The 72,089-nt window shown below is 33.1% G+C and overlaps 1 protein-coding gene, 1 long non-coding RNA gene and 1 pseudogene across 3 annotated transcripts; 2 read left to right on the forward strand and 1 right to left on the reverse strand.

Annotated features, from left to right (window-relative positions):
• The first annotated feature begins 3,204 nt into the window (after nt 1-3,204).
• LOC143239594 (uncharacterized) lies at nt 3,205-28,339 on the forward strand. Its single transcript, XR_013021250.1, has 3 exons — nt 3,205-3,689; nt 16,646-16,751; nt 26,099-28,339. It is a non-coding gene; the product is annotated as an uncharacterized LOC143239594 (long non-coding RNA).
• A 640-nt stretch (nt 28,340-28,979) lies between these two features.
• Nucleotides 28,980-34,115, forward strand: LOC143240506 (uncharacterized). Its single transcript, XM_076483038.1, has 4 exons — nt 28,980-29,031; nt 33,399-33,520; nt 33,642-33,694; nt 33,875-34,115. The coding sequence occupies exons 1-4, from the start codon at nt 28,980-28,982 to the stop codon at nt 34,113-34,115; spliced, it is 468 nt and encodes a 155-aa protein (XP_076339153.1).
• A 4,184-nt stretch (nt 34,116-38,299) lies between these two features.
• On the reverse strand, nt 38,300-41,592 carry LOC143238288 (sulfotransferase ssu-1-like; annotated as a pseudogene). Its single transcript, XR_013020499.1, has 2 exons — nt 41,440-41,592; nt 38,300-39,615 (listed from the first exon to the last, which is right to left on the reverse strand). The product of XR_013020499.1 is annotated as a sulfotransferase ssu-1-like (transcript).
• Between the last annotated feature and the right edge of the window lie 30,497 nt (nt 41,593-72,089).

Here is a 72,089-nt window from a genome sequence, read left to right on the forward strand (position 1 = left end):
GCTCAATCAGATCTGGATGCTCTCATTGAACAGTTGCCATCTCCCTTTTTCATCCTGGGAGACTTTAATGGCCATCATCCCCTCTGAGGAAGTGTTGATATTGATAAGAGGGGTCACTCTGTAGATTTTATGCTCTCTGATCACAACCTTTCTCCTTTCAGTACTGGTTCTTCTACTTATGTTCATGCACCTAGTCAGTCCTTTACTGCTATTGATCTCTCAATTTGCTCCCCTTCATTATTTTTCCATTTTACATGGAAGGATGAAAATAATCCATGAGGCAGTGATCATTTTCCTATAATCTTGAGAGAGACTGGTCATGGTCGATGGCACCCGACCCACGGGTGAATCCACGGTGAAAGCTGGATTACACAAACTGGTCCTCTTTCACTGCTCTTGCAGAACATGATCCTGTCATCGTCTGTAAGTCATCAATACATAACTGTGTGGCAACAGTAACTGACTGTATTATATAGACAAATACCGAATGTATTCCTAAAATCTCGAAACATCCACCATGATATCCTCATCCGTGGTGAAATCTTGCCTGCCACATGGCACAGAAGGCTCAAAAACGGGTCTGAGATACTTTCTGTAGATATCCCACACCCTCGAACTGCATCTCTTTCCAGCAGGCCTATAGACGTGCTCGGTGGGTAAGGTGTCAGAGCCAAAAGGAATAATGGATTAAGTTCAGAACTGGCATATCTTCTACCACCACTTCCAAAGTCATATGGGACAAGATTCGAAAGGTCAGTGATCATTACAATTCTGTCCCCCTCTCGATCTTACTCTCTGATGGCCAGGAAGTAGTTGATATCCAGAGCATTGCCAATACTCTAGGTGAAAGCCGGGTATCTAGCACCTTTGCTTCTTCCTCCACCTTCTTAGCCACCAAGACTTGGGCAGAGTGATCACCTAATTTTCTTTCGAGCTGATTGTCTCTTTGACTATAATCATCCCATTACACTGGTGGAACTCAAACTGGCCCTTTATTGGTCTAGCAGTACATCGGTTGGACCTGATGATGTACACTATGAAATGCTGTGCCATCTATCTTATGCTTCTCTTGCTATTCTTCTGATTGTTTTTAACGGGATCTGGCAGGAGTATGTTTTTCCTGATGCCTGGCTCCAGGCTATTGTCGTACCTTTCTCTAAGCCTGGGAAGGATCCCAAGATTTCTTGAAACCGTCGTCCAATTGCTTTGACAAGCTGTCTATGTAAGACCTTAGAGAGAATGGTTAATGCTTGTCTTGTTTGGTTTTTTGAATCAACCTCCTCTTGCTCACCCAGTGTGGTTTCCGATGACAGCTCTCCACTGTGAATCATCTGATTTGACTTGAAACGTCAATCAGAGAAGCCTTTCTCAAACGACAACATCTTGTATCAATAATCTTTGACATCGAGAAGGCTTATAATACAACATGGAGGAATGGAATTTTGTGAGACCTCCATATATATGTGGGTTACGTGACCATTTGCACATTTTTATTCAACACTTTTTAATGAACAGGAGATTCCAAGTTTGTGTGGGTTCAACACTTCCCAGTTCTTTTCTACAGGAAGTTGGAGTCCCTCAGGACTATGCTTTGAGTGTCACACACTGAATATAAAGATTAATACCATCACTGAACAACTCTTTCTCACTATTGCAAACGAGCTCTATGTTGACGACTTTCACATCTCATGTTAGTTGTCGATCATGAGGTGTATTGAGCAGCAACTACAGACTGCCCTTAATCATTTATTGAAGTAGACCACAGCAAACGGTTTTAACTTCTCTTTCTCTCTCTCTCGAAAACTAGTTGCATGAACTTTTGCCACTAACGGGGTATTCATCCTAATCCTGAGCTCCTAATCAGTGAAATTGTACTGCCTGTGTTCCCTGAGACAAAGTTCTTGGGGTTTATCTTTGGCCATAAGCTGACCTTTATACCACAAATCAAGCAGCTACGAGTCAAATGTACAAGAACACTGAACATCCTCCTATCCTCTCTTCCACCACTTGGTGAGTGGCGCGATGTTCTGTGCTAAAGATATATCGTGCTGTTATTCGATCGAAACTCGAGTGTGGGTCACTAGACTATGGCTCTGCCAGGACCTTGGCCTTAAATATGCTGGACTCCATTCATCATAGAGGACCTCGGCTCTGCACTGGGTCTTTCTGCAAATTTACCAGATCAAAGCTGAAACATAGAGTCTCATGAACCTTCTTTGCACCTCTGCTGTTTGCAACTGTATTTACTACATGTTTCAAAATTTCGTTCCTTACCAAAGCATCCCACCTGCGATTGTGTTTTCCTTCCTCAGTGGGTCATACTTTTCAGAATAGACGATCTGCCATTGGTCCTTTTGGCTTTCATATTCAGGTGCAGTTGGATGAATTAGGGTCTGTCCTTGGATAACATTGCTATATCCACTGGTAGGCCCATCACACCATGGCTTTTTACAGTCCCCAAATGTGACCTAACTTTAAGTCATCTGAGAAAAGCAGACACTCCCGATTGGAAATACTGTCTGCTATTTGCTGAACATCTATTTATACAGATGGTTTGAATGAGGTGACTGTGTGGGCTCTGCCATGATTTGTTGTGGTTCGATGGTTGCATGCAGAATCCCCTCTACAACTTCTGTGTTAACTGCTGAACTGTATGCCATTTCTCTTACTCTGGATCACATAGAAGGTAAGCAGTACTCAAACTGCACTATTTAGACTAACTCGCTTAGTGCTCTACTGGCCCTGGAATCGTTTCATGTTAGTTCACACCTTGTTCTTGCCGATATTCAAAACTGACTGGTCCATTTCTCTTTAACATCTACTTCTATCCAGTTCTGGATACTGGGCCATGTTGCTATTCGCAGGAACGAGCTTGCCAATATCGCAGCTAAATCTATCTGCTCTGGCACTGTCACTGCTGTGCCTGTTTCACACATGGACTATGGTCCTGTATTCAAGGCTCGGCTCTGTGCCAGCTAGCAGTCGACTTGGAGTGAGCAATGCAAAAACAAGCTTTTCTAAATAAAACCCTATATTGGACTTTGGCTATCTTGCTTCCGTAAGGATCGGAAAGAGGAAGTTGTTCTACCTAGACTATGCATTGATCACAGTTTTTTAACTCAACATTTTCTTTTATCTGGAACTGATGCACCAACATGTAGTTTGTGTAACACTCAGGTCACAATAAGCCACATTTTACTTTCTTGCTGTTGTTACGACTCTCAACGACGGAACTATTTTAAACATGTTATCTTCTAACGTTTGTCCATAATGTTAGTCAGTGTTATTGGTGACACTGTCCACCTTGGAATTGTTTTTAGTTTTTTAAAATCCACTAATCTTTTTAATGCCAGTTCAGTTTTTAATTTGTATATTAGACCTTTTAATGTGATTACCCTTTAAGAATTACAGTCCTTCTAGTCCGATTTGAAATTAGAAAATGGCCGTAACGTCAAATTACTCGAAACTAGGACTGGAAAGGACAGCTTCAGGTGACCAACGCTGCTATTTGAACTACCCACTAGTCATCTTGGCGAGTTATTACTAAAATTTTGCTATACGTCTTTTAAAACTTTTATTACTTTACTTTTTGAAAATAGTCATAACGTCAAGTAACTCTGAACCTAAACTGGAAAGACCAACTTCAGGTGACTGTCAGTGATTTTTGAACTTACCTGTCAGTCTTCCTGGTGAGTTATGATAATTACAATTATGCCACAGAAAGTCCTTTACAACATGTGTTACTGTAGTTTTTCTCTTAATGTTGTAGACTAGATGTAAACATTGGTTTTATGCTATTTATCTGTTGTTTTTTTTACCTTTGTTTTGTGCACCTTAATTTCCTTTTTTGAATTTTACTAAATTCACTTTACCTTTTTATTGGATGTTTGGCACAGATAGCATAGCTGCTGTGTGCCATAAAATACCAAATCAACCAACCAACCATTATTTGATGGTGTTATAAGTTTTATAAACTTATACTAACACTGCACTTAAAACTGTAAAGTATGAAGTTTGTACTGTGTGTGAAAAGCCATGCCAACAACTTATTGTTTTTTCAATTGTTACAACTAACCTACTTTCATGCTGTATGTATGTGTAATCTCTAGCTTAGCAATATATGTATATATGTCTGTATATTTATTATAAACAAATAAAGCTAACATTTATCAAATAATTTTCATGCCCAGTCAACACCAGTAGTTTAATTTTTTTTCATTCTATTACCAAATCTTGAAGATTCACAATGTATAATTACCACTCACAACTTGGCATAATTTAATCTTGAAACCAGACAGTATCACTCTACTTGAATAGAAATGGTACATAACAAAAAAGTTCAAAAGCAATAGCCATATAAATCTGGGAAGTAGGTCACAAGCTTTTATTGTGTATTATAGCAAATAAATACTCGGTTGCTTTTCTCTGTGTCAAATACCATGTCTAACTAGCTGTTTATTGTTACATTTTAATTATTTATAAGAATGAATGGATGTGTATGTATATGTGTGCATTTATATGTATGTATGTTTATATATATTATGCATGAAGACATTCAGAAAACATTGCTAGTTATTAAATTTTTATGGAGGCAGACAGTTATTTTTAAATATGTACACGTTGACCATTGATTTTTTTTCAAATAAAATTAAAATGTATATAAATATATTATGTGTTTCTCGTAAGTGTTTTACTGCTTTCTCTGTAAGTCCTGGTACTATAGTATATCAGACAAAAGCTCATTGTTGTAAAACTATATCAACCCATATGTTATCCCAGTTTATTATTTTTGTTATAGAAACATTTTGTTTTGCACTTTTCTATTAGAATAGAATACTTCAGATAATGAAGGTACTTAAAAATTATCAAAATGTATCATAAACAAGCAACAGATATGGAATTAGAAGATAATTGGGTCCTGGTATTTCATCTTTCATTTTCTATTTTGCTGCAGGATACTCGATTTCTGTATCTCTCCTCATGAATGAGCTGTCTGAAACTACCCATGGTTTATATTTTGAGACTATATTTAGGCCTTAGAACTGTACAAACAAAAGTCGGTAATGTATATGTTATGAGCTGATAAACATTTTATAAAAAGTAGCAGAAATCTTGTAAAATACAACAAATTACTCTTTATGTTTATGTGTTGTAATTTTAAGGTTAGACCTAACACAAATGTATTTAATCTACACAGAGTACAGAGGAAAGTAAAGTCTGCAGTATTTGTATATTAAACATGAAGAACTTAGCAACATAATTCAATCACAACTAGAATTTTAGTGTTTCAAAATTGATGTATCATATTGGTTAATTGCATATTGTAGGTATTTGTATCTGTTGTGAGAGCAAAATATTATCTCACAATGTATTACATTTATTATTTATCCCTAAAACATGTTACTGGAGTGATTACATCAAACATTTGTAAACACATAAATATTTCAAAATTTGTTAAAAGTTGTAGATCCAAACTCTTAGAAATTGTTTCTCAGGATAGAGACAGATTCAAGATGTTGTAAGGTTATAACTAGATCTTTACTAGCACTGGTGATAAATTTATATTATTTTCATGGTTTAATGTACCTATAACTATACTACTAGTAACTTCAATAACAAAATTAATTAGAAAGCTTATAAGACTTTATCTTTTTCTCATGTGGTGTCTTTAGCTATGGCAAAGCAGCTGACAGAATGAGTTTTTTGTTTGCTCTATCAAGTAAAACATGTTAGCTTATCTCCATTATCTCTTGACCAATTTGATGTTTAGTTACAGTTTTGGTTTTAGAACAGACCCTTTCAATCAATGTATTTAACCATGCCAAAGGTCTTTTAAATTAATTTATTCTAATCCTACCTATAGGAATCTCAATTTGAGGGTAGGCTAGTGGAGTTCCTGATGAGTAATAAAATTGAGTTGAGAATACATGTGCTCCATGCTTGGTGTTGCTGGTGCAGAAGAGTATAGCTAATAGAAAGTAAAAATGGTCTTTAAGATTAATTTGTTATGCCTAAATGACTTTCAAGTGCCAAGTCTACTAGGATACCTCTTGTTATTGGTTACTTAAGTTTACTTATCTGTAGCAAAAAAAGTAATATTTAAAGTAATAACCTTCATAAAACATTTGTTGGTATCATTGATCTTCTATTTAATATACTTTCAACTATTCATTTTCTTTATTCAAGTCACATGGAGATGACAAGTATTATCACATCAAAATGTTTTGTTATGTGGACTGTATTTAGCCACTGAATGGGCAGAAACAGTAGGAAAAAAAATCTTAATTTTGAGAGGGAAGAACATATGTAACTTTCTACTTACAAGCAATTTTTTTTCTTAATTCTAACTTTTTCATAAAAAATAAAATTTTTAATAATAAAATTAAATAAATAATTAAAAAATAAATGAAATTTTAATAATAAAAAATTTTTTTTCAGTAAAAATAGGCTTTCTGATATCACTAGAAGTTAGTGAACCTTACATATTTTTAATTGAAAGCTGTATTGTGCAGTCACTTGTATAAGCATGACTTTCATGCCCTTGTGGAATGCTTTTTAAATAGCTGCTACATAAATTACAATATGTACCTCATGAATACGTTTTATATAGAGAGTGAGACAAATGCTATCTATTTGTATTATATTTGATACTTTAGGTAATTTTTTTATATGAACTGTTTCTTTAACATAGTGACCTACCATATGGTCTTTAGCCAAATTTTTATATGCATGAACACTACATGCAAAATTTTCTAGTAAATGGGTATGTTAGATTGTTGTTTTTGTCATACAGTATTATAGAGTACAGATAATCAAGTGACATGAGTCATGGTGCACTAATTGATAGTTCAGATATTTAACCAGTTTCATGTCAGTGGTAAACACACAGAATGTTGCTTTCCCTTGGATATTGTAAATGGAGAACTTGTATAGATTTATCTGTTTCAGCATGGGTCTGTTTGACTGCTCACATGATATCTTTGTCTTTACTCTCTTACACTTTTGATACTAATGACTTTTAATATAGTACACATATCTTCAAAACAATTGACAGACTTTCAGTAAACATTATAAGTGTTTCACATACAAAAAAATTATTTTTAGTGAAGTGTTTTTAATAAAGTAAAAAACAATTTTTCTGTGAATATATTGAGTACTTTTGTCACTAATTTGTGTGGAAAGTGATTTACATCTTAAGATTAAAAATAATCTTTTATTTAAAAATCTCAAATTTTATTTGCCTTATCTTAAATACAATTGTTTGTTTTTAGTAGAACTTTATATTTTATCTGTTATTTTCTTTATACAATGTTGGTCAGTTTGACGTACCTCCTGACAACCAAAAGTTAAAAATCAAGAAAAGTTGTGATAATTAAAGGAAGTTGTCTACCTTCTAATATTATTATTGAATGCTTTTGGAGAACTTGTTTACATGTAATACTTTTGTGGTGTTTGTGTATAAAGATATCTTCTTTGTTAGCCCATTTACTATCTGTAGCTCAAGGTGTACCTGTGACAGTGTTTTAGAGTTATGTTTAAATTTTAAATCAAAGACTTTATTATCAACATACATAGATAAACTTGGTATTGAACATAGTTAGTAAATACAATTTTAATATTGTATAAGTTTAAAGTTCTTATTCTTGAAATGAAATAATTATAAAATCCTAAATCTTTCCTGGTATTAGTATTGCGATGGCCCGGCATGGCCAAGCATGTTAAGGCGTGTGACTCATAATCTGAAGGTCGCGGGTTTGCATCCCCGTGGCACCAAATATGCTCACCCTTTCAGCTGTGGTGGCATTATAATGTGATGGTCAATCCCACTATTCGTTTGTAAAAGAGTTGGTGGTGGGTAATGATGACTAGCTGCCTTCCCTCTAGTCTTACACTGCTAAATTAGAGACAGCTAGCACAGATAGCCATCGAGTAGCTTTGTGCGAAATTCAAAAACAAACAAACAAACAAAACAAGTATTGTGACATTTGATCTCTAGGTCTTTCCTCTCCTCTAATTTATTGAACACCCCTCCAAGAAATAAATGTAACATAAACTTCTAATTATAACATAGACAAAGTATAATTTCTATATCTCCCATTGTTATTTTTCTACAAACCATAAACTAGATAATCAGACCCACCTATTTCATTCCATCTTTCACAAATACCAATATTTCTCTTTAATGTTTCACACAATTTTATTTATACCCAATAGAAAACTAAAGTTTTAATCTATCTAATGATAAAGTTTGTTGTTTTCTTTACACAGCACTGTCTATTTTGTCGTTTGAAATTACATTGTAGAGCTTAGCTGAATTTCTTTAAGGAAACTAGTATATAGTTAGAAAGCTAGAAAATTATATTTATAGGACAGTGTTTTCTGTGTGTTATTATTCTGTGTTTTTATTTGCATTATTTGTTGTAACAGTACCATTAATATGTAAAAAATTAAGCTTAAGTTTTCTGACAGATACAAAAAAAATGAAAATACCAAGGTGTGTACTTTATTCCATGTTTTTTTTAATGTTTATTTATTTATTTATTATTATAACACTAAGTAAAATGTAAAGAAAAAAACTTATGAGATAAAGAATAAAAAAGATTCTTCTTAGAGTCTGCTTGTGAGTAGCTTGCTCATGGATTATATAATTTAATATGTTAATGTTCATTGTGTATTTGTTCAGGGATTTGCAACTTGTATGGTAGAATTATTAGCTACACACTATTCAATGTGCAATAAACAAATAAACAGTTCTAGTACCTTGTTACAACTTTATATCATTCTAGAAAGAAAAATGGTGATTTATACATATTTCATAATTTATATGATGGTAACAAGGTAAGTTTAAGTTCACCAACCCCAGTAAATGTTATGGTGGATAAAATAAGAAAAATATTACAAAGTTTTTCTGAAGAGAAAAAAATGTCACATATATTTAGAAAATTTTAGTGTTTAAGCAAATAAAGTTTCAAAAGTTTTAGATAAAGAAAAATATTTTTATTTTGACATGAAAATCACTTTACATTTGCACTGTTCACCCACCATCTTACTCCTTATATTTATGGACGAAGTTTTAGTGAAAACCCTCAACTGAAAATTTTAATTGTTTTTTTTTTAATTACAAAATATTTGTAATGTTTACTGTGTACCAAGTTTTGTGAAACCACATTAGGTACTATCATTGTTATTGTGCATATACATTCGTAGTTACATTGTGGTTACAAGCTCATGTTAAATACACAAAATTGGTTATGTATTTGTCAATTTAAGTATCTGCTTTATATCTTCTGTATCATTATTCTTCTGTAAGCCTGTAAAATATGGCAGAAAACTTTGATTATAAGAACTTTTATTGTAGTATTTCTACTTCTAATAAAACAGAAACAATACATTTAAAATTTCTGTTGTTCTACAGAGAAATTTTGAAAGAGATAAATGAATGAGAGGAGTGGTTGTATCATGACTTAAGGTGTATCTACCTTTGTCATTTTAACTGTTTTATTTCTTTCTTATGAATTTCAATTGAGCTTTCTTATTTTTCACGTTTTTTTTATTCATATACAGCTATCATCAGAATTACCATACCTTTCTGAATATTAAAAATACATTGATTTCACAATTAAAGGAAGAGACCCAATAAGAATCCATTGTATCTATTAATGACCACTATATGGCAGCTGTCTTGTTCCAGGTAAATGGAAAAAATTATACCAAATACTTAGTGAGCTTCTTTTCAAGTTAAATCTGTAAAGAAATGTTTTATACAAATATAATGTTCAAGAGACACAAAACGTGGTGGCAAAAGAAAATTAATAACTAATTCTGAGGGTAGTTTTAATGTAGTTGTTTTATTAAGTAAAACTTTTAATTCACTGTTTAATAATATTTCCTCCATACAAGAATGTTTCTGTGTATATATATGTAATCCATGATTAAACATTAAAACAAAAGTAAAGTGATAAACTTTAAAACAGTAGGTCTTAATGAACTAAAAGTTTGTATTTCTGTTAAATCTAAAACTTGTAGTTAATATGAACCTGTTTACATTAGGTAATCTGACTTTCCCTGTTAACACATTTATAGTTTTCTAGTTATTTCAAGAACAACACTGTTACTGACAGTTTCAAAAATATGTATAATTTTACTAAATACATTTGAAGGGTGAACTTTTGAAAGTGCTCAGGTTATAAGGTTTTTATCACTTTGTATAGCTTTGAGTTAAGCATTTAAATTACTGTTCTATATAATTATATATTTTATAAATTGATGTATAGGAAATTACTATGTAGAGGAGTCTGATCAGAGGGTAATTATATAAGACCCAAGACACTATGTAAGAAGTCTTACTGGTCAGGAAGCATCCAGCAAAGGAAAATCATTTGTACTTGACCAAAGGATTCCTGAAAGAGATAAAACCTCTCACAGAGAGAGAGAGAGAAGGTAAGGCCTTCCTAACTTCCCATTCTACTGGGGATAGTAAAGAACTTCTCCAACTTTATGAAAAACCCATCTCAAGCAGCTTCTTGAAGGAGTTTGTTTGTTTGCTTTGAAGTTAAGCAAAAAGCTACACAATAATCTTCTTGTAGTTTGCCTACCACAGTTATAAAAAACCCAGTTTCTCATGTTGTAAGTCTGTAGACATGCTGCTGTGCCACTGGGGGACTCTTGAGGAAATAAGTGAATGTGGGTTGCTGACTTGGCCCAAAACATTTAGTAGTAGCAACCAGTTGACTGTGTAATTGTGAGTCTGAAGGCTAAGTGAGTAAAAATGACATGCAAAAGATCATACTTCTTGGCAAAACATGAACTGAGCCGAAGAAAGACCAAATGGCAGTGCCCAAAACTGGAAGACAGTACCATTGTGGATGAACCAGAGAAAAGGAGGTCACAATGGGGCAACAGAGATGTGAAGATAGGTGGCCAACAAACTGAACTTGGTCATTCATAGTTCTGAGGAAGAAACTTATTAAAATGAGAGGTAGAACTCCATGGTGAAGTGAGGTGTCTCTAGAAAGGTATACAGTCAAAACAGATCTATAATGAGTTTCCAATATTCCATATTTTTGGATACAAGAAATAAATGAGAGTAAAATTTCTATTGAGTGGGCATAGAGGACCTTGAATAAACTCAACAAAACAAATGGATGAGATACAATCCCGAGGAGGAAGGAAAGAGATCTGGGAAGTCATGAAGGGTAGCCAAAAAGACACACAAGTAAACATTCTAAGAGAAAGTATTCAATACTAACAAGTGGACATAACATAGAAACTTTTAGTATTTAAAAAGTAAATAAAAATAGTAAACCTAGAAATCAACAAAATTTGGATGTAAAACATAAAACGAAAAATTAGGTGCAAAACCAATAAAGAAAAGCAGGAGATAAAAGTTCATCCAAATAACCTATAACTCAAAAGTCATAAAATAAAACCAATTTCAAAACCATGAGAGTAAAAGGCATCCAGTTAATAATAACAAATTACATGTGACTAGTTGTAAAGAATAATTGATCTTAAAATATAAATTTAAACACAGGTAACCTAGATGGTGTAACAAATTTGCCATTATACATTTATTTTACTAACCTGTGTTTATTATAGTATAGTGTTTTTTATGTATGTAAAATTATTCATTGTTCACTGAGATAATCGTGTTGTAGCAGTCATCAAGTCCTTTTTCACTTTACTTTTGTCAGTCATCTGTGTTGACAAATGCAGGGTAACTGAGTCTTTTAAATTGGGCTTCTATATTCAAGGATTCCAGCTCAGTCATGAATGTCTGTTCTTTTTCCATGTCTTTATTATTATTGCATTCAATTTTCACCTGTACTACACTGGTCTCAAGTGTCTGTTTAAGAGCTGATCAGTCATCAAAAACACTTTGAAGTAGAGTTAAACAGTACTTGAAGACATTTTATGAGCCTTTATAGTTCTTTTGTGATGATTACCATTAAAAATCTGAGTCACTGCCACACTACTGTACAAATCTGTGTCTTGTCATGCCTAGTCTATTCCACTTCCATGAATTTTCCTTCCCAAACATCTCAGTGCATGTAAGACTGTGTGGAAAATATTGGCAGAACACAGATCTTCCCTTATAATTTTGTCACCCTGGCATTTTAATCAGAGCTTGAAATTAACACTTTTCTCTGTCTTTATTATTTATTTTATAGGGCTTTCTACAAGGATTACTTGACATGTATTCTCAAGACGGCTGGTATGGATATTGAAACTTTAATTAAAATAAAGTACAGAACAATGTTTCGACCTGCTTAGGCAATCTTCAGGTTAACAAAGAAAGTTTGCAACTGCACTAAAAAGATTGTTCTGTACTTTATTGTAATTAAAGTGTTAATACCTATACCAGCCGTCTTGAGAATACATTTTTACTTCAAGTGGGTTTCTCATCATCATGAATTACATGATATGACTCTAGATTATCTGTAATAAGAAAGCCTAAGGTTACTTAATCACTTAATCAATGCTTAAATAATTTTAACAAAATTTCCCACACTCTTTCAAAATTATTTTACTATAGATAAAACTTTTATTGACATGGAAATAATGCTAGCAGCAAACCTTGTCAACAAACCACATTGTTCTCAGGGATGCATTAAAAAGGTGTTGTATTTGACATGTCTGGTTAGTAAAGCTTAGCAAATCAATATTTTATTATGTGTGCGACAGGTTCTTGTCCATAAATTGTGGTAACATATATGTGGATGTTAATTGTTGTTTTTTATCTTCATGCAAATGGTCTGAAATAGCTAAAAATGGTATCCACTTTGAATTTCAAAATGGATGCCCTGAACATTGACAGAAAACCTGGCAGTAATTATTTTGCAAATCAGTATGCCATTTGGATAATTTTTAGATATTGTTGCCAAGAATCTAGCCAGAAAAATATCAAACCTAGAATTTGTCACATCAGCAGGGAAATTATAAAATTTTGTTTGATATAAAAATGAGTTGTTTTCCATTCAATGTTGCATTGTAATTTTTCAGAATTTACAGTAAAGTAATTATGGATGTTTAATCAGTTTGGTTCTGCCTGAATATGAATTAGGTTGTAGTAAACATTTATTTTGTGACATGGATTAGATAACGATTAGCTAAAATGTTTTCAGTTTTATTCTCAGATAAATTTTCTCATAATTTTAAGAAAGTTTCATAAATAATACAGCTTTGTTTACAGAACTTGTAGACAACTTGAGCTCCTTTGTTTTCTGTTTTCAACCCTTATTGTGCTTAACCTTGTTCCACTGGCTTTTATTACAGAACTGGAATCATCTGTACAAGCATGTTGTTTTCCTTTAATTCATACAGTGTTTGCAAAATGTAAAGCTAGTTAAGAGACACAAATAATTATTTCATAACTTTGAGAAAATCAGAAACTCTGTAACTCTGGACATTCTAAATTAAATATTTCAAACCAGTTTTTATTGTTAAAGTTAACAATAACCATTTCTTTGTTGAGAATTAAGCACAAAGCTGCACAATGGGCTATCTGTGCTCTGCCCACCATTGGTATCGAAACCCAGTTTCTAGCAGTGTGAGTTCACAGACATACTGCTGTGCCACTGGAGTGCATTAGCAATAGTAAATTGTATTTGAATCTGAATATGTACATTTTAGGTTTTCAAGATAATAAAATTATTGCAACCCACATTTACAATATCTGCATATAGAGTAATTTATCAACTATAGCCTTAACTGCTGGTTCAAACAAAGGTATTGTCATTTTTTCTGGGTAGCCAGTGTCTTTTGCCAAGCCACCTGTGACAGAAAAAGACTGCAATGCTTGGTCTGTGAACATATTGTTCATCAACAGTATAGCAATAGATAAACTACATCCAGCATTTCTCCTGGTGTTAGAAATGGTTCTTATAATATAAACACCAAACCAAGCTATTATTTCCATCTGAAAAGATAATTACAGGAATTTTAAAAACAAAACACTCGTCTGAACTTGAGGCTTTCTTATGCAGATAAGTTTGTTTCAAAATGCATTTGAAAATGTTACAACAAAAAATAATTACCATAGTTTGGTGACAATGGGAAAAGCATATGCTCTGAATAAAAGGAGAGATATTCTGTTATCAGATTACACACACTGAAGCTGACCTTTACATACATACAGTTATAACAATATTTTATTGTTCACTTACAATATTAGTTTGTACTAAGGTTAACAGAATTTTTGGAAGCAACTGGTGCATTATAATAGTTACAAAAGATGGCAGTGTTATTTTCAAACTTTTTTAGTTTAATTCGCATAACTTTGGTGCACTTTGCATGTGGTCCAGTATGTTAATTCACTAAGATGGTATAAATTAGTTCATTAATGTGACTTTACTACTAAATTCCATATACACATATATGTGTAATTAAGTTATAAAATGCATCACAATACAAATGAATGAATTAGTAGGGAAACTAACTTGTTTTATACAATATTATTCTGTATATATATATATATGTGTATTTTTGCACAAGGTATATACTTGGAAATTAACCAAACGTACACAGTAATGCACATCCATACACTAACAGAAGTTATATGTGAGCAAACAAATCCAATGTTTAAGTGTTATACAAGTACACTGACTGTAGTATCATTAGCACCATATTGCAGAAGCAAATAAATAATGAAATTTCATGTCATTTATTAATGGAGACATTATTACATCCTGGGTAACCACTGTAAGAAGTAAAAGCTAACTAACATGGATAATTATTCATTCTGTATAGGTTCACTAGATACAGTATTTCACATTCACCACAACCTGTCACCATTTTTTATATCAGCTTCTTCATAGTTTTCAAAGTATATAAAAATATCTGCAGAACAAACACTTTTCTGTGCTTTTAACTGATATACAAGAACTAATGTTATCATGAAGGTATATGAATAAAAGTTGTTTATGTATATAAATCTAAAACATATTTCCATATGAAAGTATAAAAATTACCTGATTATGTACCTATACTTTTTATATTACCACAAAAGTTTTAGTTTTGTAACAAGTCTAAGGTAGTGAAATATTTACTTAACAGTTAGATTTTATTTTTTCTATAATGTGTATATATAATTCTCCCCATCTTTTGATCAACTTTTTTGTCTGGTTATCAATGCCACATAAAAGGACCAATTATTGCTTGATATATATAGTTTTCTGTTGTGTAACTGTGCTAAGAGAATAATGTCACCTCTTTATCATTGTCAAACTCAGAACTGTCTTTTACTGAGATTGTCTTCAAACCTTCTAGCAGATGTATTGAGTGTCATTTTTTATCAGTATTGATGATCAATGCTAGTTAACTGTGTCACATAGTTCTTGTTATTATTTCACAATGTAGGTGATCTCTTCTACACCATTTCTTCATGTATGTGTGCCACACCCAGAAACTTCTAAGATTATGTAAATTCTTCATAGTTTCTTTCTTAATTACTAAGGCAATTGCACAATGTTTAATATATCCAGTTGCTTCATGAAGGATTTCACAACACTACCTGGTTCATAAATTAATGTGTTGTGGGAGAACTCCACAGTTAAAAAAAGTGTGTATATTGACCTGTGCTAAACTCATTTAGTGTGTAAACCAAATCAGTTGAAATTCTTCAAGTTTTCAAATAATTAGTCCTTCTTTATCAATGTTAAAATTTGTCATCAACAATGAATTAGGCCTCTACATCATTCTTTGCTATTCCTACTGAAATTACAGTTTTGGTGAAGAATTGAAAAACTTCACCAATAAATTGCCAGCTAGTCTGCCTGATAATAATGAATAATTTTTTGTAATGATATGTTATTTCAAGCTCTTGAAGTATTTTCAGCTATTAATGATGAGTAAAATAATTTATATTAAAACTTACATTTCATAATAATATAAGTTCTACTTTATTTATTTGTTTCAGTTTTAATATCCAATTTGTTGATGTTCCCATTCAGTGTTCAGATTCAGTCAAATATCTTGTAATTCTTACTTCAAAATATCTTACCTTGAGGGCTCAGATGACAGCTTTGAACAAAAGAGTTATATGCTCTTTTACATTTTCTTTGTCATTGGAATTAGAATCTTACTTAAAATACCTGAAAGTAATAATTCCAGATATTTGTTCCTTCTGAACAAAATTAATAGCTTACCACTGAAAATAGTGATCTGTCTCAAGACTCAAAAGTGCTGAAAAAATGATTGACTCACCACTGCAGACAGTGATCTCTCTTCAGACTTGTCAATGCTAAACAAAATATCTCTTACCATTCAAGGTAGTAATCTGCCTTTATAACTATTCCAACTTAACATAGCAGGTAATGATTGATTTCAAGATTTGTTCCTAATGAACAAAGTAGTTGGCTTACCACTACCAGTACTGAGCTTTCTATGGATTTGTTTCCAGTGAAGAAATTATTTGATTTATCATTGCAAATAGTAACCAGTCTCTAAAATCATTCCATCTTAGCAAATCAGTTGATTTGCTGTAGCAGATAGTGATTTCACTCCAGACTTATTCCTTCTCAACAAAACAGTTGATTTTTCATTGGAACTAATGATCATTCTAGAAACTGTTCCTTCTAAACAAAATAGTTGTATTTCCACTTGAAGTGATGATCTATCTCCAGACTTGTTATTTATCTTTTTCCAGTTCCATTACTTCTGAACAAAATAGTTGACTTACCACTGCAGGTAGGGATTTGTCACCAGGCTTGTTCCTTCTGAAGAAAGAAAAAAAAGTTGACCTTACACTGCAGGTAATGATCTCTCTCTAGACTCATTACTTCTAAACAAAATAGTTGACCTACTGCTGCAGGTAGTTATCTATCTCCATCATTGTTACTTTTGAACAAAATAGTTGAATTTCCACTTCAAGTAATGATCTATCTCCAACCTCATTGCTTCTCCACAAATAGTTTACTTACCACTCCAGATAGTCATCTGTCTCCAGGCTCATTCCTTCTCAGCAAAACTAGTGACTTACCACTGTAAGTAATGATCCATCTCCAGCTTTGTTGGTAATGCACAAAATGACTGACTTTCTACCCCAATTAACTGTCTCTCTTGTGACCCATTGCTACTGAACAAAATAGTTGACTTACCGTTTAAAATAATGATCTGTATCTAGGTTTATTCCCAGTGAACAAAATTGTTAACTTATCACTACAGGTAGTGATTTGTCTCTAGGTTTGTTCCTACTGAACAAAACAGTAATTATTGATGATTTTAATTTCAGTCATTTCGATTGGAAAATGCTAAAGTCAAAATATGAGAGAGTAAGGATTTAGAAAACTGTTTATGATGGCTTTCTTTACCAGTTAGTCAAGGAACATACTAGAAACTGCTAGTTTAGATTTATTGTTAACTTCAACTTTAGAAATAATTAAGATGGTTCACATTTGGGAATGTCTGGGAGTAAATGATCATTCCTATGTTAGGTTTAATGTTTTCCTGCATATGCAGATAAGGAATAATAATATTCTGTTTACAAATTGCAAACAAGAACATTTTGAAGGGACACAACAATGATTGTCTGTTGTGAATTGGACAGCTGATAAGATGTGGAATATTTTTAAAGAAATATTTTTATCAATCCAAGAAAAATAGTTGTATAATGTATCAAATAAAACACACAAGTATAGTGTGGTAATTTATATTTAAAGTTCTGTAATGTTTCAAATAAAATGCACAATAGTACAGTTTGGTTATTTATATCTACAGTTCCGTATTATTTTAAATAAAACATACAACAAGAACAGTTTATTTACAGTTCTTTAATGTTTCAAATAAAACACAACAAGTTCGGTATGTTTATTTATATTTAAGTTCTGTAATGTTACAAATAAAACATTGAACAAGTACTGTGCAGTTATTTATTTTTAATATTCTCCATTCTTTGAAATAAAACAAACAACAAGAACAGTATGGTTGTTTATATACAAGTTCTGTAACGTTTGAAATAAAACACACAACAAGTACAATATGGCTATTTATATTAGCAGTTCTGCAATTTTCAAATAAAATGCATGACAAGTACAGTATTGTTATTTATATTTACAGTTTTGCAATGTTTCAAAAAACATAAAACAAATAAATTATGATTATTTATATTTTCATTTCTGTGATATTTTAAATAAAACACACGACAAGTATAGTATTGTTTTTTGTATTTACAGCTCTGTAATGTTTGTAATGAAACACAGAAAAAGTACATTATGGTTATTTATATTTACAGTTCTGCAATGTTTCAAATAAAACACAAAACAAATAAATTATGGTTATTTATATTTTTATTTCTCCGATATTTTAAATAAAACACACGACAAGTATAGTATGGTTTTTTATATTTACAGTTCTGTAATGTTTGTAATGAAACACAGAAAGAAGTACAGTATGGTTATTTATATTTACAGTTGTTTAATGTTTAAAATAGAAAACACAATAAGGACAGTATGATTATCTATATTTAAATTCTGTATTGTTTCAAATAAAATATAAAAAGTATAGTGTGGTTATTTATATTTTAGTTTTGTAATGTTTTAAATAAAATACTCAACAAGTATATTACAGTTATTTATATTTACAGTTCTGTAATGTTTCTCATAAAGCAGAGAACAAGTACAGTGTGATTATTTATATTTAAGTTCTGTTATGTTTTAATTAAAACATACGAAAAGTACAGCATGGTTATATTTATAGTTCTCTAATGTTTCAAATGAAACATGCAAGAAGTACAGTATGGTTATTTATATCAACTGTTTTGTAATGTTTAAAATAATTTATTCATTAACTATGGTATGGTTATATATATTTACAGTTCTGTACTGTATCAAATTAAATGCACAAGAAGTATGATATGGTTATTTATATTTACAGTTCTATAATGTTTTAAATAAAACACACAACAAGTACAGTATTGTTATTTATATCTATAGTTCTGTAATGTTTCAAATAAAACACACAAAAAGTTCTGTATTGTTATTTATATCTATAGATCTGTAATGTTTCGAATAAAATACACAAGTACAGTGTTGTTACTTACATTGAGAGATCTCTAATGTTTTAAATGAAACTCACAACAAGTAGAGTAAGGTTATTCATATTTACAGTTCTGTAATGTTTCAGATAAAACACACTGAAGGTGCAGTATTGTTATTTGTATTTATATTTCATTGATGTTTCAAATAAAACTCACAACAACAGAATATTTACATTTACCGTTCTGTTATGTTTGAAATAAAACACACAAAAGTACAGAATGGTTATTTATATTTCCTTTCTGTAATATTTCAAATAAAACACAAAACAAGTACATTAGGATTATTTATATTTTCATTGTGCAGTTTATATGACTGTTTCAATAGTGTTGATCTTCAATTTCACTGCCCCTTTCATCACTTTTGGTGTTTACTTTAATTGACTGTTTCCACACTGTTGATCTTCACTTTCACTGACTGTTTCAACACTAATGATCTTTGGTATCAGTCTCTTTTTACACTGTTGGTCTTCTCTTTCGCTTTCTATACTAAAGGTCCTCAGGAACACTTTCTGTTTACACACTGTTGGTCTTCACTTTCACTGGCTATTTCAACATTGTTGAACTTCAATTTCACTGTCTGTTTCAACAGTGCTGAACTTCACTTTCAATGACAGTTTCAATAGTATTGGTGTTCAGTTTCACTGTCTGTTTGAATGGTGTTGGTCTCTAATTTGATTGTCTGTTTCAACAGCATTTATCTTCACTTTTACTCTACATTTCAACACTACTGGTCTTGACTTACACTGACAGTTTTCACAGTGTTGTTCTTCACGTTCACTGGCTGTTGCAAAATTGTTGATCTTCAATTTCACTGTCTGTGTTAACACTAATGGCCTTCAATTTCACCCTGTTTCAACTGTATAGTCTCAATTTTCAGTTTGTTTCAACAGTCTTGATCTTCACTTTCCCTCTACATTTTAACACTACTGGTTTTCACTTTCAGTAACTGTTTCAATAGTGTTGGTCTTCAATTTTATGGTCTGTTTCAAAGTGTTGGTGTTCACTTTCACTGAATGTTGCAACAGTGTAGGTCTTCAATTTCACCATCAGTTTGAGCAGTGTTGGTTTTCAGTTTCAATCTCTGTTTTTGTACAGTGTTGGTCTTTGATTTCATTGTTTGTTTCAATAGTGTAGGTCTTCAATTTCACTGTCTCTATCAACACTATTGGTCTTCGATTTCATTGACTGTTTGAAAAGTGATGATATTCTATTTTGCTAAGTTTTTAAAACTAATGGACTTAAATTTCACTCTCTGTTTCAACACTGTTGGTCTTCACTTTCACTCTATTTTAACACTACTGGGCTTCAATTTCACTTGCTGTTTTAATACTATTGGTCTTCACTTTCACGGACTGTTCCAACACTGATGATTTTTAATTTCACTGACTGTATCAACACTATTTGTCTTCAGTTTCACTGTCTGTTTTCACAATCTTGGTTTTCACATTTGCTTCCATTTCAACACTATTGGTTTTGAATTCCACTGACTCTTTTCACCCTGTTGGTCTTCACTTTTACTGTCTGTTTCAACACTGTTGGTTTTCAGTTTCACTGTCTCTTTAAACACTGTTGTTCTTCAATTTCACTGTTTCAACACTGTTGATCATCAAGTTCACTGTCTGTTTCAACACTATTGGTCTTCACTTTCACTGACTGTTTCAATACTGTTGGTCTTCAGCTTCACTGTTTTAACACTATTGGTCTACGGTTTCACTGGCTGTTTCAACACTCTTGGTATTCAATTTCACTGTCTGTTTCAGTAGTACATGGCTTCAGTTTTACTATCTGTTTGTACACTGTCGATCTTCACTTTCATATCTGTTTCAACACTGTTTGCCTTCAGTTTCACTGACTATTTCAATTCTGTTGGTCTTCAATTTCATTGTCTGTTTAACACTTGGTGTTGGGTTTGACTGTTTTCACACTTTTCATCTTCACTTTAGCTTCCGTTTCAACACTACTGGCCTTGAATTCAACTGACTGTTTTCACACTGTTGGCCTTCCCTTTCACTGTCTACTCCAACAAAGTTACTTTTCAGTTTTACCGTCTGTTTCAACACTGCTGGTATTCAGTTTCACTGTCTGTTTCCACAGTATTGGTCTTCACTTTCACTTGTTTTTCAACACTACTGGTCTTCAGTTTCACTAACTGTTTTCACACTGTTGGTCTTCACTTTCACCAACTCTTCCAACACTGTTGGTGTTCAGTTTCTCTGTTTCAACACTGTTGGTGTTCTGTTTCATTGTATGTTTTCACACTGATGGTATTCACATTCAATTCCATTTCCACACTATTCCTGTTCACTTCCACTGATTGTTTCACACTGTTGGTCTTCCATTTCACTGTCAGTTTCAGCACTGTTGTTCTTCTGTTTTACTGTCTGTTTCAACACTGAGGGTCTTTAATTTTACTCTCTGTTTCAACTGTGTATTCTTCATTTTCAGTCTCTTTCAACAGTATTTGCCTTTACTTTTACTCTACATTTTAACACTACTGTTTTTCACTTTTAATAACTGTTTCAATAGTGTTGGTCTTGAATTTCATCGTCAGTGTCAACAGTGTTTGCCTTCACTTTCAATGAATGTTTCAAAGGTTTAGGTCTTCAATTTCACTGACTTTATCAACACTATTGTCTTTAGTTTCACTGACGATTTCAACAGTGTTGGTGTTCAATTTCACTGTGTTTCAATAGTGTTTGCCTTCACTTTCTCTCACTGTTTCAGTAGTGTCCGTCTTAAATTTCACGGTCTGTTTCAACGGTATCGGTCTTCATTTTCACTGACTGTTTAAACACTGTTGGTCTTCAACTTCACTGTCTGTTTCAACAGTGTTGCTCTTCATTTTTACTGAATATTTCAACTGTGTAGGTCTTCAATTTTACTGTCTGTTTCAATGGTGTTGATCTTCACTTTTATTGACTTTTTCCTCAGTGTTACCGTAGTTTTATCTGTTTTCATACTATTAGTCTTCAATTTTACTAACTGTTTCAACACAATTGATCTTCACTTCCATTGACTGTTTTCAATCATTTGATCTTTACTTTTACTTCTCTTGAAACACTATCGGTCTTCAGTTTCACTGTTTTCACACTGTTGGTCTTCTCTATCACTGTCTGTTTCAACACTATTGGTTTTCAGTTTCACTGACCGATTTCACACTGTTCGTCTTCACTTTTACAGTTTGTTTAAACAATACTGAAATTCACTTTCACCGACATTTTCAACAATGTTGGTGTTCAATTTTTCTGTCTCTTTCAACACTATTCCTGTTCACTTCCACTGACTGTTTTCACACTGTTGGTCCTCACTTTCACTGACTGTTTCAACACTCTTGGTCTTCAAATTCACTGTCTGTGTGAACATTATTTGTCTTCAGTTTCAATGTATGCTCAACACTATTGGTATTCAATTTCAATGTCTGTTTTGAAACTATTGGTCTACAGTTTCAATGACTGTTTCAACAGTGTTGGACTTCAATCACACTGTCTTTTTCATCACTTTTGTTGTTTACTTTAATTGTCTTTTCACACTGTTGATCTTCATTTTCACTGACTGTTTCAACACAAACTGTCTTGAGTATCATTGTCTCTTTTCATATTGTTGATCTACACCTTCAATACTACTGGTCCTCAGTATCACTCACTCTTTACACACTGTTAATATTCACTTACACTGGCTGTTTCAACATTGTTGATCTTCAATTTCACTATCTGTTTCAACGTTACTGTTCTTGTTTTTTACTGTCTGTTTCAACACTAATGGTCTTAAATTTCACTCTCTTTCAACAATGTAGTCTTAATTTTCAGTTTGTTTCAACAGTGTTGATCAACACTTTCACTTTACATTGTAACACTACTGGTCTTCACTTTAATGACTGTTTCAATTGTGTCGGTCTTCACTTTCACTGAATGTTTCAACAAAGTAGGTCTTCAATTTCACTGACTTTATCACCACTATTAGTCTTCGGTTTCACTAACGGTTTCCACATTGTTGGTGTTCAATATCACTGTGTTTCAGCAGTGTTGATCTTCACTTTCAGTGACTGTTTCTGTACTGTCGGTCTTCAATTTCAAACTGTTTCAACAGTGTTGGTCATCACTTTTACTTAATATTTCAACAGTGTAGGTTTCAATTTCACTGTCTGCTTCACCAATGTTGATCTTCCCAATCACGGACTGTTCTGCAGTGCTGAACATTTTGACTGACTGTTTTCATGCTGTCTTCAATTTCACTGACTGTTTCAGCACAATTGATCTTCATTTTCACACTTTTGGTCTTCAGTTTAGCTTCTGTTTCAACACTATTGATCTTGAATTCAACTGTTTTGACACTGTTGGTCATCACTTTTACTGACTTTTTGAACACTAATGGTGTTTCATATAATTGTTTCTTTTCACATTCTTGATCTTCAATTACACTGTCCGTTTCAACACTATTATTCTTCTATTTCACTGTTCTTTCAACACTAATGGTCTTCAATTTCATTGACTGTTTTTACACTTTGGTCTTCACTTTAGCTTCTGTTTGTCTAGAATTCAACTGTCTGTATTCACACTGTTGGTATTCACTTTCACTGTGTTCTCCAACACTTGGTTTTCAATTACACCATCTGTTTCAACACTGTTGGTATTCAGTTTAACTGTCTGTTTCCACACAATTGGTCTACACTTTAACTTCTGTTTCAACACTGTTGATCTTCACTTTCACTGTTTGCTCCAACACTGCTAATTTTCAATTTCACCATTAGTTTCAACATTATTTGCCTTCAGTTTTACTCTGTGTTCAATAATTGATATTCAGTTTCACATAATGCTGTAACACTATTGGTCTTCACTTTCACTGACTCTTCCAACATGTGTCTTCAATTTTACTCTCTGTTTCAGTACTATTTTTCTTCAGTTTCACTGTTGCTTTCACATTGTTGGTCTTCACTTCCACTTCTGTTTCAACACTACTGGTCTTGACTTCCACTGACTGTTTTCACACTTTTGGTCTTCACATTCACTGACTGTTTCAACACTGTTGTTCTTCAACTTCACTGTCTGTTTCAATATTATTGGTCCTCAGTTTCACTCGATATTTAATTTCAATGACTGTTTTAAAACTATTTGTCTGCAGTATCAATGACTGTTTCAACAGTGTTGGTCTTCAACTTCAACCTCTGTTTAAACACTGTTGGTCTTTAGTTTCACTGTCTGTTTTCACAATATTGATCTTCTCCTTCACTGACTGTTTCAAAACTAACGTTTCTTAGTATTTATCTCTTTTCACATTGTTGGTCTTCTCTTTCAATACTACTGGTCCTCAGTTTCAGTCATTGTGTTCACACTGTTTGTCTTCACTTTCATTGGCTCTTTCAACATTGTTCATCTTCAATTTCACTGTCTGTCTGAACATTATTGTTTTTCTGTTTCAGTGTCTGTTTTAATACTAACGGTCTTTAGTTTTACTGTTTCAAAAGTGTAGTCTTAATTTTCAGTCTGTTTCAACAGTGTTGATCTTCACTTTCACTCTACATTTTTACACTACTGGTTTCAACTTTCATTGACTGTTTCAATATTTTTGGTCTTCAGTTTTATAGTCTGTGTCAACAGTGTTGGTCTTCACTTTCACTGAATGTTTCAACAGTGGATATCTTTAATTTCACTGCCAGTTTCAGCAGTGTTGGTTTTCAGTTTCAATGTCTGTTTTTGAACAATGTTGGTCTTTAATTTGACTGTCTGTTTCAACAGTGTGTCTTCACTTCTACTCTCTTTTAACACAACTGGTCTTCACTTTCAATGACTGTTTCAATAGAGTACGTCATCAATTTCACGGTCTGTTTCAGCAGTGTTGGTCTTCACTTCCACTTCTGTTTCAACGCTATTTGTTTTCACTTTCACTTTCTGTTTTTACACTGTTGGTCTTCACTTTCAACATTATTGGGCATGACTTTCACTGACTATTTCAACAGTGTTAATCTTCAATTTTTACTGACTGTTTTCATATTGTTGTTCTTCAATTTCATTGGTGTTACGTTTCACTGTCTGTGTCAACAATGTTGGTCTTTAATTTCAAAATCTCTTTCAACACTATTGGTATTCACTGTAACTGGCTGTTTTCACATTGTTGATTTTCACTTTCACTTATGTTTGAACACTGTTGTTCTTTAGTTTAAGTTACTGTTTCAACACTGTTGGTCTTCAATTTCACTGACTCTTTCGACACTCTTGGTCTTCAATTTCAATGACTGTTTTATCACTATTTTATTATGCTGCTGAGACTTATCGTTGCTGAAAACTCATATTTGTAGTGCCCTGGTGAGACTTCTTGTTTTTTATAACTCATGTTTCTCGTTCTCTGGTGGGACTTCTGGTTACTGAAATCTTACGTTCGTTGTGTTCTGGTGAGACTTCTCGTTGGTGAAAACTCATGTTATAGTTTTACCCTGGTGAGACTTCTGCTTACTGATAACCCATATTTGCAGTTATCTGATGGGACGTCTGGTAATTGAAAACTCCTGTTTGTAGTGTTCTGGTGTGACTTGTGGGCAGTGAAATCTCAAATTTATTGTCTTTTTGTGAGACTTCTGATTACTTATAACTCATGTTTGGAGTTCTCTGGTAGGACTTCTGGTTACTGAAAATTATATTTGTAGTGTTTTGGTGAGACAAAAGGTAAGGAGGTATACAGTGAAGGATCAGAAATAGACAGGATAACTGTGTGCTGAGCAGGTGAACAGAACTCAATTGTTCAGCTTTCCAAACATGTCCCCAATATTCCAAAGTCTCTAAGTCCAGATAATGGAAGTGAGAATAACTATAAGTTAGAATAAAAATATAAGTAAATTAAGTGAGTTAAATATATTTTGGTTTTCTATGTTTGATGTTCCATGTTTGTATAGAAAGTGTTCTGCTAAGAGCCACTCAACAATAACATATCGTTATATCACAGTGTAAAATCTCAATGATAGTGTTATTAATTCATAACAAGTTAGTGTAGAATATCCTGTTTGTTGTCAACATTATTCATAACTGTTCTTTCGTTATTTAAATAATTAATGTTGAACTTTGACTTCATCCACAGATTTTCAAATTCAGCGTGAGAAGTGGTTGTCATAAACAAAGACAGATGAATTGATGGAGAGACCACTCACTGTTCACAAAACAGGCAGTACACAATGTTCTCTGTCCAATTACATTCAAATGTTGTCTACAGCTACTTTCAAAGCTGATCTTCGTTGTTAGTTGTTTATTTCGAATTCTTTAACATCATAAGAGGGTAAAATAAAAAGTTTTAGTAATCAAACCACTGAGAAAATTGTACGATAAACGAGACATGAGTAATTAGTATGTGAAGAAATGACAATTAGTTAACAAATACAATCATATAATTTGTGATTAGGTGTTAAAAATCAATAGGTATATTTATAGGTATATCAATACACCTGGAATTTCTTCTGACAAAAGATTTCCGAATTTATATTTGTTTAAATAACAGAATATATTTAACCAATACTTACTGTAACAAAATATTCGAAAATTATCAATTAAATAAGAAGTTACTATTTGATCAAAATCATTTTTTCTGCCTTACTCGGGCTCTAATACTACTTATTGATAGATGAGGTTGGCGGAATATAGTTTTCGTCCGAGTGACTCAGGTTCCGCCATATAGAGGGCCTTTCATAAGAAAAATATTCAGATAATGCTGTAAAATTTTGATATTTCCGGCTTGTACAGGCTTCCGCCATACGCAGTTTCCGGCTTAGACAGGTTTTACTGTATTTTGTATTTGTACTTTTTAAAGTATAAAATTGAGAGAACCACAAAATGATTTATGATTAGTTTAAAGTACACAAATAGATGCTACAAAGAAACAAACATTTAGAGTTGAAAGGATAATAATTTACTGGCAGTGATAAAAACAAACTGTAAGAGTGTGTGACACTCTAGAGTAAGTGTATTAAATGGATTTTGGTTTTCTGTTTGATGTTCCACATTTCTATAAGAAGTGTTCTATTAAGAACCACTCAACAGTAACATACCGTTACGTCACATGTTGATATGTGAATGACAGTGTTATTAATTCCTAACAAGTTCGTGTAGAATATTCTGTTTGTTGTCAACATCATTCATCCCTGTTCTTTCGTTATTTGAAGAGTTAATATTGAACTTTCACTTCGTCCGCTTTCTCAAACTCAGCGCGAGAAAAGGCCACCATAAACAGTAGACAGAGATGAACCGACGGACAGACACCACTGTTCACGATGTATGTAAAACAAGTAGTATATAATGTTCTCTGTCCAATCACATTCAAATATTGTCTGCAGCTACTTTCAACGCCGGCCTTCATTGGTTGTTGTGTAGATCAATTCTGTAATATCATACAAGAATAAAATAAAAAGATTGTAGTAAGTAAACTAGTACGAAAATTGTACAAAAAACGAGACATGAGTAATTGGTATGTGAAGAAATGACAATTAGTTAACAAATACAATCATAGGATTTGGAATTAGGAGTTAGAAAAACAATAGGTAGATTGTCTACTGGAGAAACTCGTGAGAGTTTACATGTTAACAAACATGAAAGTCTGGATTGGTGTTAATTCTTCTTTGTGACATGCACTGAATGAATGTTACAAAACTAAAGAGTCTAAAATATTTCTGAGTAAAACTGTTAGTATACATTTAGAATTATGTTCTACTTAAATTTTAAAATTTGATACATGGGTTGTGCACCCAACATCTGGAAGGTGCTCCCAAATCGAGGTAGTATAAAAAAAGCAGTTAGAAAGATAGATTAAAAAAACAAAAAGCACAGAGCAATACGGTGATAGATAATTGCTTTTCTTTAACTCACAAATTATGTTATAGTTCCAGATTAGTTTTAACACCATATTACGCATGGGATTTTTCCTGACTAAATACATCCGAATTTATCTTTATCCATGGCTTGTCCATATTCCATGAGTGAAGACGGTAAAGCCTGTTGTATTAAAACTAACCGAAGGCCACCTAGTAGTACGAGTTAATAAAATATTGGATTGTTCATGAAAATTGTCAGAAAAGTTGAGTAACTCATGTTTTTGGTTAATAAAGCAAAATAGTGAAGAAACAGGACACGAACATTAAAATATAAGTATTCTTTGTAGGGGTAACACTGATCTAGAATTAGTACGTAAAGAAATCATCCACATAAAAAACTTTAACTTGCACCGAATATCATGTCGTCTTCATTAAAATAGCACATTTTAAAATATGTTTAGCATTTTTTATTATCAGTAATTTACTTTCTATTTATTTTAGTTTTGTTTAAATTATCATTATTTCAGCAATATATTTTATTTAGTTAGTTAGAAATTATGTTTTTTTTTTGCTTTGAATACTGAAGATGGAATATGTAAAATATTGAAAACTTTATCTCTGTTCCTTTCTGTTATATCAAAGTATTTCTTTATCTTCAACACAGTCCCAACACTTGTCTCCTGCTGTACTTGCCGTAAAAGAATTTTTTTTTTATGTTAGAAAATGTTCACTTTTTCTAAATTTTCCAGCACGGCGCTATCTGATACAGCCCAATGTTTGCTAACCCTAATTACTAAGCTTCTCACAGGTTTTAGAGTAACATGAATGTTCCCCACATGTTGTCAAACTTTTGTTTTTCATTTCAATAATTTAATTCAAATTTGTAGAATGATCTTATGTGAATACACATTTCAAATATTTATACAAAACTTTATACCTGCAAATTGTACTGGTCGAAGTACCCATGAAATGCAAGGTGAGAAACTATTGACTATAAAATTTAGTTCTTTCATCGCACAGTTCGGTTCCCACTTTAATATATTGTTCCCTTAGTTACTATACGCAAATATTCAATAATATTGTGGTTCCATTTTATTGTTGCCATTCTGTTTGAATTGGTTAGAAATGAAGCAATACTTGTCAATCAATTGTTGTAAATATATGACGTACGCGAAAGAGAAGGAAAATGAAGACAAATATAAAACAGATAAGTGTAAGATAGCAGTTGGAAAAGACAAAAGATGTTCAAAGTGGAGTTATAAAAAGGACAATTTCTCCTCTAAACTTACTTAAATTGTACCTAGAGTATGAATAAAGGGTCGTTCTTCGCTATTACGTGTATAACCGTTTGTTGGTGTATATCTCAGAGCAAAAAGTTTGAGATGTGACAAGTCATACATGTCGTTTGAAGATTTACATATGTGTGTGGTTATATATATATATTATACAGTCGTATTATGTGAAATATAAAAATAGAAAGAACCACAATGTTTTATGATTAGATTAAAATACACAAAGAGATGCTACAGAGAAACAAACCTGAAAAGTTGAAAGGATAAACAAGTCACTACCAGTGATAAAAACAAATAGTGATATTTTGTGATACTCTTGAGTAAGTGTGTCAAAAGGGTGTTAGTTTTCTATGTTTTATGTTCCAAGTTTGTGGAGGAAGTGTTCTGTTAAAAGCCACTCAACAATAACATACCGTTACGTCACATTTTAAAATGTGAATGACAGTGTTATATATTCCGAAACAGTTCGTGTAGAATGTTCTGTTTGTTATCAACATTATTCGTACCTGTTATTTCGTTATTTAAATAGTTAATGTTGAACTTTGACTTCGTCTCCTTTTTCAAACTCCGCGGGAGAAAGGGATACCATAAACAGTAGACAGAGATGAACGGACGGACAGACACCATTGTTCACGATGTAAATAAAACAAGTAGTAAATAATGTTCTCTGTCCAATCACATTCAAATATTGCCTACAGCTGCTTTCAAAGCTAACCTTCACTGATTGGTGTTGATATCGAATTCTGTAATATCATAAAAGGGTACGATAAAAAGTCTGTAGAAAGTAAACCACTAAGAAAATGTACGAAAAACGAGGTTTGACTATTTACCATGTCAAGAAAGGAGAATTAGTTAACAAATAGAATAATAGGATTTGGGATTAGGAGTTAAAAACAGTAGGTAACTTGTTTATTGTTAAAACACATCCATAGGCTCTGGGATTAAGGGTTAAAAACAATAGGTAAATTGTATACTGAGGAATCTCGTCAGACATTACACTAAACAAACAGGAAAGTCTCGATTGGTTTCTCACATCTTTGTGACTTACACTGAATAAATCTTACAAAAATTATAAAGTCTAAAATACATCTGAGTAAAACTGTTCGTACAGATTCATAATTATTACTTTTATTTAAAGTTGTGTGTCATTCAGAGGTTTCAGTAAAGTAGTCAACCAGACATGTATGTTGTACAAATGAACAAGTAAAGTAGTCGACCAGGAATGTACGTTGTTTCAGTGAAGTAGTATACCAGGCATCTATGTTGTCAGATGTATAGGTAAATTAGTGAACCAGGCAAGTATGTTGTTCAAAGGTATCAGTAGTCAAACAGGCATGTATGTTGTTCAGAGGTAACACTAGTCAATCCGGCGTGTATGTTGTACAGATGTACCAGTAAATTAGTCAACCAAGTATGTCTGTTGTACAGATGTATCACTAAGTAGTCTACAAGGCATGTATGTTGTTTTGACGTGTCAGTAAAGTAGTAAACTAGGCATATATGATGTTCAGATGTACCAGTAAAGTAGTCACCCAGCCATGTTTGTTTTTCAGATGTATGAGTAAAGTAGTCAACCATGTACATGTTTTGTACAGATGAACCAGTAAATTACTCAACCAGGTATTATGTTGTACAAATGTACCAGTAAACTAGTAGACCAGGCATGTACGTTGTTCAGATGTATCTATAAAGTAGTCAACTAGTAGTCTAACAGGTAACAATGTTCTTAAAATCAGTCTTACTATTGTTAAACTTTGCTATTTTACTACTATTACGGTTGCACAGTCTTAATTGCTTTAAGGCGAAACTAATAAGCAGTTTAGGTAATAATGTAAATATGGTTATTAACATATATACTTGTTTTTATAACCTTCTTGTACACACATATGAATTAATGCAATCCTTGATCAATAATATGAATATGATATCTTCAGATGCAGTTCAACTACAAAACTGTTCAAAATAGATTTCATAAAATTAACTAGTTTTCAGAGAAATCAACAGTTATTAATTTATTTAATGTAGTAATACCTCAGAATGCTTTTATTTTTTCATAAATATAAAACTTTCACTTATTATATAACCATTTTCATATAATTCTGAGACTGCGTATCACATTTCTGTACAAATGTTTTCCTTACTCGCATAGAAACTACCTCTAGTAACACAAAACAAAAACACTTACACTTCTTAGGAACTAACTGTAGTAAAACAAAACAGAAACACTCGTCTTCATAGAAACTAACTGTTGTAAGAGTAAACGAAAAATAAACACTTTCCCTCTTGTAAACTAAGTGTAGTAACACAAACTAAGATATTGTCTTCTTAGAAACTAACTGCAGTAATGTAAAACAAAATCACTTGTCCCTTATAGAAAATAACTGTTGTAACACAGAACAAAAATAGGAAAAATAACTTTCCTTCTTAGCACACTTGTGATATGAAATTATTTATACAAAATTGAGTTTTAAAGACTTTAGTGCAAATTGTTCGGTTGTTGTTGTTGTTTTGAATTGAGCACAGAGCTACACAATGGGCTATCTGTGCTCTGCCCACTACGGGTATCGAAACCCTGTTTTTAGCGTAAAAGTCCGGAGACATACCGCTGAGCCACTGGGCGGCCAAATTGTTCGGAAAGTAATCTAACCACCACATAATTTAAATTGTAGAACCAGCCTGTCACACCAAACATGTTCGCCCCTATCAGCTGTTATAATGTGTTGGTCAATCCCATTATTCTTTGGTAAAAGAGTAGTCCAAGAGTTGGCGGTAGGTGGTGATTACTATCTGTCTTCCGTCTAGTCTTACACTACTAAATTAGGGACAGATAGCCCTCGTGTAGCTTTGCGCGAAATTCAAAATAAACAAACTTCACACCTGCTTGTAGTGTTTTCAAGTAGTTATAGGAATAACTAGAAATCCTAAATTAGCCTAGAATTTAAGGTATGAAAGGTATCAAAAACTATATCAACACAATTATGGACTTCTATTTAATGTAATTTGGTCAAAAATTACAAAATAATATCGCCAAATTCTACTGGGATCTAGAGCAGTAGTACTTGCTGTATTCGCAATGAAGTACTTGAAGAGTCGAGTGATAGTCTAGACTCCTTCATGTAGCACCTTTCATTCGATGCTATAAAGGGGGGAGAAAAAATATCTAAAACGAGTTTTAGATGGTTTTACTGTATTGAAATGTCTACAAGTTCTATAGTAATTCCTGTACACCGAATCTGAAAATATCCTCTATTTTGTTTTCAATCTATCACGTAGAGAATTTTATCAAATATACTTTTAAATAAATGAATCATTTTAATTGAAATTTGGTAACATTTTATTATGGTTAAAATGTTTAAAACCACTGGCTGTAGATGTCCCTAAACCAATCGTGACGCGAGAATCTTATCAATCGTTCTAAATTTAGTTTGGTTTGAATTTCGCGCAAAGCTACACGAGAACTATCTGTGCTATCCGTTCCAAATTTAGCAGTGTAAGACTAGAGAGAAGGCAACTAATCATCACCACCCACCGCCAACTTTTGGGCTACCCTTTTGCTAAGATATAGTGGAATTGCTCGTCACATTATAACGTTCCCATCGCTGAAAGGGTGCGCATGTTTGCGTGATGGGATTCCAACCCGCTACCCTCAAATTACGAGTCGAGCTCCCTAACCACCTGGCCCGGCATGACCAAGCGTGTTAAGGCGTTCGACTCGTAATCCGAGGGTCGCATCAAAACATGCTCGCCCTCCCAGCCGTGGTGGCGTTATAATGTTACGGTCAATCCCACTATTCGTTGGTAAAAGAGTAGCCCAAGAGTTGGCGGTGGGTGGTGATGCCTAGCTGCCTTCCCTTTAGTCTTACACTGCTAAATTAGGGACGGCTAGCGCAGATTGCCCTCGAGTAGCTTTGCGCGAAATTAAAAAAACAAACAAAAACAAAACAAACCCTAACCACCTGGCCATGCTGGGGCAGATATTTATAAATGTTAAGCAAGCTAAGTTAAAAGTTAATATAAACTTACTTCAAAAATTTTAGAATTTGTCTTTTGATGAAATTAACTGTCGATAAACCAATTTCTCAAGAGCCTGGATATCATAAACTAATCACATACCATCAATTTAAAATTGGAAACACCAAAAATTTGATTTCGGTGTGCCTCTGTAAGAGGAATTTATCATTGTACGGTGCTTCAAGGAAACGAAATGTTTCCATGAATAATACATTATACTGACACCAGTCTTACAAAATGTTGAAGAAAACTCAAAAAGAGTGAAAATAGTTTTTAGTTGGCGGTTCTTTAAATGTTATAATTAATGGAATCGATTCAATTTCAAACTTAAATTCTCTTCGTTATTTCACAAAAACACACGTACCTTCAAAGTGTATGAAAAGCCTTTTAACTAAGAGGGTAGGACAAAGTTGAGGACAATACCTTTCATGATCTTACTCCATTTCTCATTACGTTCTTTGCCAACCAATACTGTAATAAAACTAAAAACATATGTTTTTTTACCATTAAACTTATCTAGAAGGAATACTCTGGAAGAGGTTATTGTACACTGTTTACTGAAGATATGTCAAAGTACGCTTTATTAAACTATAACAGAATGAGGTTTCTACATCTCCCTAAAGATTATTACTGTCGACCACTTTTCTTTGCAGTTGTGAAGACTGATAAGTTAAAAAGAAACACAAAATCCAGTCATTCAGAGTTGGAAATGCAATTTATATTCGATTACGTCAAATAATTTACATTAACCAGAGACGATAAAAAATATTTCCTTTTCCTGTTCATTGCTCGCCTCACACACAATGTCCTGAATTATGAAGGATATGCTGATTATCCATCGTATGATATTCTTCAGTGTCTACACAACAGTGGCACACTTAACAGAACCATAATAATATTTTTAAGTGATCATGGTATAAGGTTTGTCAAAATAAGAACTCTTCTGGGCGAGATTAAAGAAAGAAAACTGTTTGTCTTTTTTACTATCCCCTAAAAAAAACATTCACTAATTACGAAAAACCTAAAAACTAATGAAAGAAGACTTACTATATTACTTGTTCTCCGTGCGACCCTGGCTCATATGTTGAAGTATTTAGGAAACAATGACGGAACTTTATGAGAAACTGTTTCTTCCGAAAAAGTCATCAGCTTATTTGAAGAAATCCCAATCAACCGCATGTGAACTGATGTTTTCATTTAATCTCATTGGTGCGAACCAAAGAAACATTTCTCTACAAGAACCCATTACTGCTTCAGCTTCCAATACTTTCATACTTTAAATCAGTGGTTGAAACACTATTCAGATAAATTAGTTAAACTATGACTTAAAAAGAGTGTATATGCTGGGTTTTCCACAAATAATTACATGTTCAACGATAATGTTTGGTTTGTTTTGAATTTCGCGCAAATCTACTCGAGGGTTATCTGCGCTAGCCTTCCCTAATTTATTAGTGTAAGACAAGAGGGAAGGCAGCTAGTCATCACCACCCACCGCCAACGCTTGGACTACTTTTTTACCAACGAACAGTGGGATTGACCGTCACATTATGACGCTCCCACGGCTGAAAGGGCGAGCATCTTTGGTGTGACGGGGATTCGAACCCGCGACCGTCAGATTACAAGTTGAGTGCTCTAACCATTTGGCCAACGCACAAACATAGGCAAGCCCTATTTCCTCTAGCTGTTCCTACTTTACCAGTGACAAACCTATTATGGTTTTTAAATAGTGTTATAAGAAAAATTGTCAGTGTCTTTATTTAGATGTTTGTCTTTTTATAGAGATCTAGTCATTACGTCATGACTTAGAAGTTCCATGTCCTGTGTAGAAATAAGAGTACGCTATAAATATTGGTGAAGTATACAACGTATTAAAAAAGAAAAGGTATATTCAGATTTAACATCAAGTCAGACAATGAGAATTAGTGCCTCTCTTTCTTAGTGAATTATTCAAACAGCATATTTGTTATCGATCAGTTACAGAGGAAATTCTGCAAGTTGAAATGTCAAATAGGTATTACGTATCATTAGTTTTAAAGGTTTTGTTGAAAAGTTTGCATTTAAAGTTAGGCCAACAAGTGAAAATAGCTTGTAGCAGATTAATTGAGAAATAAATTAATTTGATATAACAACTTGGACTGTAATTGCAATTATTTTTACCAAACAATTCAAAATAACCCGCCCATGGATAGAACACGATAAAATGATAGTTACGTATAGATATTGTTTCTATCTGTAATATTTTAAAAATTATATTAAATTTGTTATACGTCCGAAAGATATCGTATTAGTTATTTTTAGCGGTTTAAGTATTTATTCAAAGGTTTGGTTTGTTTTGACTTTCGCGCAAAACTACGCGAGGGCTATTGCACTAGCCGTCCCTAATTTTGCAGTGTGAGACTAAAAGGAGGGCAGCTAGTCATTGCCACCCTCAGCCAACTCTTGAGCTACTCTTTTACTAACGAATAGTGGGGTTGACCGTCATATTATAATGCCCCCATGACTGAAAGGACGAGCATGTATGGTGCGACGGGGATTCAAACCCGCGACCCCGGATTATGAGTTGAGTATCTTAACCTTCTGGTGTTATAATGTGACGGTCAATCCCACTGTTCATTGGTAAAACAATAGCCCAAGAGTTGGCGGTGGATGGTGATGACTAGCTGCCTTTTTTCTAGCCTTTCACTGCAAAATTAGAGAAGACAGGTGCAGATAGTCCTTGTATAGCTTTGCGCGAAATTCAAACAAACAATCAAAAACCTCAAATCTGTGATTTTCCAAACCTATTTAATTGAAAACCTGTGCTTTTTGTTTTACATTATATAACTTAACATTTTATCAACAAATAACACTGTAATTTTTTTTTTTTTTTACTTTTTCTTATTCCTGGGCAGAAAATGTGATTTCCCAATTGCTTATGTCTAAAGTAAATGGAAAAGACCTATTTTTCTCTCCAAACTTTGCTTTTATGACCTGGGTTGTGAAATTTTCAAATTTACCCATTTTTCAGAACATTCCAGTACTGAGTAGCTAACAGAGAATTTACTCGAACTTACAAGAATTTTTAAGAACGTTGTATAATGTTGCAGAACTTACGATAATTTTCAAGAACCTTTATATATATATATACAAGGGCTCACCACTCACTTCTTCGGTTTAGTTCTAGCTGCCTAAGTGAACACGTAGACCTTTTTGATTTCATCAGAAATGGCATCAAGAAGCTGCAAGCATTCTCCAGATGCATTCTGCTATGTATGTGGCCAATTTATCAAGAGCGAAAATTACTCTGTGACAGCATTTGCTAAAATGTGTGAAGCCAACAAGGCATATTTTGGCTGCCTTTCGGGGATCAAGACAAACCCTGACACTTCATTTTACATGCGAGTACTGTAAAAAACTTTAGAAAGTAAGTTGGACAAATTTTGCTTGCTTGAATAGTAAGATTTTATATTATACAAATTTCAGACCTTTTAAAATTCGGTGCACCTCGAAAAGGAAAACAACAGCGTCAAGACCTTACTATAAACATTGAAGTACGATGAGTATGGCTGGGAGGTTATCGGAGACTTCAAAATGGTGGCATTCCTGACAGGTCTTTAAGGAAACTTTGCTAAGTTTCCCTGTTATATTTGCCTTTGGGACAGCAGAGACACCGCAGCGCATTAGAACAGGAACACTGACCACAACAGACCGAGTTCCCTGTGGGGAGGCACAATATCAAGTGTGAGCCACTAGTGGACTCCAGGTGTTGTTCCCACCCTTGCACATAAAATTGGGTCTTATGAAACAATTTGTCACAGCTCTTGATAAGGAGTATGCAGCTTTCAAGTACCTTTGAGACTTCTTCCCTAAGTTGTCTGAGGCAAAGATTAAAGCTGGTGTCTTCGTTGGATCACAAATAAAGAAGATTCTGGAGTGCACAGAATTCCCCAAGAAGCTGGGCAATCACATGGTCGAAACTTTTGTGGAACTGGTTGAGGTTCTGGTGAAGAACTACAGCGAAATGGGCTGCAAGATGTCCTTGGAAGTCCAATATTCTTGACGCTCACCTTGATAAATTCAAGAACATGAGAGCATACTCATAGGAGCAAGGCGAGCGCTTCCACCAAGATATACTGGACTTTGAACGCCGCTACCAAGAAGCGTATAACAAAAACATGATTGAAGACTATATTTGGGGGCTGACACATGAAAGTGATTTACATTACGGTCTCAAATCTCGAAAAACTACTCACTTCTTAACATTTTTTATCCTTTTTTATAACTTTAGTATAAATACATCTATATTGATTCATATATTGTTTTATTCAGATCTTATGTGAATGAAAATGTGCAAATTTGCTCGTTTTTACATATAAAATAGGTTACTATCTAAATTTCATTATCCAGGTCACAAAAGCAAAGTTTGAAGGGAATAATGGTCATTTTCTATACTTTTACAACATAAACAGTTAAGAAATAACACATACTATCCAGGAACAAAATTTGTGTTACCTTGTGTAACTAATGATAACTATGTGTTTAGACAAAATCTGTGAATTCAGCTAGTCATACATATAATGAAAATGTGATTAGGAAAAATACATTTGGTGGTTAGAAACAAACTTTCAACTGAGCTAATCACTGAGCTCGAGATTAAATTATTGCACGAAATATTAATAAGCATCATTAAAATAAAGGCCCGGCATGGCCAGGTGGTTAAAGCGCTCGACTCGTAATCTGACGGTCGCGGGTTCGAATCCCCGTTACACTAAACATGCTCGTCCTTTCAGCTGTGGGGAAGTAATAATGTGACGGCCAATCCTACTATTCGTTGGTAAAAGAGTATCCTAAGAGTTGTCGATGGATTGTGATGACTAGCTGCAATCCCTCTAGTCTTACACTCCAAAATTAGGGACGGCTAGCGCAGATAGCTCTCGTGTAGTTTTGCGCGAAATTCAAAACAAACGATCATCCCAACATAAAATATACAAATTGATTTATTTTCTAATTATCAGAGTGTACTGATCTCAAAAAATAAAATCAATAACAATAAACTTCTTTTAATGTATAACAAAACAACATAAAGTACAGGCAACATTTCCTCAGATTAGTGTATTCTAGATCATTTATACCTACTTATAACATTTCTATTTTAATAATACAAGTGTTGTAATTTATAAAAGCGTTAAGATTTGTGTAATAATAAAAGAAATATATTGAAGTTGTGTAGTTCTTCCTATTGCAACAACAAAATTTATTACAATAATATTCTTAACAGAACACAAAGTTTTTACCGCTCAAAATCCTGACTTATCAAGCACGTTTGTAGCTTAGAATTGTTCATTTCTGTGAGAAACAAAATCCCAGGATACCAATTTTTAAGCTAGCATATGTGCTACTGTTTTCTGTCATAACTCGTATTGCTTCCTGTTACATGAAGGCTATTATTTTCACACGTTTAGACGTTTTAATCTACAAAGACATCTTATCTCTAAAATATATATATATATACCACTTAACCAGTTTTAATCGATCAACGTTGAATTATTACATCTAAGATTATCAGTATCTATATTTCATTTTTAAGTCTTCCCAGAGTTTTCAAACATCAGTTCCTTTTGTTTTTTTAAAAAAAGAGTTCATCTATTCGTTGTGTTTGTTCCTCCGTGAAATGATTCTTCCAGTCTCCAATTATTCCCTTTTTTATTAGATTTGGGATGTTACCAAATGATGTTTTGGAGTCATTTAGGTTTTCAATAAAGTGTTTTAGCTCTTCTGGGACGTTAGGGTCATTCAGTATAGAGTCAGGGCCACTTTGAAAGTTTTCTCTCACGCTGTGTTCATTAGCTTTTTTCATGTAGTCAAGACTAATGTGGTCTAGGACCATTTTCATAAAGTCTTTGTCGTTTTCTAAGTTTTCCGCGTATTCAGTGCCAAGGAACTTGGCTATCTTCAACACCTCAGTTTGCATGTCCATTTTCATTTCTTCGTAAGTAATAAACAAAACATTAGAGTGATTACGATGTTCATTCCAAGATAACAAGTTATCAAAGTAATCTCCGTAGTCTGTCTCACCCCTGATAAAAAGCTCAAAAAATCGTTGAAAGTTCCATCCTGAAAGTTGTAACCAGGAGAATATTTTGTATGATAATAAAACGAAACGCAGCAGTCTTTAGGGTTTCGAACGACGTAAAGGTACTTAGCCTCTGGAGAGTAAGGTTGAAGACGAAAAGGTAGTTGGGTCTTTATGGCTCCTGGATGTTTCATGTGTTTTGCAGAATCAGGACCCATCAGTTCCAAGAAAGGAAAATTCGTCAAAGGGATCTATTTGTCGAGGATTAGAAGAACGACGTTCTGCATCCAGGTGGTGCCACACTTGGGATACGTAACGATGAAAAGGTCATCTTTTCTAGGTTGATACTGCAGAGCTGCTCGAAATATATCGGGGGAGAACATGGCAACCAATCTGAGGCCGTCTACATCCTGGTAATCTGGCTTCTTCTGAACAATGTAAGCTGAGAAGAAATATTGTAATTTTCAATATTAATTTTGTACATACGTTTACTTGATTGTTGAACATATCTACAGTTTTTAACAAAACGATTTGACATTGTACATGTAGGCTCTTGATCTTCCTCCCCAGATAATATAATCAATGAAAAATTTAAAAATATTCTAAACAGTAATCTAAAATTCATATTTAAAAAAAATTAAATATCAGATATTCAGTACAAGAATCTGCTTTCATAATTTGGAAAATTCTTCAATTTCGGCCCTTCTCCAGGTCCAGGAGTTTCAGGGATTCTCAAGATTAGCTGCAGCAACTTACATAAGAATTAATAATTTAAATGATTATTGAAAACAATATTTGCATTCTTTTTACATGATTTTTATTATTGTGAATTAACACAGATCATTTACTAGGATATACGTGAACAATTAGGCCAAAAACTAATAGCATCCCACACTATGCGGCAGAGGGAAGGGGTTTGGGATCGGGCTCGATTATAAGGCAACTATGAAGTTTAGAGTCTAATTATTAATCAAAAATCGTCACCTTATAATCGGGTCAATACAGTAAATATATTAATTTAGGCTTAATTTTAATCACCTGAACAAACAAATAAGACAATACAGTTGGTTTCTCAACATGTAAAGACTACCAGGAGTACTATCTCTACTGCTATCACTATAAACATGTATGTCTGCATGTTAAGAACACTGAATATTTTTTGTTCAATGTAGTTTTTCTGGTTACTTTACACTAAAAAAAACTAACAAAACATGTTTGACGTTTATTTTGGTGAAACGCGAACATTTTGAAATAATTGATGATGTTTATTATATGGAAAAGATTAACGTACGCAATTAAATATTAAGTTCATACAAGGTCATAGGTCAAACTGTGCCTAATGTCTGTTGTACCAAAAATTGAACGTTTTTAGGTTTACGTTGAATATAAACGTTTCATGAATATTCCGTCATGACGAGAAAATATATGTGTAGAAACGGCTGGTATGGATTGAGATCCAACACATTAAAAATCACGAAACCATGTACTGCTGTATACCGTATATTCCCGACATCAGCAGAAAAATAACCAACATTTGACAAAAACTAGTGACAAAATATGTCATTCCAGTTAATATTAAATTTATTCAAACACCAGGCACAAACTAAGGTCTTTACTGTGCAAAAACTACACTGGCAAACACCACACCAACATTATTTATAAAATACAATATGATAATTTCCACGACTTCTATATTGGAGAAACAAGTAGAAAAATGGAAACCAGATTTAAAGAACACAAAAAGTTACCTTGATACGTTTTCTAACACTGCAAATCAAATAAACATAACATTACCATAGAAAATACCCAAATACTAAATAAAGAAACAAACGCAAAATTAAAGAAGCCTTACTTATACAACAACTTAAGCCCAAAATAAACCAATACAAAGGAACACCTTTATACCTCTACCAATAAATATAATCAAACATATGAGCACGCCCTCTACATTTCTACACTCAATTACACAACCGACTTCAAACATGTGGTCAGCTATCGGTCAGTTATCTCTTTTTTTCTTTGTGAATCTGAGGATGACGGAAAAAACTCGAAACCTAGTTCGCTTCTCTAGATAAAAAAAATTTCTCAACCCAAACCAGCCGTTTTAACATATATAGTTTCATGAATATAAACTAATTTTATTTTACGCAGTTACAGATAAAAAAAAATAAAACGATCTCTAGAAATTTAAAGCAGACGACATAACCAAAATTTGATAATACGTGTCATACTTCGTTACGTACAGAATAACATAAAATTTACTTACACATTTTCCTTCTCTGAAAGTCTGGTGCTTATCCGTACGTATAGTTTTAGTTAACAGATACCGTTTGGAATACTTAGCTTAGTGTGACGAAACATTATTGGAATGCTCTGTTCAAAGCCGCTCCGATACTGAGACGACACCAATTACACAATGCCGGTTATCACGTGCCTTAATTTTCCGAACAATCGAAGCTCCAACTACTAACCTTAGGGCCTCTCTGTTACATGCGCACGCAGGCAAAACTCAACATTCAGTTTTGGACTGAATGTAGAACAGGCATGAAAAATATTAATGCCAAAGTTCATCCCGTAAACATAATATTCTACACTACTTTGTTAGGATTTAATCATATTTCACAATGTGACCTAAATGGATTTACTGTATGTTATCACAGACAATTATCTTTTGTCTGCATCATGAGTCATTCTTTAAGACCTTATGAAATAAAGAATAAGGTTGGAAGATTGCAAAAGTCAGTGTAAATAGGTATGATGACAGCAAAAATAGTTATAATAACGGTGCAAATAAGTATAGTTGGATATACAAGACTATTTAGTATGTTATTATTTATTTTATTTTGGGACTTAACATTTAATGATTGTTTAGTTAAGGCAGAAGTATTGAAGATGGATTGTTTTAAAAGTGTTATTTGTGACAAATTTCTTTACGCAACTCTGTATGAGTGGTAAATTGGGTTTTCAATTGCATTGTTGCTTAGGTGTTATTAATATTTTTGACGTTTCGTAACTGGAAACTTCGGTATTTTTCTCGCTACTTTAACTGAGTATTATTGTGTTATAGCGCCACTAATGTAGTTTGTCGAACATTCGAGACTTCAGTGAACAATATATATATATATATATAAATGACACGTGAGCATGGGTTAAGTTTGTAAAAAGTAAAGTGAAGTAAAGTTCAGTCATAAAAAAAAAATTGTTAGAGGGCGTGAAGTTAGCCAGTGTGTTAGTAATTAGAAATAACGGGCGATAGTTAAATGAATTTCACCGTTTTAGAGGTGAGGAGAATAATTTGTCTCGTAAAAGGGCGTTCTAAAGTAACTGAGTCTCTCTTTATGGACTTTCACGAAAAGGAGACAAGTATTTAAAATTAGATATACAATATTGGTAACCAATGGAGTAACGTAAGTGAATTTATCGCAGTTGTACAGTAAGAACCAGAGTATAGAAAAATAATTTTCCTCATGTCAATTGGAATTAAAATAACCGAATCAGCCCGGTGGACTTTTTACAAGAAAACAATATTATTTAGAGTTTTAGATAAAACTCTGATATCTTATGATGTAAACACTTTTTGTACAGATGTTTGACTTGTTTTGAATGTGTAGGAACTATTTTAAAAGAAGTGAATTGCGTGCTGTCCGTTTATTGTTCGAATTTATCGCCAACAAGTCACATTCACCTACTATATAAGAATCCTAGACCCCTTATGTTCTAAAACCCTGACAACTATGCAACCGGTTACGAAGACTTAATTCTTTTTAAGGCACATTGTACTGGTGTATTAAGAATAATAATTACAAACATTATATATTCGTTCTTTTGTGGCTGTAATTATTTAAGTCTTATCCCGCTTGATTCTAAAAATCTCTCCTAACTAGTGAAAAGGTTCAAGTCTTTTTTTAAAGAATGTATGCTTTGTTGATGTCACAAGCAGCTGGGCTATTTTAAAGTATTTTACGAATACCATTTTCGACACTGGATACAAATGTGAAATTGAAAGTGTAAAAGCAGTAGAGTACAAACTGAAACATATTTATAGTATTAATTAAATTGAGTTGTAGTTTTATCTACTTGATGCTAAGTTAAGATGTAAAGTTTGTTTATTTTTTGAATTTCGCGCAAAGCTACACGAGGGATATCTGCGCTAGCCGTCCCTAATTTTGCAGTGTAAGACTAGATGGAAGACAGCTAGTCATCACCACCAACCGCCGACTCTTGGACTACTCTTTTACCAATGAATAGTGGAATTGACCGTCAAATTATAGCGCCACTATGGCTGAAAGGGCGAGCATCTTTGGTGCAACGGGGATTCGAACTTGCAATCCTCAGATTACGAGAACATCATAACCCACCTGGCAATGCCGGACCCATAGTTTTTGAAAAGATAGGTGTACACAATTTGATGATAACGTACCAACTTTTAGAAAATAAAAGTTTGGAGACAGCTCGAATGTAGAAATTATTATAAACGTACGACATTTCGACAATAATATATCATCGTTATAATTCACTTAATTTTTGCTTCTCAAGAAGTGACATTTATAAAAAAAAAACTTGGAGACCTATGGCTTAAATGGGTAATGAGGAATCTTATTTTTATAGTTGTAGAACATTTCAACAATATATCTTGAGTAAAGAAGTACATTATGTTAATATAAACAATGACTAAGGCATTAGAAAAAGTTTTGTTTATGGTGGAACATCAGTAACATTTTCCTAATGCTTATAAATCGTTGTTTGTTAACACAAAAATACAGTTAGTTGAAGTAGACAATAATATGTATACAGTACAGAACAAATAGATCACATGACCACAGATTACTTAACTTGATAAAGGTAGGTTGGTGCTCCATGGAGTAGGTTTAGAGTAGGACTTGTTCAATTAAGATGTTTTCTTTTATTTTGCTTTTGTTGATGTTTGGTTCTCTGTTTACAATGACAGTATTTTATATAGATATACAATGTTTGTTTGTTTTTTGTCAAATGATGGTAAATATGTCCTCAAACATGAAATTCCTGTTGACTTCAAATTCACTCTTAAACCCAGCCCTAAATCAGAATCATTAAATAAAAATTACATAGTCACAAAATACCAATTATATTTATAAAATAACATGTAATAACTGTGAGTGGCGTATTTAGATAGAGGCTTGACGGGGCTCAGACCCAAGCTCCATTGATAATTTCAATTCATGTAAAATTACATGGGATGTGGGGTCCACAAAAAATATTAGACCTTAGGCCAACACAACTTTAAATCTGGCGCTGATAACTGTCCAGAATTGTAACTCAGAGACTAACATTAAACTGTGTTTAGTACAGGATATTTATACCGGAAGAACCAAATATCAACAGATACAAGATAAAGGAAACCATTTTTAAGTTTAAGTGAACAAAAGAACTCCATTCTAAACCAACACTTCAGGGTATCAAGATACTTCTATCTCTTTGTTCCATACTGTAAATATATTCCTGTACGTGTGTAAAATACTTTCAGCTGGTGGTGATATAATAGTTATAATCATGTTTTGTTTAATTGTCCACTGAAACAGTCTCCAATTTTTTTTTTTTTTATATTTACACAATATACTATTAAAGATCTATATGAATATTTATAGAAAATATGTTTAAAGAAAAATTTACTATTGTGGCAGTATTATCAGATTTATCTAAATCATTTATCTGTAGGAACAATAAGTTATTGAAAACGTTTAACAATGCTAGGAAACAAAAAGTAGAATGCATAATTTATTGAAAAATAGTTTAAACAAAAACACATCAGATGTAAATATACATAATTCATATTCTTCACAACTCCTTTATGAGACCACTTTCGTCCTCGTAAACAAATCGTACTAACAGATGGTATCACAACTGTTGGCCCATACCGAGAAATTAAATTGTTCTAATTGAAAATGTCAAATTTATTGTAATTTAAATGTGTGGTTTATTGAAAGCTTTATTTATTAATCTTGAATGGATAGGTTTTGTTCATTTTCATAGTAAAATTTAAAATGTATACAATAATAAATATTCGTATGTGTATGTGGTTTCTTAAAACAAAGCCACAATTGGGTTATCTGTTGAGTCGATCGACGGATATCGAACCTCTAATTTTTGCGTTGTAAATCCGTAGACTTACTGCTGTACAAACGGGAGACGTATTGATATGATTGGAACAAGACTTAAAGATGTTCTACAGCAAAATTTCTGCATATAACAATTGAATAAATAATACATTAGAATAAACATGTTAAAGTTATGAATTTAGAGGTGTAATAAATGACATAATTAAGTAATAGAGAAAGTGTCATAAGTTAATGTTATTTATCCACATGAACTAATATTGTTTTGGGTATTACTCAGAATATAATATTTTTGCTGTGGTTATAAATCACAAATGAAAGAATAATCCTCGGCTTAAATTATTGATATTTTGTTTCTATGTTTGTTTATGAATTTAGCGCAAAGCTACACGAGAGCTATCTGCGCTAGCCGTCCCTAATTTATCAGTGTAAGACTAGAGGGAAGAAAGCTAGTCATCACCACCCACCGCCAACTCTTGGGCTACTCTTTTACAAACGAATAGTGGGATTGACCGTTACATTATAACGCCCTCACAACTGAAAGGGTTTGGTGTAGTGGGAATTCGAACCCGCGACCCTCAAATTACGAGTCAAACGCCTCAACCCAGCTGGCCATGTCGGGCCTCAATATGGTCTGACTTGTGGTCGAGTGAAATATATATTTTTTTATGAATTTCAATTTGGAAAACGTCTTTCACATGAACCAACAGACACACGGACAGCCAAAAAGGAATATCAAACACAGTGGGAAGCTTAGCAGAGATTAACGAAAATCCCATTTCACAATACTTTAGAAAGTGCAATGCTTTCCATTTCTTTGACTCTTCAACATTAATTTTGGCAGTTCCCAAATGTCTCCGAAGTCGTTCAGCTTTCACACTGATATTTTTGTTCAAAAAGTTAATGAAAATCTGAGTCAAATCTGGCATTCACTTCCAAAGTTCTTCTTCTGTTGTTACAACTAGTGTTTGGATGAATAATAACTAATATTGACAGAACTTGATCCATCGCATTTGAACAAGTATCCAGTTCTTGATGAAAGAGATCAAGATATTCAAACATAGCCCTTTTTACTTCCTGTCAATGTGTGGTCAGCATTCTTTGATGTCTCTCCTGGTTTCCTTTTTTGGAGCTTTACTCTCCCTCTTCTCTCCATCGAAATGTCCATATCATCACACTTTGTAGTTGCCTTATGAATGACTCTTCATAGTTTCATTGCGCTGACCTTCAAAATCACTAAGAGCTTGAAGCTTCCCACTGCACTGTTGACGACTGATTCTAAATGTTTTCAAACAATTTTGTGTGAAATTAAAATCTTTTAGAACTTCACACTAGAACGAAAGGTAACACAAAAAACACATACAGAAACAAAATCTGAGCTGATCCTCTTGTGTCCACACATTTTGTTTTGTCGCACAATACTTCAAGAGTTGAGGTCAGCTTTTCAGAATTTGTCTTCACTCAGTTCATAGTGTTATAATGAGTACTGACTGTCATGCCTACATTCTCTATTAGTATTTCACATGGATGAGGTGAGACTGAGAAGAAGGAATAGATTCTCTAAGGTTCCAAAAAAGTCAATGTTTTAGAGAATAACTTGCACAAGGCACAAACAAAGTCTTGGAGTTAATCTGATTTTTGACTGAACACTACCATGAATTCCAGCAATAATTGTAGTACTTTCCTATCCTTAACCATGACACAGGTTAATATACAGACCACCTCTCCCCAACGTTTCAGAATATCCTCTGTGAGCTCAGCAGCAGTCTTTGCGCCAATATGGAAGAAGTCCAAGAATGATTCCTTTACTTCAACTTTGTCACATTCAACACGCACGTATCAGATCACTTTACACATTTTATCAGTGTGGGACGCATCAGAAGTGCTGACAAAAAGATCTCCAAAATACTTTGCTTTTTTGATATCAGCCACTATTTTCTCTTTGACGTAATTCTCCGAAGGACAAATGAACTCATTTCTGAATTTTTGGAGAGAAGTACGAAGCCAATTTCCTCCAAGATAGAATAGAATGCTTCATCCTTACGAAATTTTCTTTCAAATCTGGATCATAATTTGACAAAAACTCTACAAATTCTACGAAGTTTAATCTGTGTGCTGGTGACATGTCTTTATTACGATCACGAAAAGGAAGATTCATGTGAGCCAGAAATAACGTTACATCCAACAGGCGATCTAAAATACTCTCCATTTTTTTATTCTTGTCCATTGCTGCTTGATAACTTTCATCAATAGTTTTTTGAAGCTTCAACCCTGCTCTCAAGGTCTTCCATTTCTCCATGTATGAAAGATGCTGCTCAGAAGTCTTACTGTCAGACACCTTTTGGTTTAGTTTACACCTTACTTGAAATCAAATGACAAAGCTGGACGTTCCAATTTATTTGTCATCAAGAGCAAACAGTCTGCAGCAAAAGAAAACAAACTTTCTTTTCATGAAAAGTAAACAATCTATGTTCTCAAAACTTTCTCGCCTTTTGTCAAAGCCTTATAAAACCATGCAGTAGTAAACTATCGACTCTTCCCTTTGGATTTCTCTCCTTGTATTTGAGTTTCGTTGAAAAGTCATCCCTATTTTGGAAGAGTTCACTTACCCTCTTAATAACACCAACTCAAGTCATTTGAACCGGGATTAGCCAAGCTGCGACATCAGAATAAAATAAATTATCCGTCTTCTCTTCAGAATCTTCCTCCTGTTGGTGTGAACTTCTGCTGGCGTCTTCTTCCTCTTCATCAGTTTCGCAGCTTTCAGAAGAGGAATTGCTATCCCCCCAATCCTTGCTTTCATTCTCATTTGAACGCTCTTGTGAAGATGCTTCTTGTTATTGCTCTTCAGATTCACCAGGCTGAATATCTTCAGGACGTTCTCCTATTACACTTGATGTAGACAGAGTCAAGTGAACAAGAGTTGGAATGTTAGTTGCACCTAGCTGGCTATACACAACAAACTGATGACTAAAACGTCAGTAAACGTTCGTTTTTCGATGTAGTTTTTATCACACATTTAATTTTTCGTTTGTAAATTTGATATTACCAATAAACATTTATTTTATAGTTTAAATTAGCATCAAGTTTTGTAACAGTTTGAACATTTTAAATGTTTGTTCTTATTTTGGCGAATTATTCATTTGGTTTGAAAACTTGTACTGGTATTTCAACTCTCCCGATGGCACCTCTCTCCTGGCTGTCACCTAGGGTAGACTGTCTCCTTCACACCACTCTTAGTAGGCCACTAAATGAGTAAGTATATTGCAAAGTTCTAATCGCTTGAGCAATTTTGTATAACGTGCTTGTTAGACAACAACAACTCAGCTAACAAATGTAAAACTCAACCATTAAAACTGGCATTTTTAGTTCAGTAAAAAACATAAGGTAAACAGTATTTCAGTGTATGGAACATCATTTTGAATGTGCCATGGCAAGTGATAATGAAGTGGCAGAAGAATTATCAGCTTTCCAGTATGACCAGCACAAGAACAAATGCTTTCTAAAACAGTTCAGTTTATTAATTAGGATATTTAATAGCAGTATGTCTTAACGTGTAAATTCCTCTCAGTGTATTACTTACAACCACTGATGAGAAGTTATTCAAAGTTAAAATTTTATAAACCTCACATTGTCAGTTTCTCAAGAATACCACAAAAATTACCACAATGTTTATCTGAAGAGATGTCGCAAAGGAGTTGGACTTCCTGAAAATTGCAGAAGGATTTACATAAATAAAATAAAATAAATAACTGCGACTTCACTAATTATAACATTAAAAAGCCTGCAGATTCCAAAATGTATATTTCAAAAGAGGTAAATTTAGTAACCCAAAGCACATTTCACATAAAGCACATTATACCTTGTGTGATGGATTTATTATTATATATCTATTTTAATATCGATGTTTAAGTTATACATATTTAGAAATGCACATAACTTTTACTGTTAAATGTGTATTGCAAAGTTCCCGCATGTTCACTAAATTTGTAGAATATTTTTGAGTGTAAGAATAAGCAATATACATTGTGTTAAAGCACTAGTAGTATCATCAATATTGTGAAGCAAGTTGAAATTTCTAAAAACTCTCAAGCTTATAAAATTTACTAAACACATCGTGCCAAATTACAGTTGGTATACTATAAATCTCAGAAGCTATAACTGTGATTAATGCTTGCTAATCAGAAAAAGTACAGATATTTGACCAAAACGTTTATAGATTTTTAACGTTGAAAACCGTTTAATTGCAATGGATTAACACCGGACGTTAGTATTTTTACGAAGCATTGTATAACTTCAGCGGTAAAAAAATCGTGTATGATTACTGAAGAGGTATTTAGCTTCTCGTTAATTAAGTGAATTGTACCTACATCAACTCAGATTTATTTTACTCATCGTGAACAGTCGATAAAATACCCAGTTCTAGACGAAATAGAAGACTCGATATCGTTTGTAAATTAAAATATACAAATAAAATATTAAGACAGAAAACAGGCGTGACTTACGTGTTCGTCTCACACGTGATTAATTTCTTGTATCAGTTTCTTTCGGCGCTCTTGGTTCAGAGCCAAATAATAGGCACAGTAGGTTAATGCACTGGCTGTTGTGTCGTAGCCAGCCAGGAAAAACAATATGCTTTTGGCCAAAATGTCATCTCGTGTCATAACTACGAAAGAAACATCGGGACAATTTACATAGGAGGAAGCGATGCTATACGTCAGTTTTCACTTACCGTTATGTCTCGATATTTTAGCCTGCCCTTTTTAAACAGTGCACAGTTGATTGATATTGATTAGAAGTTAAACTATAGTGACAACAATTTTTTGAAATAACGACTTGAAATATCGAAAGTAAAAAAAAAAGTCAAAATTCATTAACTAGATTTAAGTATTCTTTACCTCAAGGTAAGTTTAATATTATTTAGAGAAACAGAAGAGAAGTTTGCATACTTCCTCTTGCTACCACTCATTGTATCATGTGAAAAACTTGGTATCAACGTTATTAGGTCCTTCTAGCGAGAGTTTCTCTGGTATACATCATATGGATCACTTCACAACTTGAAACGGACCCCTAAGTAATATCCTTCTAGGACAGAATAATAATTTTAGTTTTTTGTGTTTTTTTACAGTTGCAAACTTTAGATGTCTCAAAGGGGAGATATCAAAATAAACTATACAAACAGAACAAATACATATTCAAATACATTCCTGTTTTTACGAGTTTTTCCCGTTTATGCTTTTATACTAACATTTCTTTCAATTAGTCGAAGGAGAATGTCTTACTTTTTTTCGTTAAATTTCATAATAAAAAGAAACATTTTTGTTATTAAAGTTATTTTTAAATTTAACCGTTCAACATATATGAAGATTAATCATTCGATGTTGATTCCAATATCAAATTTTATAAATTATCAATAACTATAAATTTTCCTGTAATTGCCAAGTTGTTGTTTGTAATTAAGCACAAAGCTACACAGTGAGCTATCTGTGCTCTGCTCACCATAGGTATCAAAACCCAGACTCTAACGTTCTAACTCCGGAGACATACCGCTGTACCACTAGGGAGCCTATCGAACAGAACCATTTTGATACATTCTACTGTTAACTGTTCAGAAGATAGAAAGCATAACACACACACAAAAAAAAAATTCTTAATTAAAATTGCAATATCCACGACTTTGCCAAAACTCCCACGAAATATTCTAACATTTTATAGAGTATCTAATTATTCTACTTATGTTCAGTTTTACTTGTACATAACAGAATGAGAAAATTAATTCACACTTTGAAACAATGTTGTTTCTATATGAGTAACTATATAACAAAAGTTTGTAACAATACGAACTTTTTCCATATATCTACGGGGAACCTTTAGGACTGCAACTGAAAGCCAGAAAGTTATTTATTTATTGTTATTGTAATGCTACACTATAGGTTGTAAGCACTCTGTCTTGTATAAGGTATCAAATCTCGCTGACCCAATAAAAGATATAAATGTAGTCATACTTAATCAATGGTAGATTTCAGGTTGTGTGGATCTAGGGGCTAACAATTTTTGTGGGCTCTACATCCCATGTAATTTTACATAGAATAAAATTATCAATGGGCCTACATTAAGACCATGGAATCTTGGGCTAAGCTCCCTCTAGCCTCTTCCAATGTAGATCACTGTACTTAATGCCAACAATATAGCATTATTTTAGAGTAGTTGTTCAAACTGCTATGAAAGTAATAAATAACTTTACTTTTCCGTTTGGATGGTTTTAACATAAATTAATTATTCTCATCTTTATAGCCATGTTCACTGTCCATTAAATTTGTGACTTTATCAGGGACATCTTGAACTTCTTGGGTGGACTGCTGAGCATTTAGCATGAGCTGAAGAAAATCATTTCGTTTCTACAGAAAGGAAAAAAAAAACACTTCTAAGATGAGTTCTAGATGAAGGAGAAAATACAATATGTGTACAGTTACAACTATCACGGATACTGTAATATAATGTTTTGTCAAAACCTCCCAAAATGTGTTAAGTTTAAAGTTACAGGAAGCATTAGTATGTATTGAAACTTTAATTAAATGAAAAATTTCGATTATACACGTTTAATAATAACAAAGAGTGTTTGTAAAGAGGAAAATTACTTGAACTTGCTCTTTATAGGAATATTACAATCATCTGATTGTCTGTATAATCAAACTATTCAGTTTTACTTTAGACAGGATATAAAAGGACTTTCTCCTAATGTAATTAACCTCTTATGTTCTGTAAGCAAGAAACTGGTAGGTTTACAAATAATAATAATGTACTAATCTTGCTTGAGTGTGTTATACTAACAGTTTTGGGACCTCAAAATGCGTTAAAATCTATGCAGCCATGTCCGTTCACGATCTACCTGACAAGTAGCTCTGAAATGCAGTTTCCATTGTAAAAGACTCCATCATAAGTTGTCATATGAAAAGCACCTCACCCTGCATGCTTTCAGAGTTATTTTGTGTACTATAACTACGATTTCTCAGAAGACCATTCTTTATTATGTAATGTATTATTGTTTGGGGAATATTGACGGATTTTACATTTACCTATGTGTTTGTGGGTTCTTTCCTCTTACAGAAAACTTTGTTGTTGTTTTTGTTTCTTTTTAAATTTTTGTGCAGAGCTAAAAGAGCATTATCTGTGCTAGTCATTCCTAATTTTACAGTGAAAGACTAGATGGAAGGCAGCTGGTCATTTCTGCCTACCATAAATTGTTTGGTTATTATTTTACCAATGAAGGATAAGATGGACCATCACATGACAACATCTCCACACCTAGGAAAACAAGTATGTTTATAGGATAGAGATTAGAACTCTTGACCTACAAATTGTAATTACCATAATCACCAGGCCACGGTAAGCCATTACAGAAGGTAACACTGCTGGGAAATGATTTATTGTAGGTCTTTATGAACATGTCTTAACTTCAAGTTGATACACATACTACTAATGTTTTTAATAATGTCTTTAAAATATAAAGGTTATACCCACGTTGGAAATTCAAAATATCCCCCCTGAACATCTTTATGATGTTTACATGTGGATATTTTACCCCAGAATTGTTCAATATTCAGTGACATTATCCACAAAACATGAATTATTTTCAAAACGTATTTCTTATACATTCCAATCCACCTAGAATACATGTAATTTGTTGATGCCATGAGACTGAGTTGTTTTTGTAAAAATCGTTTGAATATAATGTACTCAAACCTCTGTATACACAAAGAAAAACAATAAAGATGTTTAAATATCGATCTTAACTCTTTCTGTTCTTGCCTGTATTCAATAATTTGATTGCTGACATGTTTGAAGAAGTTAATAATTTCTTTGCTAATAAATCTGATCCCCAAAAAATCTAGCTAATTTCGGGTTGATAACTATTAGAAGAAAGAAATGCAGAAAATCGAAACATTTAAGGTAATTAAAACTAATAGAGACACGCAACACATTAATTTTTACTTAAAAAACGTAACCATGCGCTCAACATAGCATTTTAAAAGTAAAGAAATTAAAGGAAATCTAATCAAAACTGGTATTTACTTTGTCTAATTTATAGAAAAAATATTCAATAATGTATTTATGCACATCTCTAGAAAGAAATTTATTAAATTATTTATAGTGGTACAGAGAATCAGTGATGTCGAGAAAACCCACTTGTAGAGAAAACATAAAAAATTCTAAAATCAGATAAAGGTAACGCTATAGTCATAATGAACACGAATGAATACATCCAAAAAATGAAAAACATCCTATCAGACACGAACAAATTTAAACCAATACACACAAATCTAACAAAGACACACGAAACGCAACTAAACAAAATACTACTAAAAATGAAAAAAGCCAACACAATTTCATAAACACTTTATTCCTACCTACGTAAAACCGACTCACGCACACCACAAATATACAGCATCCCCAAACCTCATAAACCAGATTGTCCATTACGACCAATAATATCCATATATGAATCGTTAAATTACAATCTTGGTAAATACATAACATGGGCATACTCCAAATATGTAACATCAGCCAGCTCATTCATCAAAGACTCTTTTAATTTCAAGTCTAATCTAAATCAACTTAATCATAAAGCCTTAATGGCCAGTTTCGATGTTATATCCCTCTTTACAGAAGTTCCAACCACTGAAGCCTGCAAGATAGCCTTAGAACTCTATATCCGAGACTCTAACCCAACTATAGACTTTCCCAGCAACCAATTGGCAACTCTCATTGAATTCACCACGATGAAGAAAAACTTCATGTTCAAGAACTACAACTATATACAAAGAAATGGCCTAAGAATGGGCAATCCAGTATCACCAGTTTTTGCCAATATTTTTATGACACAAGTTGAAACACAAGCAATTAACAACAGCATCACATCCACCACTATACTGGTACAGATATGGAGATGACACGGTTGCGGGATTCAAATCTACACAACACACACTTAATTTTTTCAATCACATTAATTCTATACATCCCAACATTAACTTCACATGTAAACAGGAAGAAAGCAATCAAATATCATTTCTTAATCTCAAAATTACAAGAACTGACACACAATTTAACACAGAAATCCACCGAAAAATCACCCATACTGGACTATACATTCCTTGGGACTCAGCACATAAAACAAAACAAAAACTCAATATTCTAAGAAACCAGATAAACACAGTCGTAAAACTATGCTCACCAGATAAAATCAACGATGAATTAGACAAAATAAAACAATACTTCATCAACATCAATAAGTTTCCTCCACAAACCGTGGACAACATTATACGCACACACCTAGACAGAAAGCAAAATCAACCAACAAAAGTAAATATATCTCACGAATCAAAAAATCACAAAACCATACACTCCTGCATACCATATATTCCCGACATCAGCAGAAAAATAATCACCATTTGGCTTGGCAAAAACTCGTAGCAAAATATGACATTCTAGTTAATACCAAATTTATTCAGAAACCAGGCACAAAACTGAAGTCTATACTATGTAAAAACTATACTGACAAACACCACACCAACATTATTTATAAAATACAATATGATAACTTCAAAGACTTCTATATTAGAGAAACAAGTAGAAAAATGGAAACCAGATTCAAAGAACATAAAAAGTCACCTTCAGACGTTTTCGAACACTGCAAGTCAAATAAACAAAACATAATCATAGAAAACACTCAAATACTAAATAAAGAAACAAACGCAAAATTAAAAAAGCTTTACTTTTACAACAGCTTAAACCCAAAACAAACTAATACAAAGGAACACCTTTATACCTATATTAAATATAATAAACTAAATAATATAAAATTATATAATCAACATCTAACACCGCCCACTACATTCCGACACTTAGTTACACAATCCCTTTCAAACGTGTGGTCAGCTTCCGGTCATTTAACTTTTTCTTTCTTTGTGAACCTGACGATGACCGAAGAAGGTCGAAACGTTGTTCGCTCCTCTACATAAAATATTTTCTCAACCCAAACGAGCCATTTTTACATATATATGGTACAGAGAAGCCCTTTCTCTCGCTTTTATTGACAATGATAAAATCAGGTGTTCGATTCTCCTCTGTGGACTCAGCAGATAGTCTAATGTGGCTTTGCTATAAGAAAACCACACATATACTCTTTCTTTCGCTTCAAACCACGTTTTTCTAAGATTACAGTGACCTTTAGCGATTTAGACATTTTCATGTACAGCTCAGTCTTTTTTTTTTATCTCAATATCTTACGAAAATAAAATTCTTTATTTTCTATAGATGTGAAACAAAAGCTATATAAGACAATTTCTTACGTCCTAGAAGTTGCGTAAATGTGATGTCTCGGTTGAACAGTGTTTGTGCGTAAGTAACCAAAAGGTTATCAGGGTTTTTATACGAATAAATACAAGTTCCAAAGGCACAAGTTGCAATGGTATCCATGGTAAAGGCGCCAAACAATCTAAGGCATTTTACAAATAGCACAGTTTCAAAAATAAAACACCCATGAAACATGGTATAAAGATATCATAAATATCGTCCCTATTACTATAGTTTTGTTTTTAATGTTTAATGATTAACATACTCGGTTTCCGAATAAAACCCAACTGGTTGAAAGACAAATACATTTAGTATTACGTACTTACATTTTCATACTTTCACACTTAAAATTGTACAAGGGTTATAATTAACAAGGTATACACACAATGTTCAATTTAAACTACATAATGCTAATTGTAGAACAATATAATGCTTATAATTGCTAGCAGTAGTTTTCTTCACTTCACGTGGTTATTCATATGTAATTTCACAATATTTAATGAATTGCACTCGTAAAAGTATTTATAACACTTAATTTTAACGTAATATGCCAGTTTCTATTGCATCACTATGTCCCAATAATTAGGTTCCATTTCTAGGACATTTGATGTAATAACATCAGAATATGTAAACGCCCCAGCAAAGTTGACCAACCACATATTAACAAATAGAAATGTTTAATTTAAAAGGTACTTTATTATTTGTATAATTTCTAGCTAGAGAGTTCCAAAATCCAAGTTTATTTTACGATTCTACATGCCTATAGTAAGTTGTTTCAAAACGAGTCGTTATAAACATTACACACACACCTACATTGTTCATGTTGTTAAGTGATTTTTCATGACAGAAGTGGTGTTAAAGTTTACTCTAGAAACCATCTGTAGCGGATTTATATACGAGTTCGGTTTAAATATTTTTTTGCATAATATGTAATATTTTTAAAGATGTGCTTATATTCTTCCAAGTATATTTTTGTAGTTTAAGGACTAGCTGTACAGTACTTAGATGGTTAGATATACGTTATATATATAGTCAAAATTCCTTGAAAGGTTTTCTGCAGCTGGCTGGTTTTGAAAGCGTTTATTGGTTCAAAAAGTTGAAAAAGTGCACGAAAAAATGAAAATCTGTCGGGAAAAGGTCTGGGTAATAAGGTGGATGAGGAAAAACCTCGATTCCCAATTCATTCCGTTTTTGGAGCGTCATCCTAGACAGATCTCATAACTCCGATTTTGTTGATCTTCAGTTAGCTCATACAGAATACACTTATTGAACTTTTTCGTCTTTCCAATCTCACTCAAGCAGTTGGCAATAGTTGATTTGTTTGTGCCTAGCTTTTCTGCATACTCATATATTGTTCTGCGAGGGTCTGTCTCAACTGCTTTCCTCAATGTGTTTTTATCTAAGAATATCTTCCTTCCACGACCTTCGTGGTCTTCAAGACTTTCATCTCCATGTCTAAACTTTTGGAACTAACGATGAACTGTGCGTTCAATAACACAAATATGGCCAAATGCCTGATTGATGTTCCGTCTTGCTTCAGTAACTTTTCGTCCAAGTTTGAAGTCGTAGAGAAAAATCAGACGAAAATCATTTTTGTCCATGCTGCCTTGGTGTTACGAAAGTTACTCTGTGTATAGTTGAAACAGCAGACAATTTAGACACCTTGTAAGCGACAAACGTTTGATTAAAACAACCAACCAACGATAAGTTACTCAATATTCAGCTTCTAAATGTCATCGTGAGAATTCCGACATTTATTTCTGGACAACCTAATATTTCAAATAGAAGGATTTACATAAACAGGTACAGGATTTATTAGGTGTTGTGTTAAATCGCTTTGATTACGATTTGTTTAGTGTCAGCATTAAACATGACTTGGGTGACACTTTTTGGGTTACAAACTGACATCAAATTCACACTTCTAGTATAAAACTAGTTTCGCAGATCGTTTTAAAAAATCATAGATTTAGAAATGGAGTTCTTATTTAAATGAATAAATCTGTAAAGAAACCAATTATTAAATCTATTCCGTATATAAACAGTAAACTTATATAAAAAAAAGCATAGATTAAAAAGAAACCACTTTAGACATATGGCGTAAAATAAGTTAAAATTGTACTAGGTAAAGGAAAATGTCACATAATTTATGAACAGATATGACTAAATTACACGAGTTGGTGTTTCAAATAAAACGAGTTACGGTTAAGTTTTCAACGACCGGATTAGAGCCGCTTTTATTAAACATTAATATCTGAAGACAAGTTTTAAAGTTCTGCCACTAGAGGTGCTACCATAAGGAGAAAGGTAAGAAAACACAGGAGCCAGGTAACTGGTTGAAAAATCAATATTGGCATATTGGAGCCAATAGTAACAAAATTACACAATTACGGAACTTGATTTTATAATACATATTGATAATTGAAATATCTGCCGTACCAAACGTTTTATACATATATACCTGATTACTATTAAAAGGACTGCATTTGATATATAAAAAAGTTTTATTAACTAATACGAGCATCTTTATTTAACACTAACCTAATCTAATGTAGGCATTCTTTTTAAACACGATATATCGAAATAAAATATTCAAGTTCTGTAAAACACCATGTTTTACTGCTACTAAATGAATTAAACTGAACTATACCCATAAATATTTCCATATTTATTGTATCTTTCTTCATGGACAGGCTAGAGGGGAGAAAAATATTCATGTTGTTAAACACTTGAAGTTTGAGTTTTTCGAAGAACGAAAATAAAAAATTGGCATGTAACAACTGCTTAACTGAAATCAAATAAAAGTTTGCCCGTCAAATAATTAACTTGCCAGTTTGGTTGAATTTTATTTTATTTTTGGTTGTGTTGTTTACTTTTATTGAGCTCTGGTGTTCGGAAAGTCACTGTGCACTTGTATATTTGTTAACCAACAAGTTTCAATACAGAATACAGGAGGTAAACATATATGACAATTATAAACAACGTTGAAAGTGATTCCCGTTAACATCAATACAGGCCTGGATCCTTCTTATTTTGTTTCTGAACACCGCTATCAGTTTCTGGCTTGAAATAGACTGAATAAAATATGAATACAAATCTGCACAGTGACTTTCCGAACACCCTGCAGATAAAAAGTTTAAGTATGGCTGAAGAAACGACAATTGTAAAAACTCACATTTTATCTTTGAACCAAATGATAATGTAATATGACAACTTGCTTAAGTTATACAGAAGACTTTCGTATGGATATCTGTTTCCAATCTCTTTTATTCTCATTCTTTTCCAAAGGCCAGCATTCCTTGTGAAATACCTAGGAAGTTACAGTAGCAACGTTATTAAAGATGGCTCTCGTATCAAACGTATCCATTTACTGTACTCAACGCAAGGATTTAAACAATAACTAATGATACCTTATACAATGTTATAATGTTGTATAATAAATTATTTATTTAAAAAATATTAGAAGCTTTCTCTAAATAGTGTTCAGTTGTAATAAATTTACGAACCCACACTAGAAACGTGTCACAAGGTTACAATCAAATGGCGTTCGTTTCCTCTCGATGATCAGAGTTTACGCACAATGTGGAGTAAAAACTAAAATACGTTGTAAACATTTCTAAATACAACTTTAACACAACAAATAATTATTAAAACAACTGATCATTTCGATGAATTTGTTACTTATTTTTACGATTCGCACAAAGACATATAAGAGCTATTTACGACAGTCTTCCATAAATAGAAAGTGCACAACCAACAGCACCCAACGCTAACTCGTGGCAACATGTAATGGTTTTTCCATTATTCAAGAGAACCTATCTCTTGACCTTAGTAGATGAATCTAACAAAAAGGTATAAAAACAACAAATACAATCAGTTATTTTATTCAAAGGCAAATTAAAAGGTATTGAGATATTGTAAGTTTTTTTCTTATCATTTAGTGCATGACCAAACAGATCAGATTACACGATAACAAGACTTCAGTACTAGTTGCGACTATTAAATCAAAAACAAGACCGAGCTAGAAATCAGGAAGAATCTCAGAGTCACAAAAACCACATTCACTCTGACGCTGACCAATCAGAAAATAGACACTGGAATGTGGACATCTCCGTTCTGTATGTTGATTGCAAAAGCTTACAAAAGGAATATACATGTAGTATTTTTTTACGAGTATTAATGGTAAGAACAAACGACAAATGGAGTGTCCCACATTGTATCGGTGTTGCGCACAGTATAAAATAGAAACCAGTACGTTCCACTTAAGAGTGAAAGAGAGAGACAGAGAGAGAGAGAATAAAAGAAAAAAACGACTTTCTTTTACACATAACTACGTGCGGCTACCCACTCAACTTATACAAATACATGACACGTTCTGTCGACCTTGATTAAACTATACTATTAAACCTTAGTGTGGTACAAAAAATTAACCGAGTTAGCGACGACCTTGTGCAGGACTTAGAATTAAATTTGGGTCGTTTAAAATTGTACATAAAAACTGGCTAGATAATGTTTAACGTCATAACTGAACGAAATAAATCAATGTAAACATTCATGAGAAGAGACTGGGACAGGAGAACACGTTTATTGAAAGAAACAAAATTTTTCAGAATACCTTTTTATCATTATTAAAAATAAAAATAACTCTTAATTATACGATTTGTTAATGACGCTAAAATTCTGGTTTCTTTCCTCTCCATCGGACAAAGTTCAGATAGCATATTATGTAAATTTGCTGTAAAACAATACCATTGGATATAAAAAAATGACTTTTTCTATTCACTTTGTCTGAAAAAAACTGATTTTTTTTTCAATAAAGGTTTCTCCGAAAAGGGGCCTGGCATGGCCTAGCGCGTAAGACGTGCGACTCGTAATTCGAGGGTCGCGGGTTCGCGCCCGCATCGCGCCAAACATGCTCGTCCTTCCAGCCGTGGGAGCGTTATAATATGACGGTCAATCCCACTATTCGTTGGTAAAAGAGTAGCCCAAGAGTTGGCGGTGGGTGGTAATGACTAGCTGCCTTCCCTCTAGTCTTACACTGCTAAATTAGGGACGGCTATCACAGATAGCCCTCGAGTAGCTTTGTGCGAAATTCCAAAACAAACAAACTATTCTCCGAAAAAAATAATAAACGACATTATATACAAGACAGATGTGAAGGACAGCAATAGAGATTAGAAATAAAATGTTCAACCACACTCACATATTGGTTTCTTATGGAATTACAGTAGGTGTCATTTTTGTCTCTAATGATGTTTTATTAAACTCCCATCGTTTACTGCGTGTATTATATCCGCTAAAAATAATTTCAGAAAGAAAATCCGAACGAACGTAATATTAAAAATAAAGCACGAAAACATTCAATTTTTATCTCTCTCTTTCGTAAACGCTCGACAAATCTAATCTCAGCACTTTAGTTTCCAACTACAGGTTTATTTGTAAATATTTAAGATGTAATTACAAGTTATAACTTCTATTCTTTCCCGTGTTCAAGCACCAGTTGTCACAAACTCGGTAATGTTTTGTCAAACAAGATCACAAGTACTTCGTCACTGTAGACGCACAGTAAATAAATTCCCAGAGTTGAGTGCGAGTGGTTAGCCCCGTTGTTATCAGTGTCGGGAGTACTCAAATAAAAAATTAAGTCGGTACAATTACAGTTGCGTTCATAGATTTAATTTTCTTTGGTATGAACATTCTAGAGGAAATTGCTGCTATTAGAATTGTGTCACCGGTGGGACAGCGGAAAGTCAGGACTTAAAGTTAAAATTCAGGGTTCGATTACCTTCAGTGTACCCAGCAGATAGCTCGATGCGGAGTTGCTCTAAAAACAAATCAAATCAAACAAAAAAGGCTTTCAGCATTGAAACAGAAATGATTTGCGATGTATTAGTAATAATATGAAAGAAAAGCTTGAAGGTTTGGTACTCAGGCACACTGGCAGCCAGTTACAGGTAACCACACAGATGTGGTATTAAGTACACTGACAATTAGTTAAGTATAAACCAGTACCCACATTCAGGAAATAAAGTACAGAGTGAAGTTTGAAATATGGAGAGAAAACTCATGTAAACAAACATATAAAATTTTCAATCATCAAACTGCACTCATACATTACAAAATTGGCGAATTTTTCCTTCAGTTGATTTTAACTGTGGGTGGAGAAGCTTTACAATAGTTGTTTTGAAACAGAAGAACAAAGGATCATGACATACGCATTTTAAAATCAGCTAGAGGGTCTATACGTAAAATACCATAACTCAGAGCTACGTATTTCAACAAGTATTCCGAAACGTGTAGGGAGGAGAGCCCCTATCCAAAACTCGTACCAATTTACACAGCTAACTGTCCCACTCTTTGAAATAGGTTTATTCAAACTGAGGTTTGATGTTCATGTTTGCAGAAACAAATGAGATTGTTTCACAAATATTAATAGAAACAAAACTTCTATAACAAGCTACATATCTCGACACATTATACAGGATTCTGAAGTAACCAGTAATGTAAATAATGTTGGACTTATTTTCCAATCAGTAATAAATTTACATTTTAAATACACACATATTAACATATTACATAGATCTTATATTTCACTGACTTTCGGACTTTAGATTACGTGTTGGTACTCTGTCATATGAGAGGATCAGGCTTCAGGTTTGCAGCCCGTTGTGGCTCAGCGTTAAATTTGGGGCTTATTATGCTAAAAATGAAGTTATTATACCAGGTTTGAGAAGATTATGGATAGTCTATTGTGTAGTTTTACGCTTAAAAACCTACAAGAAATACAAGCTTTGTCACAATACCTGATACTGTCTTCATCTGTATGTGAACACACAGACTATTAATTATAAGTATTGCACCAGTATATAGGGTTAGGTTTACCTGCAGAAACGAGAATGGAATAATTATACGGTTTTATTTATTTACTCTTTACTATGGAAATCAGCTTGGACGTTTTGATGAACTTCAATCGTCTGGCTGGAGTGTAGAAGTGAGGAGGTGCACACAGTCAATAACAACTTCAAGGAAGTTTAATTTTATTAAATAACACATAACATTTGGCTGTCAAACGTATCAGTCGCTGTTGATCGTTATTTGTTTAATGAGGCACAGATTAATAGATATCCATAATAACAGTAGTGTAACACAAATAATTTAATTCAAAACTCTGAAAGTTTGTGTGTATAGAAGAATCACAATAAGAAACATACTCAAGGTAACATGACATTTCTCACCAATGTACAGCTAAGAGAGCTGCAATAATGTACACCAGCCAGTTGGGGACAAACAGAAACCCCAGTATCTCCATGCCTCAAGAATCTCCAGTCTGTAGTCTGTCTAACTGAACTCGTTTTATACCTGTGAAACTATACCCACATGTATATGTAATACCACAGTAACCGTTCAAAAGAAAACTTAAATGATGACATACGTGAAACGACATACACGTCGTTTTATACACTGCGCAGAAAGGAAATTGTACGAGTTCATGATGCGTTGAAGGGGTGTTTATATACCTGAGGGGAAATAAAACAAATCGTGGTCTTGTACATTGTTACAGGAAATAGTACAACAAAGAGAAAAAGTAGTTCACACAGAAATGGAAATAATTTATTTGTTTTGAATTTCTCTCCAAGCTACCTGAGGTCTATATGCGCTAGTCGTCCCTAATTTAGCAGTGTAAGACTAAAGGAAAGCAAATAGTCATCACCACACACCGCCAACTCTTGGGCTACTCTTTTAACAAAGAATAGTGGGATTGACCATCACATCATAACGCCCCCATGCCCGAAAGGGCGAGCATGTTTGGTGTGACGGGAATTCGAACCCGCGACCTTCGTATTACGAATCAAGCGCCCTAACCATCTCGTCATGACAGTCATTTTCAGTGAAAAAACATCACAGAGTTATTACAATATATTATGTTTTCCCAGTTGTTGTTTTTTAAAGACGAACACAATATTTGAAGAACTGAGAAAAGAGCTGTAACTGAATGTTGAACTTTTGATGACTATAAACCTACTCGAAATAAAAATGTATCTTAGAACCATTGGTATGGGTATTGGGTAAAATACCCAAAATAAAAATAAAAGTAAAATAATGGGTATTATTTTACTGATAAGGAGAGGACAACATTTCTTAACCTGAAGGTGATCTAGGAAGGTCGAAACGTTGTTCTCCTTATCAGTAAAAATGTTAATACCCATACCAGCAGTACTGAGATACGTGAATGTTGAACTGATGTCGAAAAACCAAATAACGAAGAAAGACTAACAAGAATCCGCCTTCTGAATCCAGGGCTGCGGTTCTCCTTCCCGAGTTTCCCTGTTTTACAGCGCTACAATTCTTGGTTCGATTTCATTCGGTGGATTCAGCAAATGGTTTACTCTGACTCTTCTATAAACCAAACAAATACGCCATCTTTTAAGTTCAGTCAAAACTTGCCAGGACATTTCATCTTATTTACAGTTAACCCTAACTCACAAAGCAGGTAATGCAGTCTTATAGGGTTAGGCTCACTAGCAGAAACAAAAAACACTGTTCGTAAAAATGATGTCATGATGCGCTCAATGCAAAGCGTTCACTCACTTATCCTAAAAACAACATTATGATGTTATTAATGTAAAGTGTTAAGTTATCTCATCTAAAACGACGTAATAATACCACGAACAGAAATATTAACTCACCGAACCTAAAAATTATTTCATAATGCAATTAATGTAAAAAGTTGACTCGATGTATCTAAAAGCAACATGACACATATAATGTAAAGTGTTTGTTTGTTTGTTTGGAATTTCGCGAAAAGCTACACGATTGTTATATCAGATAGTCGTCCCTAATGTAGCAATGTCCCTAATCAAAGGCAGCTAGTCATCACCACCCACTGGGATACTCTTTTACCAATGAATAATGGGATGACCATCACTTTATAACGCCCTCACAGCTGAAAGGATGAACATATTTCTAAAAATGATGTTATGATGCAATTAATGTAAAGTGTTAACTCACCGTTCCTGAAAATGACACCGCAATTCAATTAACGTTAAGTGTTAACTCACTATTACGAAAAATGACATTATGATGCAATTAAAGTACTATAATAATTCAGTATTCTTAGAAATGACGTTATGATGCAATCAATGCAAAATCTTAACTCACTGTTATAAACAATTCAGTCGATGTTAAGTGTTAATTCACTATCTCAAGACTGCATCTTAATTTGATAATTATAGTTTACATATGCGTTTTTTAGAAACAAAAATTTCGCCTCAAATTGAACACGAAGAAAACGAACTGTTCTAAAGCAATTTGTAAAGTAATTGTTTTTACATCAAAAGTGTTCGTTATTTGGAAGACAGCTGCCAGTTTCAAACATTTATTTATTTAATGTTTTGAATTTTTGAACTCTAGTGAGGCAAACAATCTCTTATTCTTAGTTTAAAGTTTCAGTATCCTGTTCAGTCAGAATGAGATTATTGTGATTTAGAAATTCTCGGTAATATCTATTCAACAGGTCAAAAATACACGGATATATATATGTAAAAACGGCTCGTTTGTGTTGAGAAAAAATTTTACGTAGAGGGGAGAACAACGTTTCGACCTTCTTAGTGACCAGTAACTGACCGGAAGCTGACCTCTTTCTTTGTGAACCTGACGATGACCTAAGAAGGTCGAAACGTTGTTCGCTCCTCTACGTAAAATATTTTCTCAACGCAAAGGAGCCGTTTTTACATATATATTTCTCTACAAGTGGGTTTTCTCGACATCACTGATTAAAAATACACGGTTAAGATTTCATCACCTTAAGCAACAAAGCATATGACTACACTGGGAATATTGACGTCACATTAATTTTATTGTATCGCTTACGTTAAATGGAAGATGAGTGCAACGCCTTAGTCTAAGCGAAGTAATATAGGCTTAGACTACTTGGCTGTTATGCGTTAACCTTGTTATAATTATTACTATCTTGTAATAAAGTTGACAGTTTAAACACTACACATGTCAACACACTTTAGGTTTAGATGCTTTTGTTTGATAATTCAAATGATTATAGCAGTTTATTCTAAATTCTTCTTTTAATTTGTCAAATCTTATCTAATAATAATAATTTTGTGCTTCGAAGAACAGTAAGAATAAACGGTATCTCAAAGTTTGAGATATTTTATTACAATAATGTATTTTTGTGTCCTGTGAATGTTAACATGATAGATCAGAAATAAAAGAAAAACGATTACATACCATACACTTACACAAGTAGGTCAGAGGACCAAACATCTTGTAACAGATAGGTAGTTTAGACACCAGAGACCAACCAAGTAAGATCTTGTAAATATAAAAGTACATTACAAAAATTGTTTAATTCATTCTTTATAGTTTTAAGGAAATATAAATGAAAACTTTTGATGTTTGTTTTTCACAATCTCCAAAGTCATGCATTCAATATTCTAATAGCTATAATTTTTCATATTCCATATTAATTAGTGATATATTAAGTAACTTTGATACAAAGGAATGTGTTATTGATTTGTTTCATAAAATTGCATTTGTGTCAACTAACAATCAAGTTTTGAGGTTGTTTACTTACATGTTTACCCTGAATCCTCGTAAGTAATCAGTAAGTAGGCAAAACATAAATTATGTGGTGAATCTTAAACTGAATATTTTACAGGCATTCTTAATATATGGCTGTGTTTATAATAAAATGAAATAAGACTCTTCTTGTGTAATTATTTTGAACTATTGCTTTTACTAGTTTTACTCCTAAAAGTAAATAACCTTTGTATAATTATTTTAAACTTCTGCTCAAAGTATCCCCAGAAAGGTTGAACTCACTGACATCTTCTCTAGAAATATATAAAATAAGAAATAATATTTTCTCTTCTAAAACACGTAATTACATGTTAACTCCGTCCTTACTAGTAGTGGACTTTTACATACTTCATTCTAATCCAAAGTAATAATTTGTTTGATTGTACAAATATTAATTCACTTTATTTAATGTATATTGATTACATTACTCTGCTCGTTAAATAAATTAATTATCGGTGTCTTTGTCTTACTGCCTTTATAATAAAATTACTATTTTGAGAAAATCACAGTTTGTTATGTTGAAAATCACGCAGCCAACATTGTTTAAGTATGGCTTTGCAACTCTACAGTCAATCTAGAACAAATAAAGAGAACAAATCCAATTCTAATTGACTAGCTGTATTATATTAATATTTTATTCTTCAACAAACTGACTAATGAAACTAGTAGGATAAGTGATTGATAATATTGTATGTTATTTCATACTGGTAAAATTAGTTATATTTCTAATATAAATAAACCCTTCAGTATACCGCATGGTCACTTAGCGTAAGAAACGATAAAAAACATTTTGGAGAATCCACCAACTTCAACCCTCACAAGAAACTAAGAAGTTGTCGGTAAACTTTTGGCTTATCATATTGACATTTTATTTCTTTTTTTTCACTTAAAAACCGTTAACTATATTTTCAAATTAACATGCATAATATCAAAATAAACGTTGTAGTGAAAATACCCTACTTAAACTTTGACAAATTTTGAAATCAGTATTTAATTTTCTAGATATTCGACAATATATGACGCCAGATTCAAAACACACCAGATGTTTCAAGTGAACGATCAAATAATTTTTAATTCATTATTTATATCTTATATTAGACAAAGAAACCTGGTGTTCTGATTATTGTAGCAACAAATAAAAAATTATGTCACTGCTGCTTTGCTCATAAAAATAAATTTGTTATGTTTTCGTACATATTTATGTTTCAATAATTTCAAATGAAATACAGACATTTGGTCCGAAGTAATAACAACATGCTTGTGTCATGTTCGGCATAAATATATTCAAATCCGTTGTGAAATAACAGCAATTTTTTTTCCACTAGTAATAACTCTGGTTTTTTACCTATAATCTAAATATAGGTCACACAAAGTCAGTTTGGTGACTTTTTTTCTTATAAAACAATGTTTGTATAGAAATGTTTAACCCTGAAGCTAACTTTACAATTTTAATTTAAATAAATGAATATATAATTTGAATGTGTATAAGCTGTTTGTTTGCTTGAAATTACAATGACGATATAGTAAGTCCCTAGTCAGGTCTGGAAATAGGGATTTCTTTTATTGTACGTCTGCCGGTGGGACAGCGGTAAGTCTTAAGAGTTCTAACTTAATATTCATGGTTTTGACTCCTCTAGATGGACATAGAAGACAGTCAAAAATAGATTTTCTATAACTAAACACACACATTTTTCGGTACAAAGTGGAATTCCTTTCATGTGTAACTTAAATACCCAGTGAGGAAAAAAATATTTTGGAAATACGTAATGGTTCAGCTACTACCACTGAAAATAAACATAAAGAATGAAAATATTATTTTCGCATGTATTACACAGTGTTACCTAAGTAATTATGTAATGAAAGGCTATCATCAAATAATGGATAGAAATAAATGTTAATAGACAAGAGGTACCTTTTTAGACCATTGTTCTCTTTAGTGACAGGACTGGAACCTGCGATCCACAGATTACATATTGAGTACCCTAACCTACAGGAGATGAAGTAAATATTTTACCATCTTTGAACAACTGTTACCATTGTAAGGGATTTACTATTATGAATTTATTGTAATAGTGATATTTGTTTTAGTTAAATATATATTTAGAAATGCGTGTTTTTCGGCCATTTGAAATCGTACTACGTAACACCAGATATATGTCACGTAACTATAAACAAGTTATTTAAAATCTTCTTTTTGTTAAACAGTTATATTTACTCCCGCGTGCTGTTTAATTAGAAATTAAAAGTTTGATGGGTTTTGCTTGTGAATTTGTTCACTAAAATTTGTAACATTTTCAATAGGTGACAGTGTTTTTATTTTAATTACATTCTGCTCACTATCTTTGAGAAATGAAAGAAAATGTTATTGTATTTAACGACAGCCAATCAGCTGTGATTAAGTGTTTTATTTACTTTTAACATGATAATCAGTCTTAAATAGTTTGTTTTCATTACCCAAGTACATTTTCAGGTTTAAAAATGATTCTTACAGAAAGCATAGGATGAAGGCGTCTCCTGCTTGTTCAGACTTGTAAGTCTGAAGGCATGGTGTACTTACCAGGTGTAAGCTACCTTGAAACAATGTGTGATAAACACTGATATAAGTTTGTTTGTCAACTTCACCGGTAATATACGATTCTTTCGGCAGAAGGACTTGCGAAATATTATTATCAGGATATATATTTTTCTGTCAGTATTAAATATCAGAATTGGATCTTTACAATTTAGTAATTAAGCTCACAATACAATAGTCTTTTTCGCTGATATATACATTAAATTTTATAGTCTTAGTGACAACAATATATTATTGAACACAAATTTTGTTTGAGGTGTTGATAATTCACAATATATTTTTTAGACGATATTTAAGATTCAAACTCAGGTGGAAACGAGGTAAGATTGAACACTGATCAACTTGGAGTTTGTACATGAAACAGATACAGGTAACTATGCTATAAATATTTTTTAAGAAGTAGAAAAAATACATTAAAACTTAATAAAATCAAGTATTACTTAATGTATTGAAACTTTCATTGCTTGATACAGAGACAAACGATTCCTTTCTTTTAACTACGAAATAGTTAAGTGCTCAACGTACACTTGCTCACTACACTTTTTTTCTGTGTCGCATGGAATGATCCAGTGAAATTTATGCCAAGTGTATAAATAAATATACCGGACTACAAACAGTCAGGTGTCACTTTAAATAATAAGAATGAGTTTTGTGATGATAGTTTTATGTAACAATCACAATGATTATTAAAATAATATGGCTTTAGTCTGGTTTACTACCCATAATGTGATTCTTGCATGTGGTCACAGTATAATTTGTCTCTCAGAGAAAATCACTTTAAACAAACACAAGACACAAGAAGACACGTGCCCGGCAACGGTCAGTCGCAAACTCTCTCTTTGTAAACCTGAAGATGATTTAGGAAGGTCGAAACGTTGGTCTCTGCTCATCAATAAAAATTTAATACCCGTACTAGCCGTTCTGAAATACATTTTTATTCAGCAGTTTCCAAGAACTGTATGACTTTGTTAGATTAACATGCCAGCGTTCCACGTAAATAACTGTTTTTTACTTCTTTCTGAACAATCACCTTCGACAACAGTAAAAGCTTCAAAATGTATGATTAAGGTCTCTAACTGATCCAAAGTTTCATCACTAGTCGTAATTTCTTGTAAATTGTACTTTACTTCCAGCAATACCTGATTTTGTGTTTTATCTAAAGTAACTTTTGTCACCATTTTTCTATCATTCTGTAAAACCAGAGGAAAGAAGATAAAATAATTTATTGTTGGGTATCATTTGAAATTAATAAAAAGTAATTTTTAATAAATTCTTTATATTAAAAATAAAGTATGACAGTTGCTTCTCGAAATAATCGCTAATCTTGCGTGGCTGCTGCCATCAATGTCCTATACTGTGATACAGGGATGCTTTATAAGCATCAGCTGACTGACCGACCATGTGGAACATGTGCTTTAACTTTCGTGTTCTGTAGCTGATTTTATTGATTTATGGGTGACTTAATTACTAACCTTTTACATTTGCTATACTTATCATTGTCTTTCAGCAATTACAGTACATATCCTCTTACATGTGACAGTCTTTGAAATTCACCGATATAAACCATTTCTACGTGGATAATTGATTCTTTCTGGTGAATCATCCTTGAAATTAATTATTCAAGAACTCTAATTGAAAAATAACACAAATAACAGCTTTAAATTAAGTCATATTAATTATATAAAAACACACTTGTATTTAACTATCTGTCAGCCTGAAATTTTTCTCGCATACTTTTTAATCAAACGTTATAAATCTCATATCGTTCGGAAGGCCTATGTTTGAGAAGTCGGGATTACATATAAGATTTTCCATTCAAAATCGCTTTGCGTGTTTCTTACTTAGTGAAACATTTTAATGCAATGATAGTGTTACACAATAGCGCTATGTCATTGTTGTCACGTGGTAGCTTGCCTCCATTTGAGCTTTAATTTTTTTTTATTTGAAAAGTACTTTACATGTACAACAGAAGAAATTCATTTGTATTTCATTCACGTGTTCAGATTATTTATATATTATGCATAACTCAAATCATACATATATTATTTGCCACACGATTTTATCAAAATTGTTATCATGCTGTATGGAAAAAAATGTAACAAAATCCCAACTAAATATTGAAGTCTTTAAACAGTTGGAACTGTTTCAGAAATTTTGTCTGAAATATTTTCACTACAATGATTCTTGACCAATCTAAAAACAAGATGATGAATGTATTTATATTTGTCAATTTTGGTTTGTTTTGAATTTCGCGCAAAGCTACACGAGGACTATTTGCGCAAGCTATCCTTAATTTAGCAGTGCAAGATCAGATGGAAGGCAACTTGTCATCACCACACACCGCCAACGTTTAGGTTACTCTTTTATCAGCGAATAGTGCGATTGACATTCACGTTATAACGCCCACACGGCTGAAAGGCCAAGCATGTTTAGTGTGACGAGGATTTGCATCCGCGACCTTCGGATTACCGGTTGAGTGCATTAACCACCTGGCTATGCCGGGCCATTTGTCAAATTTACGAAATTAATTGTATTTAATAATGTCTTTGTATTGTTGTATTTTTAATCATTAACACTATATTAGTCCGGCATGGCCAGATGGGTACGGCACTCAAATTCCAATATAAGGGTTGCGGAACCGAATTCCTGTGATACAAAACATGCCTACTCTGTTAGGTACAAAGATGTAATAAAGCCACGATCAGTCCCACTGTTTGTTAGTAAAAGAGTAGCTCAAGAGTTGACAGTGGGTGGTGTTGACTATCTGCCTTTTCTCTAGTCTTTCACTACTAACGCAGATAACTCTCAAGTAGCTTTGAGCAAAATTCAAGGTAAACTAAACCAATCAACACTATATCACTGGTATGGCTTTTCTTGCAAGAAGGTTACTCTACTTTCGTTTCAATATATTTTCGTTAAAATCGGTGTTTAATTTAAACGGCTGTGATAATACCGTTTTTAGAAAACTCACACCAACAACAGTTACGCTTCAGTTACACTGACATCCATATCAATCTCTCAGAAGTTACATTGACACATAAAGAGATGACTCGACTGAAAACGGAACTATATTTACCAGTTGCCTTTCGGTGTAAGTATAACGACTTTCTGTGACGTTTATTTTGTACAGGAAAACCTTCTGTTTACAACTTTAACTGATGATTTAGGTGAACCATCGTTACAAGGATAAACGTCAGCATTTTGGTATAGCTATGACGGACCCATATTCTATCCTTCCGGCAAAGCCCACAGACTTAGCTGTCATTTCATCATCCTTATTAACAGAGACACGGTTATGGAGATTCCCGG

This window comes from Tachypleus tridentatus, chromosome 13 (assembly GCF_004210375.1).
Source record: "Tachypleus tridentatus isolate NWPU-2018 chromosome 13, ASM421037v1, whole genome shotgun sequence".
Classification (NCBI taxonomy): domain Eukaryota; kingdom Metazoa; phylum Arthropoda; class Merostomata; order Xiphosura; family Limulidae; genus Tachypleus; species Tachypleus tridentatus.

Bases quoted from the DNA above. Each gene is read 5' to 3' on its own strand.
- LOC143240506 (XM_076483038.1), top strand. From the start codon at position 28,980: ATGACGTACGCGAAAGAGAAGGAAAATGAAGACAAATATAAAACAGAT. The intron at 33,521-33,641 runs GTAGGACAAAGT...AAACTTATCTAG, and splicing joins AAAGCCTTTTAACTAAGAGG to AAGGAATACTCTGGAAGAGG. The intron at 33,695-33,874 runs GTACGCTTTATT...TACATTAACCAG, and splicing joins TTTACTGAAGATATGTCAAA to AGACGATAAAAAATATTTCC.